This window comes from Glycine max, chromosome 13 (genome assembly GCF_000004515.6).
Source record: "Glycine max cultivar Williams 82 chromosome 13, Glycine_max_v4.0, whole genome shotgun sequence".
Taxonomy (NCBI): domain Eukaryota; kingdom Viridiplantae; phylum Streptophyta; class Magnoliopsida; order Fabales; family Fabaceae; genus Glycine; species Glycine max.
Window position 1 is genome coordinate 24,746,369 of NC_038249.2, and position 72,089 is coordinate 24,818,457.

The 72,089-nt window shown below is 31.3% G+C and overlaps 6 protein-coding genes and 1 pseudogene across 20 annotated transcripts in view; 4 read left to right on the forward strand and 3 right to left on the reverse strand.

Moving 5' to 3' along the window:
• Positions 1 to 9,475: 9,475 nt before the first annotated feature.
• On the reverse strand, positions 9,476 to 14,884 carry LOC100306289 (RNA polymerase sigma factor sigF, chloroplastic). The gene is made up of 9 exons (XM_003542502.5): positions 14,540 to 14,884; positions 13,213 to 13,364; positions 12,796 to 12,920; positions 12,481 to 12,681; positions 12,087 to 12,375; positions 11,784 to 12,014; positions 11,194 to 11,334; positions 10,801 to 11,001; positions 9,476 to 10,027 (listed from the first exon to the last, which is right to left on the reverse strand). Exons 1-9 carry the CDS (start codon positions 14,634 to 14,636, stop codon positions 9,740 to 9,742), a joined length of 1,725 nt encoding a protein of 574 aa, XP_003542550.1. The 5' UTR covers positions 14,637 to 14,884; the 3' UTR covers positions 9,476 to 9,739.
• Positions 14,885 to 21,342: 6,458 nt separating this feature from the next.
• LOC100811316 (transcription factor TCP11) lies at positions 21,343 to 22,250 on the forward strand. Its single transcript, XM_003541376.5, has one exon. The coding sequence runs from the start codon at positions 21,452 to 21,454 to the stop codon at positions 22,007 to 22,009; it is 558 nt and encodes a 185-aa protein (XP_003541424.1). The 5' UTR covers positions 21,343 to 21,451; the 3' UTR covers positions 22,010 to 22,250.
• Positions 22,251 to 24,523: 2,273 nt separating this feature from the next.
• LOC100811843 (protein KRI1 homolog) lies at positions 24,524 to 27,567 on the forward strand (annotated as a pseudogene).
• Positions 27,568 to 28,887: 1,320 nt separating this feature from the next.
• Positions 28,888 to 36,073, reverse strand: LOC100811851 (OVARIAN TUMOR DOMAIN-containing deubiquitinating enzyme 12). 5 transcript variants are annotated; one of them, XM_041008108.1, is made up of 12 exons: positions 35,739 to 36,073; positions 35,087 to 35,223; positions 33,131 to 33,537; positions 32,873 to 33,030; positions 32,275 to 32,348; positions 31,957 to 32,011; positions 31,739 to 31,813; positions 31,543 to 31,616; positions 31,392 to 31,470; positions 30,361 to 30,445; positions 29,901 to 29,957; positions 28,888 to 29,221 (listed from the first exon to the last, which is right to left on the reverse strand). In XM_041008108.1, exons 3-12 carry the CDS (start codon positions 33,453 to 33,455, stop codon positions 29,160 to 29,162), a joined length of 1,044 nt encoding a protein of 347 aa, XP_040864042.1. In that variant the 5' UTR covers positions 33,456 to 33,537; positions 35,087 to 35,223; positions 35,739 to 36,073; the 3' UTR covers positions 28,888 to 29,159. The 5 variants fall into 5 exon arrangements, with proteins under 5 accessions (XP_040864042.1, XP_003542556.1, XP_040864041.1 ...); XM_003542508.5 differs by lacking the exon at positions 35,087 to 35,223 and having other exon boundaries at positions 31,392 to 31,440; XM_041008107.1 differs by lacking the exon at positions 35,087 to 35,223.
• Positions 36,074 to 45,648: 9,575 nt separating this feature from the next.
• LOC100305438 (receptor-like cytoplasmic kinase1-like protein) lies at positions 45,649 to 49,851 on the reverse strand. Of its 2 annotated transcripts, NM_001248473.2 has the most exons (6): positions 49,357 to 49,825; positions 48,354 to 48,774; positions 48,114 to 48,118; positions 47,675 to 47,935; positions 47,323 to 47,445; positions 45,649 to 46,673 (listed from the first exon to the last, which is right to left on the reverse strand). In NM_001248473.2, the coding sequence occupies exons 1-6, from the start codon at positions 49,492 to 49,494 to the stop codon at positions 46,146 to 46,148; spliced, it is 1,476 nt and encodes a 491-aa protein (NP_001235402.1). In that variant the 5' UTR covers positions 49,495 to 49,825; the 3' UTR covers positions 45,649 to 46,145. The 2 variants fall into 2 exon arrangements, with proteins under 2 accessions (NP_001235402.1, XP_006593326.1); XM_006593263.4 differs by lacking the exon at positions 48,114 to 48,118 and having other exon boundaries at positions 45,721 to 46,673; positions 48,373 to 48,774; positions 49,357 to 49,851.
• A 4,250-nt stretch (positions 49,852 to 54,101) lies between these two features.
• On the forward strand, positions 54,102 to 65,261 carry LOC100812387 (putative white-brown complex homolog protein 30). The gene is made up of 14 exons (XM_003541377.5): positions 54,102 to 54,292; positions 55,004 to 55,077; positions 55,878 to 56,150; positions 56,867 to 56,930; positions 57,006 to 57,152; positions 57,334 to 57,368; positions 58,235 to 58,308; positions 58,620 to 59,539; positions 60,838 to 61,134; positions 61,310 to 61,804; positions 62,155 to 62,303; positions 62,542 to 62,831; positions 63,105 to 63,238; positions 64,841 to 65,261. The coding sequence occupies exons 1-14, from the start codon at positions 54,102 to 54,104 to the stop codon at positions 64,995 to 64,997; spliced, it is 3,300 nt and encodes a 1,099-aa protein (XP_003541425.1). The 3' UTR covers positions 64,998 to 65,261.
• Positions 65,262 to 70,715: 5,454 nt separating this feature from the next.
• The window catches only part of LOC100810255 (uncharacterized), a 5,484-nt gene continuing 4,110 nt past the window's right edge, over positions 70,716 to 72,089 (forward strand). Inside the window, exons 1-3 of one of the 10 annotated variants that reach the window (XM_041008114.1) lie at positions 70,721 to 70,883; positions 70,983 to 71,047; positions 71,868 to 72,089. The exon at positions 71,868 to 72,089 is cut by the window's right edge and continues 94 nt beyond it. In XM_041008114.1, the coding sequence (XP_040864048.1) occupies positions 72,031 to 72,089 (59 nt within the window). In that variant the 5' untranslated portion in view covers positions 70,721 to 70,883; positions 70,983 to 71,047; positions 71,868 to 72,030. The other 9 variants (XM_003542505.5, XM_006594097.4, XM_041008112.1 and 6 more) reach the window with 9 other exon arrangements.

Sequence of the window (72,089 nt, forward strand, 5' to 3'; positions counted from 1 at the left end):
TTAGACAATAAAATTAAAAGCACTTAAATTGTATCGTAAGTTTTGTTCTTATGGATGAAATTGGTGTAGGTTAATTAATTGCCTCCATTATCAATGTTATTTTTCTTGGGAAAGGGAGGGGGGCTTGTTAAAAAAGAAATTATTGCTTATTCCTAAGTATACGTGGGCATAGTATCTACTGATAGAAAGACAAGTACATGATGTTAGATTTGACAACGTTGTTATACGTTGTCTTACAAGTAGTGGCCCAGCCGATGTATATGCTTCATATGCCAAAAAAAAAAAAATATTGGTGTATGATGGACTTGGCCTGCTGAAGCAACGTATTTATGGAGCCTACGCAGCCCCTAAAAATTGTTTTTAGTTCTTAGAATCCAGTGGAAACAAGAATAATGGCACTTTTCCTTTTCCTCTTGATGCCATATTTATCAAAAGAAAGCAGAAGATATATTGTTTGGGGCAACCATGAAGTGAAATTTCCTTGATGAAGTGTTGGTATGCAATGTCGTGCTCATAGGTCATACTTGCAACATAGTATGAGAGTATCTAACGCGTGCAGAAACAAGACATCTTTATATTCCTTTTTTTCCTTCTACACTCTTCTTTTGAAAGTTTTGGTGAGGACATATAAACTACAGAGATAGTGAATGGTTTTTGTTTGATTTAGTTGATGATATATACATAATTTGTAATATATAGGACTGGTGCAGTGATATAAAGTATTATTGTGTGCACATATTTATAGGTTTTTGGTGGCCTTTCAAAAACTTGTGAATAGTTGTGACTTTTAAAGTTATTTCCAAAATTTCCTTAATGATAATCAATCAATTGCATATATATGATAATCGATTACACAATTAATTTTGAGGAGTTATAACTCTTCAAATTTGAATTTCAAAATTTTGTGACTAGTAATCGATTACACACCTGTTGTAATCGATTATAGGTTTAAAATTTAAGTTCAAAACTTTTCTAAAAGTTGTTTAAAACAGTTTTGTCTCTGATAATCGATTACAATCTTTTAATAATTAATTACACAATTCAAAATTCAAAAGTTTATAAAATTGTTTAAAACTTATATTTACTTCTAGTAATCGATTACCAGAGAGAAAACCATATTTTTCAAAAACAGAATTTTTCTAAAAAACTTTGCAATGTATTTTGAAGAATTAACCTAATTAAGGTCAAACCTGTGCAATCTCTTTTAAGGAATTCTTTTAACATACTATGGACTAATTGTTCATCGTTTCTCTTGAATTCTTGATCTTGACTTTGATCAATCTTGAATAGTTTTCATCTTTGGCATCATCAAAAGTTTCATGCAACGTATGCTTCTACATTTAGGAGCTTTAATTTGTAACTCATTGAAGCTAACCAAATTTGTTTGCACTAACTTTGGGTGCATAGTCGTCTCCAAATTTGTGTGCATGCGACCACGACCACACCAACAACATCAACCATGCATGAACTACCCCAGGCAACCCTTTTTGTGTATGTCATCATCTGCAAGACCTAGATCCGCTTGTGCGACTTTGAGGGACCATATCCGCGTGTGCAGTCACCACCATCATTAGATTTTGTTGTGCCGTTGCGTTTCTTGAAGCTTTCGTAGATCTACAACTAGATACGGGTTGTTTGTTTGTTCAATTCTTAATTTTTTTTCAATGTTTTTTGTTTGCTTCATAATTTATTGTTCTAGAATTTAATGGTTTTGTGAGAGCAACATATTTGGAATTATGTGAATTTCTTATTTATAATTGTGCCATAATGTTAGTTTTTGTGTTGTGAATGTATTTGCTTATTGGTGTTGTTCTCTTTGGTGACAAAATTTTAATTGTGAGAGTAGGGAAGAGGTGAAGGACATTTACGTCCATTTAGGATAATTTTTAATTATAAGGTGCACCAAACAAAATATGGGTTTGAAAACAGTCCAATTGGCTGAGCCCATAAAAAAATCATTGTCTTATCTCAAGTTATTTATATATTATAAATTTCAGTTTACTCTTGAGAGTAGGTCTCTCATACTTTCTCAGTTCTCACTCTCTTAATTAGCTCCCATTTTATAATATCTATCTTCTCTCATTATATAAGGATTTTCATATATAATTCATGATATAGTGATATTAATTTTTAAGATTTTATATTTAAATTATTATTATTATTTTCAAACTCAAATTTAAATTATATTTATTATTATTACTATTTTTTTGTTGTCGTGATCTTTAAATTCAAATTAAATCCTATATATTTTATGTTAAGTTCTAATAAATGTTATTATTTTGAAAATAATATTACTGTAATTATACTATTGTGTTTTACTTTAAATCAAATTAAATTACTAATTTAATTTATTAAAAGAATATAATGAAATATTTTAAAGTTATATAATCAAACAATTGTATATAAATAATATCTATCACACACATATTTACATGAATTAAAATACTAGTTTATATGGATATTTTAGCATGGCATTTCTAAAAGTATGTGAAAGCATGTCGCTCTTGTTTTCATGTGCAAGTTAGCAGTTGGATCATCCTATAGTAGATAGATAGATATATTTCTGATTCTAACAACATGTCATCATACAAACAAATTCATAGAAAAGTAATGAGATGATATCAATCAACATATATATCACAAACTTTACAACAACCCCAAACAAAAGGTTTGTGACCCCATGTTAGTTTGGTGTCTCAATTGTAAGTTAGCATGCAAAACCCTATTAAATAATTAATGTAGCCAAAAAAACAAACTATACAAAAACTGATACACAAAACCATGGTGTATTTCAAAATAGCCGGCGGTGAAATAGTGCCGGAGATACAAATGACGTTATCCGCCACCGTTTATGATCTGAAGCAAAAGATCAGGAATGAGTTGGACGTGGAAGTACACAGGCAAAGCCTCTGGCACCACAACAGAATGCTGAGAGACCATGAATACATCGAGAACTGCGATTTTCAGGTGAGGGAAACACTGTATCTCAGTGTTGATCCGCTGCCACCTCACCAGAACATCCATGTTTTGGTGAAGTCTTTGGGCAGTGATGGGTATGTGAGGGTGAGAGAGACCGATAAGGTGAGCGACCTGCGCAACTTGGTTGAGAGGTATTGGGGCACTCCTTCGAACCGTGTCACACTTAGGCGTCACAATGTTGTCATGGAGGATTGTCTTCCTCTTTATGCTTATTATGTCAATGAGGGTTCTGAGGTTCAACTCTCTATTTCAATTGAACCTCGTTAAGTTGGAGGCTTGTGTTGTAACAGGTGACATTAATTTGATTTGGGGGTAATTTTCAGCTATATCTAGGTTTATATTGTAATATGGGAAAGAATTGATTTGGTAGTATTACGCTTAGGAGTAGTAGTATTTAGTTCTACCTAGGTTTATATTGTAATATTTGACATTTGGTTTGGTTTTTTTCTCTTGATAGGTACGTTGTTAAACATGTTTGTGGTGTTAATACATTTTTTTTCATATAAGTGAAAATTATAATCTTATGAAAGTAAACGTAAAATCAATGGTGAGTAGATACAAAGGATAAATGCATTAACGGGAAGTTCAATAAAAGAACAAAAAAACATTAATCACCTGTACAAGATATCATTTATTTAAGCTTAAAGTGATGAGTAGGTCGATTAAATAAAATTTTCAATTACATCTTTAAACTAAAAAATAAATTGTAATTGAATGGTTGAACTTGTAAAAATTTTGTGATTGACACTTTAGATTATTAAAATCACCACAAATTATCATCTTTTGGTAGTTTCAAAAAATTATAAACCATAACTTTCAGAATCAAATTACAAAAATTATACAAGATCAAAGACCCAACAATTATATTTTTTTATAGTTTAGAAACTTAATTACTAAAAATCCTCACATAATTCAAAGACCTGTTAAATAAATATTATTTCAACATGTTAAACTAAATTAGTGACCACATTTAGGATTTATATACAAGAGACTGTGTGGTTGAAGGATGAACAAGAGAGAGAAATCATGGGTTTGAATATCTTCCATCAACAAAAATTAATAAACTAAAATTAATATTTATTAATAAAAAAATCCTCACTTTGGAACTAACGCTTTAATTTTCTTCTAGCATCATGCCCTCTAATTCGTACGTAGTATAATCAGTATTTAAAGTTAAATATGTCTGTCTTCAAAAGTTTGATATCAATATGGTAATTCAATCTAGAGGTACCATTTTATTCAAAATAGACTGATCTAATGAAAGAGAAATGAGTTAAATGTCAAATAAAAAGTCTCACCTTTTAGTTATAAAAAAATAAATAAATGACATAAGCTTGATGTCTACTCATTTTTAAAAGCAAGTCTACAGAGCTACATGAAAGTACTTGGTTGACACGACACTTCTTGAGCTGTATAGTGCTCAATCGGAGCTCCAAACTGACGAGCCCTTTCCTTAGACGAACCAAACATGTCTCCAATTTCTGATAAAGATTTATGTGCTGCATACTCAAAAATCAAAATCATATGTTAGCTGTATTATTCATTTATTCTTCTTTCTTTGGGAATGAATACTTAGGACATTGAGCACATTTGTATAAAAAAAATGATGTAGTATGCTATGGTTCACTGGATAATCTCATGCTGCAATGGCAGAATACCAAGCAATCCAAAATTTTCTTCAACGATATTCACAATGTCGAATATAACTAACCAGGAAAAACCATGTTGTCCATGCATGCATGTAAACGCTAAACAATAGGGGAAGAAAGGTCTTTTCTCAACAAAGGATACTTCTAATAAGTCTTGAAGGATGAGACCTCACCCATGCATGACAAGTTTCTTAGAAATTAATTCCGAAATTTCTAGTCTTATACTGGATATTTATGATACAAAACTAGTTATACATAAAACACTGCACTAATTAGATAGTGCTTCTCTAAATAAGGTAAAATGTATTTATTATTTAAGTTACAATTCATGAACTTTTTTAAGACCATCTTCAATGAAACAACTCAATTTAGATTTTTAAGTCCCTTTTATAGTCATATAAAATTTAAGAATACTCATTAGTTTTTACTCCAATAATAAAACCCAACTTAAATTCTTAACATATTTTTAGTGGGTTTCATTTTATTTTTTTACTCGCTTAATAACTCTTGGTTCATCTTAAAAAGATATCTTTTAATAAGTTAACAACCTTGGTGATAATTGGTCATATAAGCAACTTCTTTAAGAATGCTATAAGAACTCAATTATTTTAGTGGTTATAAATCGATTGACAAGTGAACTAAATTACGCAAGTGATAATAAAACGGAAGACATAATGTTGTGTCTCAGGGACTTCTTTTGTGCTAAGTAATTTGTGTAAACTAAGTTCTAAGCAATGGAATAAAATGAGTTGATTGATTTTTAAGATAAAAGTGCAGAAATTTAATGTTCAAGATTAAGCAAAGACATTAAAAGCAGTTCAAAGTTCAAAGAGGCAAAAACACAAACACTTTGAGTGCAAGAGATAACTTTGTGCAGATTTTATAGAAATGTTGAGTGTTTGGCCTACCAAACAAACTATGGATGCAATGTTAATGATTTTTCATCAACCAATGTTATTTCAACTATTATCTTAACCAATGTTATTCCAACTATTATCTTAACCAACTAATCTACTCTAACAATGATATTTCACGTGAAAGAACCTAAATCACTTGACTTCACTCCTAATCTCTTGGATATTTAACCCAGGTGATTTGATTAAGAGCAAAGGTTTGTAGAAAGGTTAATCAACACCATTTCATCCTTAGATATGAGTTAATTAGAAGCCCTTTTCAATTATTAGTGTAAAAACATTTTCCAATGATTATTATACTATAACATACATGCACTTAGGTGATCAAATCATAAACAAGACAATAAACATAAAAGGAAGCAATAATATTGGAATAATATTAAATAGATAGTAAAGATAATTACATCACAGAGTTTTTGATATCCAAGTTTCCAACAATGGATAAGTGGTCTCTTATAGTCATGAGAGACCCAAAACAAGAAGAAAATAAAGGAAAAAAGGAGGAAATTTGAAGAACAAAGGCATCCAAAGAGGTTTCCGTTGAAAATCCACATGCCCTAGAGTGATCACCTTTTTCCAATGAAACAATGCTTTATATATTCCCAAGAGAAATGCCCTGTCGTTTTTTTCATAAAGGCCGGCTTGCGAACTTAGCCTAGCATTTGTGTCTGAGGTGCATGTTTAGCCCAAATCAATGGTAGTGGGAACAATTAGCTATACCAAGCTTCAGATTTTCCCCAGCTGCCTCCACGTGCTAAGTAGGATACTTCATCAACCCAAGTATTCTTTCTTCCTTGTTGATGCATCAAGCTCTGTAAATCACAACCAAAACTATATTATTCCTAAATTTTATTCATAGTGAACTAAGAACTAAGAAAAATTGTAAAACTTAATAAAAAGGCCCAAACTAAGCATCAATTAAGGAAAATTTAAGATGAAGTGTTGTGTGAAATTAATGAAAAAGTAATGACTCACAACACTTATCATTGGTATTTTCAAGTTGCTTAACTTTAAGAATCAACTTAAACTACTCCACTAGAGTTGTTGAGTCCTATATATAGATGATACATGAGATGCAAAATATCTTAAGATGTCATATATCCATCTCCTTTCACCCTTTTACAATTTCTAACAATGTGTTAGAACCCCCCTCCTCTTCCCCCAACAAGAATAAAGGATAGAACACACAAAATAACACCACGAATAAAAATAGCAAAAGATGTGAATTTTACATAGTAAGAGACATCTTACCTTGTCTACATAACAATTCAATAAATATGCATTATCTCAAATAAAATCATTATAAATATTTTAGAAAAATTTGAGAAACCCCCTCAAAATAACCTTACAAACCCAAGTCCCTCACTCAAAAGTTAAAAGGAATTATAAACACACTAGATTTCACTCACAAAAGATTCTTTCACTTCTCTTAGATTAACATGTCTATTGTTTGATATGTCCTTCTTTTTAGATTTTATTGGTTCTTATAATCTCAAGAACTTGTATTTATAGTAGTGGTGATGGTTTCTAAGGACTTTTTGTATAAGCTCTAATTAATTATTCCCTAAAATTCCAAGAGTCGCCTCCCTATAAATTATCATCACACACATACTAATAGTCATAACCTTTCACTTCTCAATTTATTATATCTTGAATTCATTCACTTAAATTAATATTTGAAAATTTGGATTTTTTTTTCAACGATCTCCCCCTCCATTATAACTTCATCTTACCTCTTAAAATCCCTTGTTCATAGAAGTTCATCGCAACTATCTTTAAAAAAAATTCTCTTTAATTACTATGCTTCCACTGTACAACTTTGGTGTGCTGCCTGCCATACCTTTGATCTTGATATTCTTCAATGAATATTAGATGGTATCACTTCTTGTATTTCTATCATTGTTAATTAATTAGCTCATATTGTGAAAAAAAAAATTCGACACAATGATCTCGTACATGCATCAACCATCAATTTTATCTTACTTCAATACTCAATTGACTAGACATCACATCATCAACTCTAATACAGGAAGAGAAAAATCTCTTCCCACAACAATTAGAATCTAAGGATAAAACACACACAAACAACAAACAAAAGACACAAATTTAATGTGATTCAATATCACTTACCTACATTCACATAATAAACATCTCAACAAATTTTCATTATCGCAAATAAGATTTATGTTTTATGGACAAATTTGAGAAAATCTTCTCCATTACATGTTTTCTAGACAAACTTAAGAAACCCTTCTTATTACAAGTTTTCTAGAAAAAAAATTGATAAACCCTCCTCATTACAAGTTTACTAGACAAACTCAAGAAACTCTCCCCAAAATACTATATCACCACCCTACAAATTCAAGTCTCTCATTCAAAAGTTGCAAAAAGAATGATAAACACTTATTTACTCAGAAGGGTGTAAATGAGCCAAGCTGAAACATTAGATGTTTAGGTTTGACTTGCGAAAAAAATGAATTGCTCTAGCTTGATTAATTTACTTAAACAAATCCAATTGAAAGCTTGAATTTGTCTTGTTTAAAATTTAAAATAAAAAAAAAGTTAAATGTGACTTATTTAACTCATTTATAACTTAATTAATTTTACTTTTATGATTTTTTCCTTAAATTATCATTTGACTTTATCGATTTAGTATTTAATTTAATAAATGTTTTATGTGGACAACACAATGATGGGTTTGGAGATCCAAAGGATCCACCCCGGTATGGCTGAGCCTGTAAAGGTTTTTTTTTTAGCATTGAAATTTTAGTATGCTATCTCTAAATAAAGCATGCCACTCTTTTTTTTTTTTTATGTGCAACTTAGCAGTTCGATCATTGTAATAGATAGATGTATTCCTGGTTCTAATAATAGATAACACATGTCATCATACAAATAAATTCATAGAAAACAAATGACATGTTATCAACTAACACATCACAAAGTTCAAAACATCTCTAAACAAAAGTTTTGTGACTTCGTGTTAGCAATAGTCCATTAAGTGTAACGAAAGCGGCTACACATATGCATTCACCATCCCCTAACATTTCTACTCATCATAAACCATAATAGTTTAAGAAGTAACCAAACTTGCTCAAGAACTCATAAAAACTATGGTGCTTTTCAAAATAGATGGTGGAAAACGAGTGCCTGAGATAGAAATGTCGTTATTAGACACCATTCTTGATCTGAAACAGAAGATTCAGGAGTTGGATGTAGAAGTTTACAGGCAAAGGCTCTGGCATAAAGACAGAATGTTGAGAGACAATGAGTTAATTCATGACCAAGCCTTCTGCGCAAGTAAAACACTTCATCTCACTGTCACCCCGCTATCACCTCAACACACACTCAGTGTCAAGGTGAAGTTTGTGGGCAGTGATGGGTATGTGGAGGTGAAAGAAACAGATAAGGTGAGGGATTTGTGCAGCAAAGTTGAGAGACAATGGGGCATTCCTTCAGAGCTCATCCCCCTTTAACGGCACGACATTGTAATGGAGGATCACCTTCCTCTCTCTGCTTATTATGTCAATGAGGCTACTGAGGTTCAACTCTCAGTTTTAATAGAGCCTCGTTGAGTTGCTAGTGTTGTTAGAAGTAGCATTTAGTTTAGTTCTATTTTGGCTTACAATGTACTAGGTGGCATTTGGTTTGGTAGTTGTATTTAGTTCAATGTAGGTTTATATTGTAATGTATCATTTAGTTTGGTTTTAATTCTAGATAATTAACACATTTATTTATTCAGGTGTGTTTAATACATTTTGTTCAGACAAGTGAAAGTTACTGTATAATCTAATAGAAGTAAAGCCAACTGTGCATAGAAGCACAAGGATGGAAGCATTAATGTAAAGTGAAACAATGGAATTGAAAATTCAATCAAAAGAATAGTAGAATACAATCCACATAGGACATATACAAGATATCATTTATTTAACGTAAAAAACTTTCTTTTCTAGAATAAATATTATTTAAATGTTTTCACCTAAAAGTGTTCACATTTGTATAAGCCTCACCTTTTAATACACACTTCAATTTTCTTCTGCCAATCGGCAGCCATCAGGTCCTCTGATTTGTCCTCAATCACAGTATTTATAGTTAAGTTTGCCTTCAAAAGTTTGATCCTGGTACCGCTGTTCAGATCGTAACCAGAAAAAGTCTCAGCCATGTCAAATGAACTACATAACCTTGGTGTCTACTCATCTATAGAAGCAAGTCTACATAAGCATCAAGTCCTTGTTTGACAAGGCACTTCTTCAGCTTGTATAGTGCTCGGATCTCCAATTGACGAACCCTTTCCTTAGACAAACCAAATATGTCTCCAATTTCTGATAAAGACTTCTGTTCACCATCCTCAAAACCATATCTCAACCGGATAATTCTCCTCTCTTTGGGATGTAAGATACTTAGGACATTGAGAACATGCTGCCTCATAAGCTGTTTTTCAACACTCACGTCTGTGGCCTCAACTGTCGGGTCTGCAGTAATCTCCTGCAATAATAAAAAAAATTATGGTTAACTGAGCATTTGCAATATTATGATGCCTTAAAAAAGCAGAGGATCCATTATGACCACATTCGACATCCAATAACATCATGAGACCAACTGAACAAAAATTCATAACAAAGCTATATGGCAATAACAAAAAAATTCAGAGCTGGAATAAAAAAAGATGAATAGCCCATTTCAATAAATATAACAGAATTTTAGATTGCTAATTGTCTGATTGTCTTCACAAGTTAACGAAAGTTCACATGCCAGAAGAGACCTATTGAAACGAGCAGATTTAAATGAACTTGTGTTGGTAATGAATTGAACAGAACAAAGTAGACACTGACACTTGAGTCTGATCACTACTCAGTCTAGCCATTAAGGTAGTATGCTATAGTTCCCTGGCTAATCTCATACCAAAATGGTATGATCTGATTCTGATTTAACAGCACCTCCAAGCATTAACATACATTAGGTCACTGGTTCCCTTTCATCATACACAGCATAATTACTAAGAAAAACTCAATATTCTTGTAGTTGCTATTAGACTACCAATTAGATTTTATAATTATCAGCATAAGCAAAACCCACCATACAAATACTCACCAAACTGAAAATGGGAAACTGAATAACACTATAATCTATTGTAAATCCTTTTTGTGTAAACATTCTAAATATTGATGCAGAACTTGCTTTTCACAGTTACCCTTTATAGATATAAGAAGTTGCATCATATCAAGGGGAAATAACATTAATTAGCTAGCTCACAATACCTGGAAAGTTGTATTTTGGTCAGCCCACACAGTTTGCTGCATTGAAATGGGAATTCTTGCAGAAAATAGTAATTTGTCAATCTTTTCTACTGTAACTCCTACCCTTCTTGCTAATTCTTCTTTAGTTGGGTGAAGATTTCCTTCCTGAATGTACAATTTCTTTGCCTCCATTACCTTGCCCAATAGAATAAATACCTTCTCCTGGAGATAACACATGAGTTCCGTGTTACAGAAATAGAATTGATTCTTGCTTTGTAAATAGCAAAGATACAATAAAAATATTAAAGCAATGGTAGGTGACATCATTTTTGTTCCTTGTTAACAACAAAAAAATATTTCATGAACACTGACACTTCAAAAGGGTGAAGCTTAAATTTAGACAACTAAATTTACCGGTAGACGGATTGTCCTGGAATGTCGAAACACCGCCTTCCTTATTGCTTGCCTTATCCACCAGAATGCATAATTACCAAATCGACTACCAACTAGGGGATTGAATTTTTCAACACTCTTCATAAGACCCATACTTCCCTCCTGCAACAGCACCAGAGAAGAAATGTAAAATACAGCGGCTAATTGTCATTGACAATACTGAAGAGTGAAGACAATTATTACAACCCTTTAATCAAAGTAGTTTTTTCCCCCAATTCATGCTCCAACACAAGCCAATCATTTATTTACAGGCTCTATGTTGAGAAAAGTTGACGAATGAGGTTAAATTGAGATCAGTAAAGACAAAAAATGGCAAATCGAAAGCATTAATTTCCCTTCTATATCCTACATCTATAGTCTTTTTATCCTAGTGTATCTCTTTCACATTTAAGAAAAGTCAAGAATCTTGGTTAACTAATTGATGAAATACTAGGCAATCCAAAAAATTCTTGAATGATATTCACAATTTAGAATATAACAAACCAGGAAAACCATACACTAAACAGCCTTTGCTACAGGGAAAGGAAGGTCTTTAATTTCTAAAAGGCTACCTGTAATAAGTCCTGAAGGCTGAGACCACGCCCCTGATAACTTTTGGCAACATGGACTACCATACGTAAATTTGCTTGAATAAGCTTTTCTCTGCTTCTGCTACCAGAACGAAGCTGTGCATGCAGCATTCGACAATTAAGTCCCACACCCTCAGCCCATTCAGCCATAGTTGGTTCCCTTCCAAATTGAGATTGAAGCTTGGTCTTCACTTCTTCCAATCTCAACAAGTCCTGTTACATATTCCATGTTAATAGAGCATCCCATGAGTTTAAGTAAGGAATTCAGGGGAACTAGCAAAACACCTGTATCTGAGAAATCAGTTGAGATTCTTGTTCAAGTGTCAAAAGTTGTTTTGTTTCGGGACCCCGCAAGAAAAAGCACAGGGGATCATTTTGATCAAGTTCTTCATTTTTCTTCTTTTCTACACGTAGCTTTTCATGTGCGTCATCCTTTCTTGCAAGGTAGGTTTCGTCGTCTATAACTTTCGACTTAGGTACTTTTCTTTGCTTTGATCGTCTCTCTAAAAGCCGTGTTGACCTCACAGTTTTATTTCTTCCAATTGAAGGATCAGCCAAGCCAGTAGAGGCCAGACTGAATGGAAGTTTTTAGTTTAGGCATTACACTCCAAACAAATTAACCTATAAACAGGAAAAATAAATTAAGGATGTCAGAGTTAGCCAAGAAGATAGAACTAACCCAAAAGGAATTGAATCATCATCAGCTTTAATTGATTTCAAGTCTTCAACTACTGAGGATCCTTGTTTCGAGGTAGACAAAGCTTTCTTAGCAAGAGAAACTCTATTACATTGCACACCATTTGTATGCCTATCCAAGTCAGAAGAAACTTGCTGTAGAGTTGAAGAAGCAGAAATTTCTCCTGTTTGTGAGGAAGCTAATCTGCAATAGACCATTTATACACCTATAAGGAGACAATTAAGGACGGGCAAAATTTACTATAAGCAATTACTAAATGATTAAATTGACATCGAAGAACAATTTTAGTTGTCTTACAAGTTCTGTAAATGAGGCCAGTAATGCAGGTGCTTCCTAAAGTCAAGCACTACCTGATCAGCATTTTCAGTGTTATTCTCTTCATGAACCATGACTGTATCCATCTGCCTTGTACTTAACATTGCCTGGAGTAAAACATGGGGAAGATTCATTAGTACAGTGTCCATTATGTGACTAAATAGGAAAAACCTGTAAATTAAAACCTAAGAAAAGAGTCAGTGCATCCATGCAAAAAAGATGGCATCCTTACATTTAATAGACTAAAAGTTGGTCTCAAAAGTTTTAATTCATTGAGATTGAATGGACCAGAAATCAATTCTTATTGATTGGACAACAAAGTAAAAAAATTGAAGGATATCATTATATGGATTTAAAGAAGCCTGAATTTGATGAAGCCTATATCAATAAAATTTAAACCTGCGATGTCTTGTCTTCCTTAGACATGTGCAGAAGAGGCCTATATTCATCACGCTGCTCTTGTAAAAGAACTGAGGCAGGAAAATTCTGTGCTGAAAAATTAGAAGACCAAGAGGCAACTGTAGGGGAAGCTTGTTCGCGAAGCATCAAAACTGCAGGTATATAAGCATAGAAATGTAACATTTTCAGCTCAGACTAATAACAAGTTGGGGAAAAATGTATATGCACAGTCACACACTACTTGGATCAAAGAGGAAAATTTGTGTGGAGACTGCAAGAAAACGGAAACCAACATATTAGCAAAAAGAATCCTTTAAGGATATATTTGGAAGCAGAGTTTCAGAGGAAGAGAGAAGGGAGGACAACTTTATTTTTTTAAAATTAAGAGAATTACCTAATGTTTGTAAAAATTAAAAAGAGAAAAAGATGATGACATTAAGTACATACCAATCTATTAGCTTATTTCTTTCATTTAAAAAAGCGTAAATAATGCAAGCAGTGACATCTAATCACAAATCACCATATTTGATAAGTTTGTTGGTATTTATAATAATTATCTTAAAAGTCATACAAATGATAATTTCTGATTTGTTGACAGCATAAATTTTTTTATAATGACAATGCCTAGAAATTAAACTAAAAATAGATCAAATTAGAGGATATTTTTATTACAAATGGAAAATTAGAAACCCCCCAGCCCCACCTTTTCATTCCCTTCCAAAACTCAAACCCAACTATCAAACACACCCTATGACCCCAGAAATCCAAATGGGTTAAATTCTTTTTTCCTAAACATAATTTCTAAAAGAAAGATAACGCAGATAAAGGAAGGCTCTGTGTGCATCATCACCAGTAGCACAACGATGTAGAAAGCCTATGAAATTAATTAGCCAACGAAATCTCAATATTTAAAATTCATTATTTATTCGTGAAAAGTTATACAATTCAAGTATACAACACACACAATACAGGTCCCGAATGCAAAATCGTGCATAAATTAAACAGCATTGGTAAAGTACAAACGGTATTCAACTTCCCAGAAAGTAAGCAGAAAGAGTAAAAACAGCATTGAGTACAACCGTGGAAGGATTATCTTGACACATTACTGATTTTTCACCCATACCAGCTTCATCTTAATTTAAAAATATCTTCTAGCACACAAACAAACAATTTTTAACAGAAAGCCAGGTAAATTTGGGAAAATTCAAATGCAGAGCCAGTTATAATGTTGCTCTAAAAAAGTAAAACACTTGTTACTAGTTACTAGTTACTAGAGACAAATAGAGGAAAAGAAAAATTGCAGCAATTGAGTTTATAATAACAGCACCGGAAGTAGAAGAACTCAAGGGAAGAGTGTTCCAAGGGTGATGAGTTCTTGGAGGGAACGGTGGAGAAGAACAGAACATGGTCCTTGAGAATTCCATAACTGAGGAGGAACAATAAGAAGAAGAACAGCATAGTACGCTAAAGTGGTTGCAGCAGCATGATCATTGTGCAGAGGAAATGGAAGTGGTGTTTGGTTGCCACCACCATGGCGGGGTGGGATATTAAGATAGAAACGGATAAAGTGGGAAGAATGAAAAGGCTTTCGTAGAGACGTAGCCTATTTCGGACCTCTGAATTTCTTTGTTTTTGCGACACTGGATTAGGTTGCTCTTTTTTATTTCGCATAATAATAAGAACAAGAATAGTGTTGGATATGACTATGATCATTTTTTTTTCTGTTTGGGTTTGGGCCAGCCTTTGGAACGTGGCTACTCCTAGCCCAGTTTCTATCTAAACCCAGTTTCTGGCTCACTATCCATTGAAGCCTTTGTTTTTTAATAAGTAGACAAAACTGTGAAGGTTTTTAATGAAAAAAGATTGTAAAAGTTTACAAAACTCGAAGTGAAAACTACTCTGGATAAAGTGAGATGAATAATACTACTATTTCATCTCATAATCCATTAGAAGACTACTATTTCATAACGCTAAACGTTTTGGTAGAGTGGAATAAAAATAAATTGAGATTTAAAGTTTTGAATTAAAATAGAGGATAAAAATATGATTTTTTTTTTTCGTTTCTTTTTAGCTCTTTTTCACTACACACATATGGAGATAAATAAGAATCAAGAACAAAGATAATTTATAACCATTATATTTTAACCTATAAAAACACCTTTTAAAACACAAAATTGTGAAAATCTATAAAAGTGCAAATGAATAATACTCCAATAGGTTTAACAGTGAGTGAGGCTTAAAGAAAAATTTAAGAACAACATTTTACTTTGTAAATGTGATAGCTATATAGCATGTCTTTTGTACCAACGATGAACTTTTAGCTAACATATGAGATATTTTTGTTTTATAAAAATTAATAGCAAATATTTTTTGGTAAGCATAAAGTTTGAGCTTTAGCTGTTTTATTCTTCGACCATCCTAAAATATAGTATCTCTTATCCAAAAACTTTAATCATGCCCCATAGGAGAGTAAATGAGACAAGTTATCTTGAAGTACTCGAGCTTGAATTGTTAAATATTAGACCAAACTCCTTTGTTTATGTAAATAAACAAACTCAAATTTGATATTAGACTGAATTATTTAAATGAGGCAAACCTAAAATTTACAAGTTAAACATTAAAAGCGCATACATAACTTGTGTTTATATATATATTCCACAATATCATACCACATATTTTTATTTGTAGATTATTATAAAGTATTAAATATTTAATTAAATTATAAATTGATAAAATTAAAAAATGATTCAAGGTTTTTTTTCAAATTAAAAAATTATGAAGTTTTAAATGAGATAAAAAAAAGTCAAACTCAAACTTTATTTTTTTAAAACAAGTTAAGTCCAAACATCCAATTAGATTTATTTAAATAGTTAAGTCAAATTTAAATCACTTTTTTTTTCAAAATTCAAACTTAAATTTCTAATATTTGACTCAATTGGACTCATTTACCTTCTTAATGTTCAACATCTTTTTAAATGAAAATTTTATAATAAAAAAATTGCTACTAACTTATAAAAAAATGAAGAGAATAATTGATAGTGGAAGGGGAAAAATCTGTGAAGGAGTGAACCAAATTTTCCACATCAGTTCATCACAATTTCCAAAAGTAGTAAACATGTCATAGCGTCGATCACTTGAACTTGAACTCCCAAAGTCCCACGTTCTCTCATCCTTGGCACAAGGGCAGGAAATGAATCCAACTCGATTCACTTTGGCTTACACTCGTTAATATTAAGTTCTGTTTGTAATTTGATTTGAGCTCGATATGAGCTTCTTTTTTTCCCATTTGAACTCGATTCCATTGAAGTTCATAAATAGTTTAATTCAATTCGTTAATTTAAATTACACGAATTAAGAATCAAAATTTTTAAATTTTATATATTTTAATTTTCAATTTATTAGTGGATGTTAGATTAAATTATTATTTAATTTTAAAAAAACTAAACTAATTTTATTTTATTAGCTTTGTAAAAACATAATTATAATACATAAATAAAAACTACTACACTCTACAGATATAAAAGAATAAAAAACTCAATCAATTATATATATATATATATATATATATATATATATATATATATATAACGGATCCATGAATTGAATTATTCGTAATTTAAGTTTGATTTATTTATTTACCAAGTTCAACTTTTAACTACTCATTTATCTCTATGAATTGATTATCAAATCAAATTTTAAATTATTTTTAAGTTGATTCGATTCAAATTCTTAGGCCGACCCATTGATCTTCCCGATTCTCATCTTATAATACCTCTCTCTTGTCTATAGTACGTATATCTTTTTAAATGTTTATTTATTTGAACTTATATGCATTTAATCGACAAAGTCATTTTTAAAACAGATTTATTCTTATATATATTGCACAGAATGGTTGGACGATAATGCTATAGTTTTTCATATATATTTTTTTACTTTTGATTTTTTTAATCATTATTTTGCTTATTCTTGGTATATGGAATTATTTTATTTTCAAATAGTTATTTATTTGGATTCTCATTTTAGGAATAGATGTGTTAGAAACTTCTATAAAATTTAGTTAATTATCATATAACTTAAAAAATTATGTGTTTACAATTAATTCTCATGAGAAATTTTAATAATTTTATCGTCAATTAACATGTAAAATTTAATTTCTCCTACACGTTTAGAAAAATTTAACTTTTACTTATTCAAAAATTAACAAAAATTTATATTTTTAAGAAAGAAAATATCAAAAAAATATTTTCATTTTCTTTTGTCAAACATGTGGGTGAAAGTGTTTTGAGGTTAAGTTATGGTGAATTTATCTCTATTTGGACCTGACTTGAAATTTTGTTATAGTGATTATTTGAATTTAAATTTGATCCAATTAAGATCCAACAATATATACAAGACATGAGTGGATCAAATTGTTTTGTTAACATAATATATCGATATTAAAATTATATATATGATTAAACCATAAAATTAAAGTAGTATAACTTAAAAGAATAGGAGCATATATTTAGTCAGAAAAAAAGGAGTATATATTTTACAATATATGTTTCGAGATAAATATATTACATCAATATGATAATAAAAAATAATTTTATTTGAATTCTATATATTTTTATTAAACCCCTCTTAACAAAATAATTTGAAAATTATTTAGTAAGACTAAACATTAGTAAGGAAAAAAAATATTAAAGACATGTTTATTTATTTTTTCTTTCTTACTTTTTAGTTTTAAAAATTATTTCCTAAATTAAATAATTTCATGTTATTTACTTAAATATCAATTTCTAGAACTGTTAAAAAGGGTTTAAACTCGGGAATCAACTCAACCCACCATGTGCCTAGGTTGAGCCATATAAATTAACAAATTTTACAATTGGCTCTAAAAATGAACCCAACCCACCTATGACCCAACCCACCTAAGTAAACCTAATTCTAAGAGTGAACAACAAAGCACATACAAGTTACAATTACAAACTTTGTCAACGACGTGACTTGCACAAACACAATTGTGAGTCCATGACTCCCACTCGACCACTTTCCCTCTCCGTGACTTTGTCAACGACACCTCAGTCCTCACTCACAAGGCAGCGCCAACGGCATGCACTCACTCGGCCACTCTCCTTCTTTATCACTCATTCTCAAGTATCTCTATGTTGAGACTCGAGACTTACTTTTTTATGCGACCTACTCACAAGTCTCAAACACAGCTCGCTACTATGACCTAGTACCATTGCTTTGCCACAACCCTGTGCCGCTGCGAAGGTTCACCCCCAATCTTCTCTCATCGAATGCATCTCTATTTACCATTGATGCAATTGCAAGCTTTTTTGTGTATTACATATTTACAGTGTTTGATGTTGATTTTTTTTAAAATAAATAAATAAATATATATATATATATATATATATATATATATATATATATAATATTTTAAAAAAAAATTAGGTGGACTAACTCGTTTAACCCAACCTATGGAGCCTTAAGACAGGTCATTTTTTTCAAGATTAAACTATAACTGAGCCTGCTTGAGTTGGCCTGTTTATAAGATGGGTTGAGGTGGATTGGGCATAATGGACCAGACGAACCCATTTTAACAGCTCTATCAATTCTTGATAAAGTAATTATTAAATGTTAAGTTTGTTTCAAAAACCAAAAAACTATAGAGAAGTATTTTACTCACCGTGTTCTTTTGTTTTGTTGCTCTATCTTAAGAAAGTGGATTATCTAGAGTGGTGTTACATATGCTCAGACATGAACTAGGTTTAAGTATTTATAAGGATAATTAGTCAAATTTATCCTCAAAAGTGTAATGTGGTGATAAATTAGTTCCTAAAAGACAAAAAAATATAAATTTAATTCCTGAATATGCAAAAAAAAAAATACGACAAATTAGTCATTATGTTAAATTTGTGGGATCATTCTGTCATTAACTTACAATATTTAAAGACTAATTTGACAATAATTTATATTTTGTACAACCAATTTGATATGAAATTATAAAGTTCAGGGATCAATTTATCATTAAATTATTTATAAAACTAATTTGTTACAATTTTTGCACATTCAAAAGCTAAATTTAATTTTTTTATCTTTCAAAGACCAATTTCTTAGCGTCTCACATTTTCATGGACAAATTTAATTATTTAGCCTATTTGTTATTTTCTTTTTTGGGTTGGAAAACTAAAAGCAAATTTAAAAAATAGAAAACAATCACATCCTGTGAGCCTATATCTCTATCCAAATACCATAATAATAATTATTCTAATAATATATATTTGCTCCAAATTTTATTTTTAGCTCTTTCTAAATTCAAATAATTAAATAAAATTGCAACAAACAATTATCAAATATTTAATATTTTCTATTTTTAATTTTCCATAACAGTAAAAAATAATAAAGACACCAAAATGGTACATGACTACATGCATTTAACACTTTTGAAAATACCAATAAAATAAACCTTTGTATTTTTTTTAAAAGGAGTTTAATTCCCCATTTTAATGCCGACATTACATTGCTAAACAATTGAGCTAAGTTTCATTGTGTAAAGTCTCAAGATTCTAATTTTGTGAATCAAAATGTGATTGGGATGAGACACCATATTAAAAGTGGTCAAGTAAGTTTTTCAACAAAATATGTGATTAGGATGAGACACCATATTTCACACCTATACTATAATAACAAACAAAAAATACACATTTTGAATAATTTAAAAGTTCATCAGAAAAATCCCAATGATAAATCTTAATCCTTTTTAGTTATTAAATTTCTTAATACATACTTGTAGACACATAATAAAAAGATAAAAAAATAGAAATATTTATGACACCATAAGTATCAAAATTATTCAACATTTACCCATTTTAATAATTTAAAATATTTAATATTTTACCTCATAAACTTTAGAACACACAATGTATTAAAAAAATTATTTAATGGTCACTTATTATTGATTGAGAAATGCTATATCTTTTTGCAAATCTTCATGTTACTTTATAAAGGAAATATTAAATGAAAAAAATAATATATTTAATATTTTATAAATATAAATTCATTTAATACTTTATCATGTAATCAAATATTGCACCAAGGTTTAGAATTTTTCGTATAAGTTTCATAGTTATACACTTTTGCAGTGTAAAAAATTTATATTGTCAATTAATTAAGTATTATAAAATATAACTTTTAAAAAATTATTATAAAATACAGTTTTGGTTTCACAATTTTAATTTTTTCATTTTAAAATAAAAACATTTGGTCTCTTGTTTTGAAAAGTTCATTATTTCACTTCACTCTTTCAAACTAAAGACAGTTGATCCTTTTTTTTTTTAATTATAATTTTAGCCAAATTCTTGATTTTTCCTATATTTTTTTTTTGATCTAGTTCAATCATAAAATTAACATATTCATTTAAGGTATCATAAAAAAAATTAATTAATTATAATGGAAGAAATAAAAGAACTAAAACATAGATAAAATTGAGGATCAAATCAAAATTGTATATTTTTAAAAATATAAAGACCAACATTGTGAATTTTTTAAACAAATTTGAATCAAATATTTCTATTTTAAAATATGAGAATTAAGATTGTAGATTTTTTAAAATAAAGAGATCAAATGTCTCTATTTAAAAATGAAAGAAAAAAAATCAAAAGTATATTAAGCCTAAAAATTATTAAATTTTATATTTGATCATTTATGATTAAATAAAAGGATAAAACTATTTTATATTTTTAATGTATAAAATATTTTCTCGTATTCTTATTATTAATTAGTTTCTCTTATCTAGTCTAAAATATAAAAAAAATTAATTTGTGATAAGTGAGAAACTTAGTTAATCATATTTAATTACATAAATTTTAATTAAAAATTAATTATTTTTCTAACCTACCTTTTATTGGAAGTTGATATAAGAAATAATTTTTTTATTATAACTAAAATCTTAATTAAATAAAGGATATTTTAAAAATAATAATATTAAATAAGATATAATTAATTAAAAATTATATTTAAAAAATGTTTTTTTTAATATTTGAGATGGAAACAAAGACTAATTTGGGTTACTTAGTTGGGGATTCGAGAGTGGTGTGCGAAGATTTGAAAACGCAAAAGTGAAGGCCCACTCACTTCAAATCCATGCTACTATTACTATATAACGTCTCACTCTGTCACTCACTCCTTGTGGGGTCACACACTCAAAATCAAATCAAAACCCTAAATTCCCAATTCACCAAACCCTACAATGACCTCACAAGTTGTCCTACACAACAATTTCGAAACCAAACCCTCCGCCACCGTCACCACCATCGTCGAGTCCCCATCCGTCGCGCCGCCATCGCTCGCCGTCGCGAAGAGACCTTCCACCAAGGACCGCCACACCAAGGTCAACGGCCGCGGCCGCCGCGTCCGCATGCCGCCGCTCTGCGCCGCGCGCATTTTCCAGCTCACGCGCGAGCTCGGCCACCGATCCGACGGCGAGACCATCGAGTGGCTCCTCCGCCATGCCGAGACCTCCATTATAGCCGCTACCGGCTCCGGCACCGTCCCCGCCGCCCCCGTCTCCTCCGTTGGGCCCTCCGCTCCCTCCTCCGAGCCCATGGTCGCCTGCCCCGTCACGGCGGTCGGCGCTCAGGGAATGTTCGCCGTGCCGCCGCAGCCGAGTTGCCGGCTCGACCTTTCCCCGCCGCCTGGGATGGAGTTCGCGGTGAACGGTTACCGGCACATGCCGTTCACTGCGCTTCTGTTGCAGCCGGCGACGGCGGACGAAAATCAGAACGACGAGTCTCTCGGCGAACAATGATAGCGGTTCGAACCATTGGATTTTTTTTATTTTTAATTTTATTGATTTTTGGGTTAGTTTTTGGTTTTGCGTGGAATCAATGTAAATTACTATTATAAACCGTATGAATGTGAATATTATAATATATTTGGACCTTTTTTGGTTTGGGGGTTTAATAATGTGTACAAAATTTAGATTCGGATTTGAATTCGGCGGTCATTGGGAGTAGAATAAGACGAGCATTTTCTTCGTCGTGTTAAAATTCCAAGGTATGGTTTTGCCCAAAAGTTTTATGATGATTTTCGAGACATGTAATCGTGTTATTTGTTGGCAAATGTGGTCGAGTGTTTCTCAATTTTGTTGTGTTTCTGTGATTAGATTAGTGCAGTGGTTGTGGTGATTCAGTGTGTATCGGATGAACATTAATTTAAATGGAATTGATTTTATAAAATTGATTTTGAAATGAATTGTTTTTGATATTGTAATTGTATAGACGTGATAAAGGGGGTTTGATGTAGTGAAATGGGATGGTCTCCAACATGTAAACTAATGTTTAAATTCACAATAGTAGAGGTGTTCGCATTTACACTGCCTAGTAAGAAAAGAAATAAGATTAGATAAAAATAACTGAGAAATAGAATAGATTTAGAGGTGTTTGGATTATAAGAGAAATAAAGGTGGGAGTGGGATAATCTTAAATAGCTACATAATTAATGAGATTAGTGGGTGTGTATTGTTAAAAATGATTGAGATTGGATTGAAACAATAGACACATAAATTATAAGTTCATCTTACCATGAGATACATGTGAAATCTTATTTGGTACATGGTTTTATGTAAAATTAATTTTAGGTATTTTAGGTAAAGTCGATGTGCATTTCTATCTATGTTATTTTTTAGTACAATATATTCAAGTGGAACTTACATTTCCTTTTATTTATTTCCATCCTATTTTGTATAAGATCAAATAAACTCTCTTTTGCTGCTCCTTCCTATTTCCATCCCCCACTTACATTTCTTTGTCATCTCTTAGCCACCAAACACAAAGAAATGGGATGTCTTCGGTAGAGAAAAAATGGCAAGACGAAGAAATAAAAAGGTGTGAATTTCACATTTTTTTTTTATTTCTTTGCTCAATTACATAAAAATAGCTTGGCAGCATGATAATTACTGTCACAATATATATTTTGAAAAAATAATCAATTTTCAAAAAGAATATTCCATTATCTCCTGAACAACAATCAATTGTCAGTAACTAATTGCTTTTTTTTTTCTTTATTGTTTTTTCTATCTACTTTTTTTAAAAAAATTTCAAACCAAACACCCTTAAATTCACTTATTTCTCATCTATGTGCAATCACTCTATTTCTATTCACCCAATTTCTCACATATGTCTTCTTTCCTATTAAGCACACTGTAAATAAGTGATTTTAGTGCCTTGCAAAGAAATTGATTGAATCTAAAATCAATTATATAAGTAACTTTAAATAGTTTTTGCATTAATTTTTTTACAGAGTTTTGTTGTTAAGTTTTTAGAATAAAATCATATAAACATTAATTATTCTACTTCAGTTTTTAACCAAAATAATTTTTATTTAAAATTAATTTTACAAGCATTAATCCTAAGGTTTCATGGTTATATAAAATTAATTTTGATTTAGAATTAATAATGTTGGTAATTTGCAAAAAGTACCTTCACATTAGACTAATCTGTAACTTATGAAAAAAATTAATTGTAAAGTTTTCCTTGTGATTTTTTTCCGCCAAGTCTATAGTTATTTATAGAGAACTAATTTTTGAAAAAACTATAATGTATAGCTAGTATTTTATTGGGTGTTTATAAGACAAATATTTATTTTATATAATTAAAGTTCACAATAAAATGAATACTTTTTAATATAAATTAGAGTTAAATTATACAAACAACATCTACTTCAGTTTTAATGAAATTAGTGTGGAACCCATGCTTATGCACAGTTAAAATAAATCAAAAAGGGAGAGAGTGATTGCCTGAGAGAGAAAATAAAAAGTAAAATATAAAAAATATCAATTTTGTGCCCAGCCAACATGTGATAGTTGATTGGACATAGTTAATACATATATATTACGCTGATATTTTCAAATATTAATGTAAATGACGTTAATTGACATTAACATTTTAATTTATAAAGATAAAAAAAAAATCTTTTCTTATTTTAGGACTTGTTAAAGAGACTCAATTAAGAAAAAAATAGTTGAAGAAGCTAATTAAAAATTATCATAAGAGAAATAAGTAGATTAATTTAACCAAGATTATTAAATTGAACAATTTTTGTTTATAAAAAAAGAATCTTAAAAACTAAATAAATATGCCATATTTAGATTTCAGATTTTATTAGATGAGACTCAAATTTTACAGTCTAACTAGCCCAATATATATAATATTTTTTTACCTTTATTCCCTAAAAAATTCAAAATAAATTTGACCCATTAGATAAGTTTGACCTGGATTAATTTTTAATTTTTTTTTACAATAATGGCAATAAATTAGAACTACCCAAATCTCTCGTGGTTTAGATGTGTTATTTTCTTCCTTATAAAAGATCCTTGATCTCTTAATGTCTATCTTTCCCCTAATTTCATTCAGAACCCTCCCCTAGCCGCAGCTTCTGGTTCTCTCCGTCTCGGTGGGGCCCGCAAGTCGCCGTCATCGGTGAGTGCTCTTCCCCGTCCCTTAGGAGAGGTCTCTGATTATTGGGACAATCAATATATTCAAACACATGTTTTCAAATTCAGCTTTCTATAAGTTGTTGTTTGTACTTCTTCTTGTCTCTGCACTCTAGCTTTTAGTTGATTTTAATCTTTACAAAAAAAAGTATCTCTGTAAAAAAAAAATGTTCCTCAAAGTTTTTCTTCTTATCCCAACTGGTGAGTTCTGTTATGTTGTTTGCTTTTGCTAAACTGAATTCCTATATTGTTTCGTGCATTTCAGATTATACACATTATATCTTTGTGGAATCTGTGTTTTTGGAGGATTAGTTAGTTTGCAGCAGTTAGTAGGATGCCTCTGCAACTTTTTGATGGCGGTGATTCCGAAAATTACGACGTTTCGAACATCAAGGTAGATGAGGAGTATGCTCGTAGGTTTGAGCACAACAAGAGGCGGGAGAACCTCCAGCGATTTGAGGAATTGAAAAAGAAGGGTGTTATTGATTCACCTTCACCCTCGCATTCTGAAGGTGAGGAAGAATCTGAGTCTGAGTCGTCATCGGATGATGATGACGACAACGACGACAACTATGAGAAGCTTGTTGATTCTAGAAGGAGTGACAAGAAGTTCTTTGAAATCTTGATTAAGGTGAAGAAGCAAGATCCTATTCTTAAGCAAATAGATGTTAGGCTCTTTGGGTCGGATGATAGTGGTGATGGCGAAGGTGGTGAAAAGGAGAAAGTTAAATCAAAAGACAAGAAGGGTGAAAAGCCAATGTATTTGAAGGATGTGGTGGCAAAACATTTGATTGAGGAGGGGGCAGATTTTGGTATGAAGAGGAGGAAATAGATGAAAAGGAAAAACGTACGGGTAAGAAGGTAATGCCTTCCAAAGATAAAGGCTTTGTTAGTAAGGATGGGAAGAAGACTTATGGTGATGAGCAAGAGGAGTTGAAAAAGGCTTTTTTGGAAGCAGTAGAAAGGGAGGGTTTGGAAGATGGTGAAGAGGATTTTTTCATTGTGAAGGAGAAGGTAGGTAAGGAGGACAAAATAGACTGTGATGACAAGGAACTTGAGGAGAAGCCGGATGAGTATTTTGGTGGAGATGCAGAATCAAATGAAAATTCCAAGTTTCTGAGAAACTATTTCATGAACAAAATGTGGATTGACAAGAGTGGGAAGAATTTGAAAGTCGGAGAGGGCGAATTGGAAGATATTTCAGAGGATGAGATGGACCTTGAGAGACAGGAAGAATATGAGTACAGATTTCAGGAAACTCCAGGAGATAGGGTGTTGGGCCATGCTCGGAAGGTGGAGGGATCAGTGAGGAAGAAGACAAATGCAAGGAAAGAGCAGAGAAAGAGCAAAGAGGAGAGAAGGGCTAAAGATCAAAAGGAGAGGGAGGTGGTGTTGAAACGTTTAAAGAATTTGAAGAAGCAGGAGATACGGGAGAAGGGGTTAAAAAGATAATGAAGACTGCGGGGATCCATAATGATGACATTATCCCATTGTCTATGGCAGAAATCGAAGAGGAATTTGACCCAGAGGTGTATGATAGAATGATGAAGAAGGCATTTGATGAGAAATATTATAATGCAGAGGATGCTGACCCTGACTTTTGTAGTGACAATGATGACATTGAGAAGCTAGATTTCGAAAAGGAGGATGAATTACTTGGGCTTCCTAAAGGCTGGGATGCATGCGGATCTAATGGTCGTTTTTTAGCTGCAAGGGATAAAGCATTGAAAGAAAAGATGGAGAGCACTAGTGATGATGATCTCCCAGAAGAAGATGAAAAAGAAAAGTTTGAGAATACTAGTGATGACGATCTCCCGGAAAGAGAAGAGGAAAAAGAAGAAAAAGTTCCCGAGGAAGGTAGTCAGAAGAGGAAGCGCAAAACAGCACTTTTGGAGAAAGCAAGACAGGCAATGATGGATGAGTACTATAAATTAGATTATGAGGACACAATTGGGGATCTGAAGACAAGATTCAAGTATGCCAAAACAAAACCAAGTAGATTTGGCTTGAGTGCCTCAGAGATACTATTGATGGATGACAAGGACTTCAATCAGTATGTTTCCTTGAAAAAGCTTGCTCCTTACTGGGAGGAGGAATGGAAACTAAGCAAACAAAAAAGATACATGTTGAAGATGAGGGCTAAGGAGCTCCTTTGTGCATCAAGTTTGGATAAGAAGAAAAAGAAGTCAAAGGTTGATTCTGGCAAGATAACTTCATCAAAAAGTGTTGTGGAGAACAAAAACCAAACACAGAAGAATCAAATATTAATACGGATTATCTATCAAGGAAAGCCAAGAGAAGGCGACAAGTAGCTAATTTGCAATTATCGCAATCGAGGCTTAAAGCATATGGAAAGATACCCTCAAAATCTAAGCATGGAGGAAAGCACTGAAAGCTATCAATTATTTATGCAGGTAATTACTTCAGTGTGAGGTTAATTTGAATTTTGAACTAGCTATATAAAAATATCCATTGCTGTTGTTAAAAAAATGTCGGCTTTAGTAAAACATTTCTTTTCTGCTTAACAAGGCAATTATTTTAAATTAACGTGATTATATCCGGCCACAATAAAGTGATATTGGATTAAGTGTATTTATTTATTTTTGAAAAAGAATTGTCTACCTCTCCCTCCCCAACCTTGCCTGCTTGTAACTTTTTTTGGTGTTTTGCAGAAGGAACCTACTAACCAAAGAACTTAGGATCTGAAAAGAGGATTGGAGCTTAATATTGCAAAATACTGGGTGGTGGATGTTTTGGCCAAACTGTTTTTATGGAGAAGTTTTGTTTGTCTTTGTGTTTTCTCCTATGATTAGTCCGTGGAATTTGTCAGTACACAAACTGTCAATTGGACCAGCAATTCAGTTTTGACCAAATTGTGTTTTCATTATTGCATTTAGAATTTGTGCTTTAATATTTGCTAGTCTTGCTGATTGAAAACAAGCTGCAACTGTTACTAGGCATAGGATCACAACTTCATTGAGCCCTGAGCTCTAGCATACGTGTCAGATTATCGTCACATTGATATGTCAGTGTCTCGTCTTTACTAGCATGTCACGTGTTAAAATTGCTCAATTTTGAAAACTTGAGGAACCTAATATGCAATTAAAAAAATTCAAAAATCAAAATTACACGATTGGAAAACTTTAGGGACACCAAAAGAGAATTTAAGTTTTTATTTTATGATTCAAACTATTATTTTTTTCCAAAAATCAAAACTTACTTTCAAAATGCTTATTTAAATAAAAATATCTTCTTTTTTACCATAACTCTTTCATGGTCAATTCATTTAGCATCTATTTTGTCAAAATTGAAATTAGATCAATTCATTTAGCATCTAATTTGTCAAAATTGAAATTAGATGAACATGGACCCTAATTTGTTTTCAAAGTTTATACTGCTAATTCCTCAAATGGGCCTGCTTGTAACAGTTCTTCTTTAAAAAAAGTACTTTCAAACCATTTGTTTAACTTTTCAAAATAATCAAAAACTATTTAAAATAATTTCTCATAAACCCCAGATATTGGTCGAGTAAACCGAAACAGAATCTCACACTTGACATGCCACAAGTTTGAGCTCGCATTCCTTTCTGGATACATCATTTAAATTAAGTTAACATTTATCTACTAAAGTTTATCTTAGTTCTTATATTTTATACATATAATTGAGTTTTTATGATTTTATTGAGTTTTATGATTATGCATTGATAGCATTAAAGTACTTTATAGTATCATTATAAATCATGGTTGATATGAATTTTAAAATAATTATTATAAAAACTAAAATTTATTATACATGATAATCTATCATTAGATAATATTGTAAAATTATTTTACATTATAATCTTTTTTTCTCAATTTTAAAACCACTATAAATTAGTCTCTAGAGTAAGAGCCAGAACTAAGTAAGCTTGATGACCAAGGATCAATTCTTAACAAGTTTAAAATTATAGGAACTTAAGACCAAACCTTTTGAGTAGAAGAACTATATTAGATATGAGAAATTATAAGCATTAAAAACATATTTAAACTTTTAAATTGTGAAAGAATTGTCGTCATGTTCAAAATCAGTCCGAGCATAAGTACTCGTCATTTCAACCTAGCAAACTTTACTAGATAGTAATTATAGTCCAATAATATAACCTGGTGAATCAAGATGAAAACAAACTAGATAAATTGCTATACTTTAACCCTTTATGCATAAAATGTCATTGGGATGTAGCTGCCTCGCCACATTATAATTAATAAAAAGGAAAATCAGATTATTCATACAAAAATAACCGGCAAAGAAATGGGAATATAAAAATTAAGGGCTATTCTATAGCACCTCAAAGGTTTGATATCCCTGCTAAGTTGAAAGCATCCTTATTGGCTGTTGGCTGACTCTTGGATGAATTTTGATACACAGTCCAAAATGCAGAGGCACCAAATTTTTGGGTACATGTTCAGGTTCTATGGCAGCCACACTATTAATGCTTAGTCCCAAAGTTCCACCACCTTTTCTTCTTTCTCGACTCACTTGAAGGTATATCTGGATCAATAGGTTATTAATGCATACATGATAGACCAACCCCATACCATATATTTGGAAAATACTAAGGCTAAAATAAAATTTTGGTCCCTCATCTGAATTTTTGGTTTCAGTTTGGTCCCTTAAAGTGTCCCTCCTAGATCAAGTTAGTCCTTTCGTTAAATAATCACACAAATTTGGTGAACTCAATGACACTAACAAACTGTGACTTTCGTTAATTGATCACACAAATTTGGTGAACTCAGAGACACTAACAAATTGTGAGAGATACCACGTGAGCCAAAATTAATAGTTAGTGCAAAAAAACTAACAGAAGGACCAATTCAGTCAAACAAACTTTAAAGGACCAAAATGAAACTTTTTAAACTTAGAGGACCAAAATGAAACTATTTAAACTTATGCCACGTGAGCCAAAATTAACAGTTAGTGCAAAAAACTAACACAAGGACCAAAATGAAATTTTTAAACTTTGAGGACCAAACTGAAACAAGAAATACAAATAAGGGCCTGAAATTATATTTTCACCTAAATAAATATCTAAGTGCTAACAAATCCAATTGTCTAAGAGAGTTAAACACAGGATTTGTCAAATATATTAAATTTCAACCAAATCCTTCAAACTATTGGTGAGCTTGTTTCAAACTGATTCAAGCTAAATATAAAAAATTCATAAAATTACCTCCTTGAGGATAGATGGAGTTGTAATGCACCTCTGCCCAAAAACTAAGGAAAATCACTGTCATAAAAACACAAAATCAATGCAAGCTGATTATATGTGATTGATGAATGATGAACAATGAAAAAATGGTCATAAAGCAATCAATACCCAATAAAATGCCAAAGCCATCAATGGTTCACAAATTCATAGATTTAGTATAACACAAAATATTGATCCCGGCACACAAATCAAACTTTTATCCAACCAATTTTCATAATTAGGTTTCCAGATAACAGATATTGAAGTTTCAGTATTGTTCATTAGATATTGAATGTCAAATTATGGTCAAGGTTGAAAAAGATTTCAAGAAACAATGTGATGTGAACATAGTTAACTAAGAAAACAAAAGTTTGAAGAGAAAATGAAACAAAAATGGGAAAGAAAAATTTAGAACAGATCAACAGAATGAAGAAGATCTTACCTCCTTTTGGCTTCTCAAAATGAGGAAGTATTTCTATGCAACACGTATCCTTGAAAGAAGTCATCACAAATATTCTCACGCCATACTGGAGAAAAAAGGAAAACAATTTCAAAGGTATCAGTCATAAATAAAAAGGCATATCATTTCATTATTGTTTTCAGATATTATCCTCTTTGCATATGCAAGGGTAAGGCTGCGTACAACATCCCTCCCCCATACCTTCGCATAGCGAGGAGCCTCCGGGCAATGGGGTACGAAGTTTTATTATTGCTATAAACTAAAAATGGCATCATCTTAGGCACAATTAAATAGGGAAAGAGGGTTGACAGAATTAAATCAGGTAAACTATGCCTGAAATTTTTTATACATCGATTCAATGAATTTAAATCAACAGTTTCTTTTAAAGGATTACAACCCTGCATTAAAGACTATTTATTAACAGTTTAATAATGCCTGTGATAATAATAAAATGTTGGGTAATGTGTTTTAGGACCTTGGGATTCCGAATAAAGAAGGAAAAGGAGAAGCCAAAAGCTCCTAAATAAAACTCAATTTTCTAAAGCTTTTTTTTAAAAAACTTATCTTAATTAATTTTTTTTCCAAACATTTTAAAATTCTGTTTGGTCTAAGTTCTCCTTTTAAGGAGAAGAGAAGCTTAAAATATGTTATGCTAAACATTACCTAACTGGCTAACTGTCACAATTGAAAATATTCCAACATCAATAAGGCAATAAATGGTCCATTTTGTAGGCACAATAGTTTGGTTGTTAACAGCCAAATTAATATATAGGATATTTTCTAGAAAAATTAGAAGTTAACACTGTAAAAAAATAATTGATAAGCAAAAAGCAAACCACCAAATTTGAAATTTGCAAGCCACATATTGTCAAAATCAATGGACACCTTACCGATTCATTATTTCTCTAGAAGATTGGCGAAATAAAAAAATGTCTCACAGCAAATGGAAGAACAATGAAAAATATCCAAACAAAGTTCAACATAAGAAAAATAGTAAATTGCAAGACTTATACCGAATCTGCAGCTGCTTGAAGGGTGACATGATCCCCCCATTCACCACTCCTAGTTTCATTTACAATGAAAAAAAAAAAACTATTAATTAGCTCAAAAGAAGTTTCACATATTGATAGATAGAAAGAAAGAAATAAGAGTGCAGATTATTACTTAGACATCTTCTCCAAATATTCGGCATATTCCATGGGAACATATCCCTCATAAATCTCTGGATGAGACTTCAGCTGGTTAAAAACTCCATTCAACAATCAGAATCCAAGAATAATGCAAAAAGAAAAAAAGCATTGCAGACATTAAAATTTAGACAAGCATAATAAAGCATAATCCACTACACTAGACTACAAACCTTGTTCACAACTTGTCGTCTCACATACTTGTGGTGATCAGGTGTGTTATACAATTGATCAGACAATGCACGGAACTGGAGAGGAATAAAAATAAAAGAATTAGGAATTGATACTTATATTAAATATGGAAACTAACTACATAAAACTGATGAATGCTACTATGCACATATTGATAAACAAAAGAATTGGAGGGAAATGCAAATTAAAAGCAACAAACCTGACAATTACCATCACCTTGTACCATATGCTCCACAAAGTCATATAACTGCAATCTGTTTGAAAACATAGGCGGCTTAATTTGTCATGTTGAGTGTAAGTCCAATAAAAGAAAATATACATGAAATAAATTATTCTTTCAATCAGCATAAACACTAAAAATTATTAATGAACAAAAAAAAAGAAAACACTCAATGAAGCCCATTTGTTGCAATAGTTTCACTGTAATTGCAATCATTAAATTACTGGCCAATAAAACATGCATCGTGACAACATTTTGTTAGTTTTTCACCAAGGAGGAATAATGCTTATGACTTACCTATCCAGAAGCCTTTGATGATCTGAAGTGGCTTCATCTATTGAGGGAATTTCTCCATTAATTTTTGGAACATGCTACAAAAGAGGGTAAAAACCAATTTTTAGGCATGGTAAATCATACAACTGATGAAAAGAAAAGAACTTTCTAAAACCATACTACATGGCCTGGGCAGTAGGATGAAAACAAAGAGATAAAATTCATCATAACAAAAACAAAAATAACATCTAGCACTTCTAAAACTCATTTTTCCTTCCACCCCCTCCCCCAAAACTGACCACCATGTATCAGAGTAGAAGATTCAAACCAGAAGCTGCTTCTTTCATCATTGTGTATGAAAACTTGTGGACTGCAGGATTAAATCTTCAGTAGTTCACAATTAAAATTTAAAAAGCAATCATGACTTACTGTAAATACCAATTAATGTAATGAGTAGAAAACATAGGTCAGAGAGAAGCTTATAACCATAAGTTGACAAAAAATATCATATTGGAACATAATAAATAAGCTATTTCATACTTAAATGACCATTAAAGGGGTATATATATTGAAGGGCGGGTCCAAAAAATAAAGAGACAGAAGCAAAAGAGGCTAAACATACAGGAATTGGAACCATCTGGCTCAGTCTCCTCCCTATTTCACCATCAAGTGGATAATTGTCTGTAAGCTCCAATGAGCTTTCCTCTACTTCACAGGGACTACAACATGATGAACTAGAAGGTTCTATGTCACCAACTCCATTGTAAGCATAATCATGACCTGAATACAAAAAAATCTGATTGAACTAGCCAAATTCATGCAAAAAAGATAATTATAAACTAAAAGCAAGCACACAGAAACTTTGAGCCTTAAATGATACCTGAACAGTAGTTCATCATCGATGTGTTATTCCAATCACATGTAGGCTCAGAAGCATGGAACTGTTCTTCATCTGTCTGTGAATATCCTGAACACTCAGCAATATCTAGCCGGGAAAATTCTTCTTGAAGAGCCCGTGCAATGATCTCATCATTTTGTATTTGGTTACTTTCAGTATCATAATGGCTATGGTAGTAGTGTCCATTATAGACATCACCAGTATCATGTTGAATTATGTCACTGTAGTATCCAGGACTATAGGCAGGGTCACTGTCAAAAAGATTAATACCCCACTGCACAACATCTGGATGCTCGTATAACCCCATCTTTAAGTATTAAATTTGACTAAAAATCTGAAAGTCTTCTTCCAGATAATGTTGAAATGATTCCACACCAGCTAAAATAAACCTGCCAAAATAAGCTGTACATTAATAGATTGGACATTTACCAGTGGTTAAGATAATGATATGCTAAATCAAGAACAAATCATAGCATTGAATACATCAGACCAGGCAGTGTGTGTCTAATTAAACTGAATCATTGAAGATCTAAAATAGAGGTGTCATAGCATTGAATACATCAGACCAGGCAGTGTGTGTCTAATTAAACTGAATCATTGAAGATCTAAAATAGAGGTGTCATGCAAATCTGAGAACTAGATACTAAAAAATAGACAGGTTTAAGTATAACAGTTAATAAAACAAAAAATTGCTACTTGCCACTCTAGTATAATTTATATAACTTTATCAGAATTGTTCACAACAAATTTGACAAGTAAATTTTACCGTATACATTATCATGCCCAATAGTTGATATTTGATACTAGAAGATTTTTTGCTTTCCAGTCTTTTCACAATAGCAACAACAATCAAAACCTCTCCCACTAAGTAGGGTTGATTACATGGTTAAATCAGTGTTATTAGATTTTATCAAAAACAAAATTTCACCAAAACCATTTAAGTATATTATGTTCCTGCGCATTAAAGTTTGACTAGTTGAATTTCTCTAAATGCAGCCACAAACATGACTACGTGCTCTAGCATGACTGGCCAAAGACTACCTTTCAGATTCAGATACAGGAGCTATGGGAACTTAAGCTAACCTAAGTAATAATACATTAATACACCCTCATTGATAGGCTAATATGTAGTTAATTATTTGAATATCAAAAGTAAATGAGACTGATTTCAACACTATCCAATGTTATGAAAGGAAATGTCTACTTTGCTCTCCTTTCCAGAGAACAAAATAAAATCACCCTCCTCCATGGCCCTGATAAGAAAAAAAGAGTAATTTAGCACACATGGCTCTACCATGATTTGGGGAGGAATTGAGAATACCAAATGTAGAGAGCCTTCGTCCCATTGAGTGAGCAGAGAGGCTGTTTCCACATCTAGGCCAATGATTTCCAGGTCAAGAGGCAGTAAATTTGACCTGCGGTGCAAGGGCTCAAAACCCTCTAGGAACACCAACGGGTGAGGTTAAAGTCAACACCTAAGTAGAGATTAGTCTCACAAGTCACACCAAAAGGATGTGAGGAATCTTCATGTTCTTGCCAAAAAATAAAGCAGTAATCTTTTCATTGCACAAGTCTCCCTCTTGAAAGTAAGAGGGAGTAGGGGATCCAGCTCCTCTAAAGTGAGCAATTCACTTTAGAGATTAGTCTTACAAGCCACACCAAAAGGATGTGACGAATCTTCATATTCTTGCCAAAAAATAAAGCAGCAATCTTTTCATTGCACAAGTCTCCTTCTTGAAAGTAAGAGGGAGTGGGGGATCCAGCTCCTCTAAAGTGAGGGAGGGGATCCAGCTCCTCTAAGGATAAAGTAAATTATCTCAGTTGTTGACAAGAAAATCAATGGTTGATATTACGTGCACATACATAACAATTCATAGATGTGTTGGAATATTAATATATTATCCTTCGATTTTCTCATTAATGACTAAGATTACTTACTTGACCTATTCTCACTTCAGAGGAGTCAAATCAAAGGAGGGAGTAACAGAAGCAAGAGCCATCAAGCATCTAGTTCCTTTTTTGTTATTGAGATCAAATAACTGTTAGTTTTACCCTCTATGGTCGTCTTCTTAGTCCTGCCTCAACATCAAAAAGCAAATCACGACCATTCTGAACCTATTATTACCTGGATCCTCATTAACTAACTATGGGCTGTAAAAAAGGACATGCACAAAACTATGTCCATGACTCTATTCCCCACTACTTTAGTGTCAGACAACAGTAAGTGGAGTTGCATATGCAAGTTCAACTGTTGTTGAAAAACAAACAAGAGACGAACCATAATTGAAATCCAAAGCATCCTAAAAGAATACAAAAAAGAAAAAAACTCCATCGCATTAGATTTCAACATAAAATCAATTGGCGTTGCCTAACAGATATATGAGACTTCTTAACACATCACACCTCTGGAGATCATTACTTAACACCAATCCAAAACAAACCCAGAAACGCTCGAAAGAAAAAGTTTCCAACTTGGAATACAACAAACTACCAAATGATCCAACACTAAAAAAGAACCAGAAATTGAACAGCACAGCCAATTAACAAAACAAAACATCAAAGTTAAATAAATAAATAAAAGACACCCCACCTCGGATTCAGCACCAACTCAATTGAGACAATCCTCGAGAGACACAGCAATAGCGAAAACAAAGGGAGGTACGAATGCAATAGGCAATAGATGAGGATGAAGCATTGAATTGAATATTTATGGTAAGAAAATGGACGAAAAAAGGTGCAGTTTATATACAGTTTGCCACGGCGTTAAAGGTCGAACACCTTCTGAAAAATGCTGCTTCATTGTTTTCGCATTTTGAAGCACTGGGCGGCATTTTTTAACGCCAGTTCTTTAATCCCGAAAATTTCGTCAAAATCTAAATCATAAATTGCCTACCCATTTGGCAATTCGTCATGATTTAACCAAAAAGATTACATTTTTGGTATCAATAGCCGTTGATTAAGGTTTGGGAATATGGTGGGGACTAGAGAGAGTTTAACGGACGGTTCAGATTGGTTGCTGAGTGAAGAAGGTATCAGAACCAACGTCTTTAATTGGACCAGGATTGTCATTAATTTCTCTCTCCCTCCCCTCTCTCTCTTAATGAATTTAATTTTTTTAGTTGAATAATATTAAGGAATTTAATTTGCATGTACAGTTAGTCAAACAATTTAATTTCTATCCATGGGAAATTAATTAGAATTTATTGTTGAGAGATGTTTCTTAAGATGGTAGTTATTACAGAAATTAATGATTTATAAAAAAATTAATAATTACAAAAATTAGATCTTTTGCGTATCGCAATTGTACTATAGTATTTTGATATTTTCATCGATTTTTCGTTAAATACTTAATAAATTTTATTAATATATTATTAGTTGGTGACATGATACTTCCTCTAATCTTTATCATGAAAAAAATATTTTACAATTATTCAAAAATTAAGTAATTTCATTTAATTGTATTAATGCTAAAATAAAAATAAGTTTTTTTCTTAAATTATTCTTCATTTGAATTTATCAAGTATATAAAAAAAATTAGCCTCATTAAATGAAGAGTATTTTAAAGATTATTTCATTAAAAGAGATAAAATTAGTTACTAAATTAATTACGGATATGGGCAGATTTTAAAAAAAAATTATCATAATGGGTATTTTTTATAAAAATTTATGAAAATGGATAAATCGTATTTTGATATACGATTTCAAAAGAAATCCAATATCAAAACACGATTTTACTTTTTATTTGTTTAAAATATTTATTTTTTTCTAAGAATTGAAATCGAATGTTAAAATATGATTTCAGTTTTATTTTTCTTTTTTCTAATGAAATCATATGGTAGGGCATATTTTTATATATTTTTCTTATTTTTTAAAAATTGAAATCGTATTGTGTTGCACGATTTCAGTTATGTTTTTTTTATATTGGTTTTATTTTTACGTTAAAATTTATGATTTTTTTTAAAATAAAAAGATATATTAAAAATAAAATGGTATATGAATGAAATTTATAAGTTAAATAATATATAGTAATTAATTATGCTTGAAAGATTAAAGATTACAAAAATATTGAACATAGTTCATTGTTTATATGGATAATTATCACGATGATAATCTTCATTTTAACACACTAAACATTTCTTTGGTCTATTTGAAACTAATTCATTCATTTTATTATGTATGTGACTAGTAGTTGACCTGCTTGATTGAAATCGTCGTATTTTAGGATTAGGAACAAATTTTGGACCTATATATCGAGACCAATAATCCTTATTTTCAAGGAAGTGGAACTAAAGTTCATAAGTCTTGTAAATATTTTGCAACTTGTATTTTTTCAATCATGGACGTGGGACCAGATCACATATACTTCTCCACGCGTAGAAGAATACACAGATGATGAGGCTCACACAGGGTTAGGGTTTCCTCTTGCGCATAGGTATGTCATCAACTATATGATTCTATTAATTATTTTCATTTTTTTCTTCTCACATGTATAACAAACAAATTGTTTTACATGATAGGTGGTCTCGTCCCACGTAAAAAACAACCACTACTACCTATGCAATGCATATTATACGTTACATGTTTGACCGATTACATCCAAAGGAGGTTATTTGATTAATAAGACCTTTATTGTAATATTTTTTTAAAACCATTATGATATGCTATTATAATTTTAATTGCAGTTTTTAGGAACTCTTTATCAAAAGTCTCACTAAGCCATTTAATAAATGTTGAGGTTTCTCCCGTAACTTGTGCTTTTGTACCTTTCATATGTTTCGCCAATGTGGAATTGCATCAAGTAGACCGGGTCATGAGACAATTTGGCTTTCATCAACATATTTTACCTGACCCATTAAATCAAGATTAACTCCACAAAGAAGACATGAGAGGAAAAATCGGTAGATATTGGCTCCAATACCAGCAAGAATGGATTGCTATGTGGAATGATCGTCACAATCGTATAGTTCAAGGTTAGTAGTATCAAGGACAAATATATTTGTGTGAAAATTCACAATACATGCAATGATATATATTGAGAACTATACGATACATATCACCTCACGAGTTACCGCCTAGTGAGGAAGTAAGTATACAATTTGATATAATATAACTTTATATTTTACTAAAATATTATATCTAATTATTCATAATTTTTTGCAACATGATGAGCCACAAGCAGAACCCAGTTATCAACTGGTTGCCTCTTCCAGATATATGCCCCACCATCAATATGATGTTGAGCAATCTTCTTATTAGCAACTGACCTTCTCAGGTTAAATGCTCCAAAATCAATTTGTTGGACAATCTATTTATCAACAAGTCGACTTCTCCGAGAATAGGCCCACTTTAAGTTAACAAGCATTTTAGCCAATGGGGTTTTCAACATGTACATCTCAATTTGTGTTTCATCAAGTTCCTTATACTTTTGATATTTTTCATGGACATTCAAATATGTTTGTCACCTATTTCACAACACCACCATCTGCATACAATCCAACATCATTAATGGATTTTTATCGTCCCACATTACCTCCTTAGACGGGGAACAATGGTGATGATAAATGCAATGTAGATGAAGATAATAATAATGATGGTGACAATCTTAGGGCCAATAATGACGGTGATGATACTACAAGCGGAGCCTAGCCAACTCAACATGGTCGTAGACCAAGACAAGGACAAGTGGAACCAACTCAACAACAATAGCAAAAAGGAAGACCACGGTGTCACATGCAAAGGCCTACATGTAGGACATCATCCCACAAATAATTTTTTTTAATATATGTAATATGTAGTTACTTTTCTTTTTTTATGAAAAATTCCAAGTATTTTATATTAGTCAGCCAAAAATTATTAAAAAATTTAAGACAAGTGTTACCTACTCAACACAATTTCTATTAAAAAAACAAAATCATGTTCAAATACACGATTTCTAAAATAATTAAAAAATGTTGAAATCGTATGTGCATATATGATTTCGGTGTAACAATTTTTTAAAAAACAAAATTATGCTTTGGAGGACGATTTCTTCATAGTGAAATTGTACTTCAAAACACAATTTATCCATTTTCATAATTTTTAAAAAATATACCCATTATGGTATTTTTTTTTAAATTACTCCATTATGGTGCAAAAGCCTTAGTTAACTATTGTTTACAATATATTCAAGGAAAAAAAAACAAGGATTTTTTGTTGCTTATAATACCGAAGGGAATAATTGACATTTTTTTTTGTGAATCGGAGTAACTAACATGTTTAGTAAATATGCTAGTGACTTAATTGCATTTTTGGTTCCTTTGTGATTATGATATCATAGGGATAAAAAATATAATTAAGTCACATTCACATATATGTCTAGCAATAAGCAGTCATACACATCATCATTTAGAGTGTGTTTGTTTGTGTAGAAAGAAAGTAGAAATCAAGAGACATGAATAGTAATATGATATGAGACATATATTTTTATATTCTATTTTAATTTAAAACTTTTATATCAATTCACATTATTTCTATTTATTTCCTTTCTACTGATCTGGTATTTAGTGTTACTCATTACAAATTTTAAATCAAACAATTATAAAAGCAAAAGGAATCAAAATAAAAAAATTGCAAATATGGAAGACTTAATTTGCATAATTTGAATCTAAAGACCAAAACACATAATTATAAAATCTAAGAGACTTAAAGTGAAATTAAGACAAAAATAAATTAATGTATTTATTTTTTGCATGCATCACATTGAACATTTACTAGAGACAATTTTGCTTGAATAAAATAGAATCACCATATTTAGGGGTGAAAATGGATTGGACCGAGATGAACCTTACATAAGTTTAACTTGACTTGTTTATAATTTTATAGCATAAGGCTAACACATGTTATTTGTGATGGACTTACTTTTTAGGCTTAACCCGACCTTTATATAAGTCGGTCTAGCTGTGAGTCTCTTTGAAGGCTTATTTAATGTTAAAGTCTTAAATCATGCAATCGGATCAAATAGCATGTTTTGTTTTTGCTTTTGACTAAACAATTTAATAAAACAATCACCATGTCTTTAGTACATATCACCTCTGCTAAATCAAATTTAACTCTTGTTACCATGTTGTTCAGTCTTTAGTTTCATTCTAATCACACGCTTTTAGTTTTTAATTATTCTATAAGGAAATTAGAATAATGTTATCAAAACCAAATTTGACACATACAATATTTGATGGCAAGGGTAAAAAAAAAAACATTAATCACAAAACAACTAATAGCACCCCTCCCATTCATTAATTAATATTTGAATAAAAAAACATTGTTGTTAAACAGGCTAGCTTGTCAAGTCTAATAGGCTTTTTCTTAAGGTTCATAATTTTGCTTTTTTAACCAAACAAGTTTTTAAAGAAGCTTGAGCCTGAACTTTTTTCTAAATGAATCAGGCTGAGTCGGACCTTAATGGGTTGGACCATGACTAACAGTCCAAACTATTTTCACCCTAACTATTTATAAAACTCCTTTGTTAACACAATTGCATATACATGAGGACTTGAATCCGAGATTCTTATTAAACTAGAACAATCTCACACAAGTTAATCCACATGCTTAGTGCTAAAAATAAATTAATATAGAAACGCGCAGATTTATTTTGGAAAAAAATAAACTCTAAATTGCATTATTTTCCAAAGTTGAGCAAAATCAGTTTAGGTAAAATTGCGAGGTTAACTAACTTAAACTCATATCATTATAGAAAAAGTTAATTGTGAACTTGAAATATATCATATTTTAGATTAAATTATTTGAAAAGAATTTACTTAAAACATACTTAGCATTTTTTTAGTTACAATCTAACTAGTATTTTTTTTATGTTGTGACTTTATTAAAAATATAAATGATCCTATTTATTATTATTATTTAATTTGAACCACAAAAGTTACATGATAAAAAAGAAATGAGAAAAAATATTTTTAAATTAATTCAGAACTGATAAATTTAAATAAGATTAGAATATTATAATTTAAATATTAAGACTATAAAAATTAGATTAAAGTATTATTTTCATAAGTATCTACATGAACTAATATGAGTGATATGGTAAAATCAAATAAAATTTCACATGTACAAAATTTGCATTAGTTTTTATAATAATATCTGAAATTCAATAACGAAATTTGGGTTTTCTCAAATTCTAGTTTCGTTTTTGTTAGTAAATTTATTTTTTTATTCAGCTTTACAACTTATATGAAATTGAATTATTTTATGAATATTTTTATTTATTTCACATGAGTAAATTAATTTTTTCACAATGAACATATTCACATATTTAAATTTGGATAAAGGTTGCATTTTTTCCTTCCATATTTCTTTGTATAAAAATAGACCGACGCTTGGTTTTGGTTTATTGATTTGCGTATATTTAATATTTCGTTTAAATTTTTTATTTAAATAATTAATATATCATTATATTTATTTAACAATGTGTAATTATTAACAATTCAAAGATTTATACGTTAGTTTTATATTAATTTTTAGAATTAATATTTATTTATTTCATAAAAGGATAACTTTCCGTGAAAAGGTACGGTGCACACAGCAAGCTTAGTCGGTTAGGGTATTAACTTTAAAGACTTAAGAAAACCAGCACATGGGTGTCTCCGATTTTCTTATCATAATAACATGCTACGTAACTTGGTATGTAAGTTACACTCGATACGTATCATAATAACTTGTTTTTTTTGCCACACATAAAAAACTTTTTTTAATTATATTTATTTTTAACCCTTGTATCTTTACAAATATTGTTATATAATTAATCCTTTAAATACTATCATAATAAAAAGTTATCACAACTAAATTTTTTTATAAAAATATTCAAACAATGATTTATTGTATGCAAATATTATTTAGAATATAAACAATCAATTCGTCCTGAAAAGATTACTCAATATACTTTTTTTTAAAAAATGTCTCTGCGGACACTGAACACTTTAATTATTTTTCTTTCTATTTTTAATATCTAATAGTGAATATATATCAATTTCCTAATTTAGTCCTTAAAAATCACTAATAATTTAAACTAGTCTTTAGAATATTAATTGAAATATAGATAAAGAAATTGTTTTATAAATTTTTTAGGAAGCTTTTGATTATTTAAATAGATTTGTCAGACTCAATTTAAATTATTCAGATTCTAAGGTTATTTTCCATTACGAAAGGTCCAAAGGAAAAAAAAAAACTTTTATAATCGCATGCTCATAATCATATAAAATATATAGGAAAAAATAATCATCATGTAAATAGTGTTTTCATTTTTTTTAATGGGCGAGATTCTTTGTATTTATGGCGAGGTCTGCATTGGCATTTGGCGAGTAGTAAATACCCACTATCAAATACTGTCATCAATCAACAAATAAGTTTTTGTTTTTTTGTTTTTAAATTCCAGTCTTGATCATGTATGAAGATTAACCAATATTATCAATTTGAATTTATCTTAACCTCAAGTAGCCTGATATAGTTGATAGTTAATTATGGCCATGACGCATGAGTCACGCCGGTTGCAATTAGAGGATAAAAGTCATTTATGATGTGATTAATTTTTGTGTTTTTTAAATGTAAGACGATAGATATAGCACTAGCTTAGGGTTTCATGCATGTTGAATTATTTATAAAGACAAATGTTATTGTTACTTATATTTTATTTCGGAGTTGGTCTCTTTCTTTTTATTTAGTAAGAAAAATAGAAAATATATGTGATTTGAATTAAAGTTTTTCTTGAATTAATTTTGAGATTATCTATTCAATTTTTTTCTTTCGAAAACTTCATAAACTACTACTGTAGTAGTACTTGTTAAGGAAAAAGACATGTGGCCTCATCTGAAACATAATTTTGAACAGTGTATCATATTATATCTCGAAAATCATATGACCTACTATTGGTGGAAATCCTCCAGTCCTCACCAACTAGGTTTTCCTTCATAAATTCTGAAGATTTCTGGATCTCAAAGATTTTGAATTTGATTACCACGTACGGTCGTGAACTTATATTATTTATACTATTAATTTATATAACACTTTTTATAAGCTGTGCAAAAAAAAAAACACTTTTTATGATATTAATTTTTATTTTATTTATATCAATTATTTTATTTTCCATTACTATTTCTTCTTATATTTTTTTTATAAAATTTATGTATAACTACATTTTTTTCTTTTAAATTGTTTGTGCATATCCCTATCCAGTCACTATCAATCAATTAGTATCTTCCTTGTCTCTACGTCACTTCTTCTCCACCCTCATTATAAAATTACATCATATTTTCACCCTCAAATCATTCACAGGAAAATGCCGCCTTTCATCCAATAAAATTAAACTAATGCGTATGCTCTTAACGTCAGAGTTGATGTTTAGTAACCTATCTTGAAAACAATACATGCACAAAGATACGCCAAGAATGACGAATTATACTGTATGTTTGCACTATCAAAGGAGGTGTACGCATAACATAAACAAGATAGGTATACTCACACACACAAGTTGGATGAGTGGAGTTTCAACTTTCAATGCACCTCGTAAATGAGATTTTTTTGGGCACATGATATCATCAGTCCATTTTACAAAAGAAAATATGTGTGTGGTGTGTCTATATATGATGAGAAAATAACTATAGTCAATTATTAAATATGGACACATCTTTAAATAAAAATTTAAATAGTCATAAGAAGAGGCCTCAAAAGAAAGAAAATTGAGTGGTTAAAAGATTTTATTGGGTGAAATTAAATAATTGTATTATAGTTTTTATTTTAGATATATTTAAAATAATATGATATTGACATTTGGATAACTATTGTTTATTGATTAATATCCCTTAAAGATCATATAAGTGTATTTTTTTTATACCTATTATCATCAATCCATGAAAAATATCAGTCTCTTATTTTATCTTCTCTCTTAGCTTTGTTAATTGGTAGTTTCTTAGTTTTATAATAGAGTAGTTTTAGCTTTCTATCATATTGCTTCATCAAATTGTACAATCCATGTGAAGGTCTAGTTCCTCCCACTAAATGCAACTCTATTGATGAATTTGATCGTGTGTGGATTAGTAATGCTCACATAATTTGTATATAATAACAAAGAGATTATCAAAAAATTTAAATGTGAAGATATAGGGAGTATGTACATCAATAACAGCTGACACCAATAATATTTAATAATGATTAATACAACTAATATTAACTTTATTTCTTAATCAAGTGGTTCATATTTTGAATTCTAATCTTAGATATGAAATAAGAGAATATGTTCGTGTTCACAATTCTCACAAATATAGTCATCATGAAATTATTTCATATTAATATCAATATCAATATCATAATAAAAAATAATAATAATATGAATTATCTTTTAAAGATAAAATCAAGAGGTCTGATTCACTCAATAAAAACAGAAAAAGATTCAGATGAATTAATGTCAATTTAGGGGAATAATAATAATAATAATAATAATAGAAAAACTCAACTCTGTCAAGCATGCACAAAAATTGTTTGTTGTTAGTATGCATAGACATCAACTGCTGAATAATTGTGCCACAAAAAAAACTGCTGAATAATTGTGCCACAAAATGTCTGCATTATCAGTTCTTAGGCCACGGCCAGCCCAAAGAAGAGGTTTAAGTAATCGGGCTTTACTCATCTCACATATCTATATATAGTTGATTTAGTTAAGACTATTTTTTTTAATAAATATTCATATAAAAAGGATATAAAATAAATAATAGATGTTTATCGTTTATTAAATTTTGATTTGTTTTGAACTGGGCTTAAGACTCAATCTTTGTGTAGTGGGCTACCTTAGCCTAAAGCCTTGGATTAGTCCAAATTATAAGTGTTGACCAAAGTCAATATCACTTAGATTCGAGAATCCTAAAATACATCCATGTAGAGTGAATCGTAAATCGCTCTAGTGTAAAATTATATGATACACTAAAGCAGGGGTAATATTACCTCTTAAAGGCCTTGGGCTCTATGTCATGGAATCCAGACCTATTTCAAACTCCTATAAATACAATTAACATCAGTATAGTAGGTAACATTTATTACACACTGGTGATATCATTGCTGATTTGGGCATTGAAGTGTAGGTACTTACCATGTGTTTATGGCATCTTAGTCGTGTCGGAGAGTTGCACCACCTAAGATATCTCATATCCACATGAAGTGCACTTCTAACTACATATCCTATAGTTGATCAAAATCAACCTTAGAAGTATCAAATTTGATTGAAAAATGCTAATTAGTGTCTTAAGGACATTGGTTAAAAAATTTAAAATAAAAATAATTTTATTGAAAGGCATAAAATTACGTTTTTTATAATTTTTTTTATGTTTTCCTATAATTTATACAATAAATAGTTTTTTCTTTTAGTTCCTTAACCAATATCTTATGAACATTAGTTAGCAAGACCCAATTTGATTTCTCCTAATAAAATATGATATAATTAATTTTCTTTAATAAAAATATAATCGTGAGAGAATATTATAATCATGATATAGATGTAAGGAATAAAATTGCAACATGTATATTTATACAAAAAAAAGTGAACATAAAGATATAGAATTTACAACTGAAGTATTTTACATGCATTATAGTGATTAATTTTCACTTTTCTGTATTGTGGCTTCTGTAAGATCTAGAACAGCTAGATGCATGAGGCTCATCAACATAGCTAGCATATCCTAGAAATCCAGCCTCTACCTTGAAATACACAATTCATTCCTCTTACCTACTTGAATATAGCATCCCTCAAAATTTCATTAAATAGCTTGATAAGCTAGAAAGCACCCCTAAGTAGCACAACCAGTTTATACTACACTTTGGTATGGGAGATGAAGAGGTTTGACATTTCCTTTTCATGACAACAATAGCATTAACATGAGCTGCTCTTTGTGGTTTCCAAGTATGGCAATAATAGATGATTCTTATCATAAATAAACTTTGCCTCCAATTCATTGCCTTGACCAGTTTAAACTTTAAAGCTACAACAATCTAATGCTCTTAAAAGCTTTGGCCTCCACATCCTTAACCAATTGCAATCTGGGTTTTGATCCTTGGTCACTTTTTTGTTCTTTATTTCAGCAGCCTGAGAAGCTTCTGCTGAGGCTACACTCTTCAAGGGTGGCTGTAGATTAGTACTCACTGAAGACTCCACAACCCGAGTCACCATTTCCAACACTTCACTCATCTTCGGGCGATTCTTTGGGTTTCTAACCAAGCATCTGTTAGCTATTATAGCAAGTTTTTGAGCTGACTTGAGGATGTGTCTTCTCTCAAGTCTTGGATCCAATATTAGTTGAAATCTCCTCCCATCTGAAAGGTATGGCCTTACCCATTCCAACAGCTTCTGCTCACCCTTGGGGCGATTTCGATCAATTGGACGGCGGCCAGTGATGAGTTCATAAAGGAAGACACCATAGCTCCATACATCACTCTTTGACGTGAGACGTCCAGTTTGAACATATTCTGGAGCTGCATAACCCATTGTTCCTACGACCTGATGAATATACCAGCCATATGAACATAAGTTGTATGTTGGATTCACTGGATTCCAGCTATATATAGCTGGTTACTGTGCTTGTATAGTATGATGTATCATGTATGCTTTTAACTATAAAAAGGTAATTTTTTCCATCAATATGACCATGTTAAAATGACAGTAGTCAACAGAAAATAGAGTATTATTTATGAAAAAAAGTTATATCCTCGTTCAGATACTTAATAAAGAAGTAAAATGAAAAAGTTACACATTTAATATCTTGAAAACATAAACATTCAATATTTTTACCATTTAGTAAGTAGGGGGATTAGTTAGAAGATGTTGTAGCCTTCTAGGAGGATTTAAAATTATTCGTTGGCACAAGAAATGAATTCATTTTTAACATAGAAAGGTTTTTGTCAAAACTCAAAAGGCACCAAGAGAGGTCTTTTGATTTCCAGTACTAAATCATGACTCATACGATGACATATTAGACATGACCTTTTTTACTCTCAGCCCAATAAAATTGTTAACAGACTTTACTGATGCCTTTAGATTCAGCTCTCTATTCTTACATACAAAATTCCTATCTTGCATATTACCACATCTATGCATATGTGGACAGTGATTACTATATGAAATCTGATATCAATAAGCATAGTCATACCGCTGTGGAGACATGAGTCAGCCCATCAGATGGTCCCAATCTAGCTAGCCCGAAGTCTGATAGTTTTGCATTCCACAGCTCGTCCAGAAGGATATTTGAAGATTTGAAATCTCTGAAAATTATCTAAAACCCAACACAAGACATGGTTAGCACAGCAATAACAAGCTGCACAACATATTTAAATAGCAAATAAGTATTTTCAAAAGAATTCCAATTTAGCTCCTCCCATCTTCCTTTCCTTTTTTTTCTTTTTCTTTTGGGATGTCTAGATGGGATCAATGCAAGTAAGTTTCTACTTTCTACACAAGGCATATTATCTAATTGAGTAGGGAATTATGCTATATGCCTATACCTGAAAATCCATTTCCTCATGCAGGTATGTCAAGCCACGAGCTGCATCTTGGGCTATTTTCAACCTCCTACTCCATGGCAGAGGAGTGTCTGATCGTGGCGATAAATGGTGTTCCACACTTCTGTTAGGCATATATTCATAAATCAGAAGCCGCTGGATTCCTCTTTCATCATCATCAGCGCAGTATCCCACTAGTTTCACCAGATTGGGATGCTCCACAATACCCAGAACATTCACTTCTGTCACCCATTCCTTATGCCCCTGTAATCCAAAAGTAAACACATTGTAATGTAGAGTAAAAAGTACACAAAAGCAATCAGAGAATCTTACTTTACATCAAAAGTCTTTAGAGGATCGAGAAAGGTTTGTAAATACCATAAAAACTTGAAGCGTGTATTAGAACTTCAAACTTTACAACATCATGCTTATTAATTATAACTTGCACTATTATAGTTAAACACAAAGTGTATATGCATTATGATATTTAAAGCACACAATGGAACCAAATAACTATACACACATGACTAGGCCATATTATATTTTACTAAGATTCCTCGTGACATTGCACAACTAAATTTGTATAATGCGCATTAGAACAGAAAAATCCACTAGAAAATTAACTATTGGTTCTAAGCCATCTCTAGCAATGAATCAATTATTCAAAATGCTTCTTGAAAACATAGAAGGCAAAACCTTGCCTGAATTCCTCTTCTGCCAAGTTGTTTAACTGCAACTTCAATTTTTGTGGAAGGATCATCTACACTCTTGATCAACCCCTTGTAGACACACCCAAACCCACCTTCTCCAAGCATGACTGAGCGACTAAAACTCTTTGTGGCTGTTTTCAGTTCAGATACAGTAAATTCTCTGAGGTTGCTGGGTCTTTGAGACAAACTGGGAAATGCACTTCTCCTGAGTGAGTCTGTGCTGTTATCTGAGGCATCCATAGAGTTCAATTCAGAACCAGATCTTCTCATCTCAGCCTCAACATAAGTAGAACTGTTAGACTGGCCCGATATTGACTGCAAGCTCTTAGGACCATCCTTCTTCTCTCCAAAGTAGAATGGAAAACACTTCATTGCAACCTGACTTGAACTAGACTGCATTTTCACAAAATTGAAGAACAAATTAAGAAACATAGACTAATTGAAAAGTAACACGACATCCAAATTAAAGGTCACATATGATGAATAGCAAGCTTATTTGGTACTGGTTCCACATTCCATAAGTGGTTTTTCACGTTTTATCTTTTATGAGAAGCTAAGAGTTATAGCTTCCACATCCCAAATGTGATTTTTTACTTCTCAGAGGGTTTTTCAAACACGCCCAAATAGTTCCCTGATTCTTCAACAATTCAAAAAGGAAAAGCCCATTTGGAGCCTAATCCCTCCATACCCTTCCCAACAACTATAATTTCAGGTAACCCCATTAGAAATTTTGTTAACTAGGGGGGGGGGGATGGGGGATTAAGTAGGTCAATTTTACAAATATGGCAACAGAAACCATATGTTGTAGAAAATAAAATTCACTAATTCAGAATGGCGTGTATCTCCAAATTCAAAAGAGGGGAAGCAAGAAAAATAGAAACCTTTATATACCTTTTAATCCAATTCATTTGGGATCAATTGCAGGTCTTATTTGTTTCCAAAGAAAAAACCAAAAAAAAGCACACTAAACCTCACCTCAAGTTCAAACAGATATAGTTTGATCCCAAAAAGCCTCAGCTTCTCTGAGCTCAACAAAACCAAAAATCCCCTTTTTTCTCTTCTGTTTTTGGTACCCAGATTCTGAGAAGAGAAGACCCAATTAAGCCATTGCATCCAAAAAAGAGGAGAACAAAGAGAAAGACTCCAATAGAGGTCTCTGCACGGCTTGCAGGGTCAGCTCACGAACCAAATTGGAAGGCAAATCAAGCAAAAACAACCTTAATTGGTACAATTAGATATCCCTATAGTATTATTTAAGATCCAAAAAACTGTGTGGTGTGAACGTGTCTTCCGGGTTAGAGAGACCAAGTAATAAAGAGTCGAAGAAAAGAAACAAACACAACGAGGAAATGTTGTTACTTGTTGTTGTGTTCTTGTAATGGGCAAGAAGCATAATTGAGCTAGTCAAGTCAAGGTGGCACACACGCAGCCTTGTCTCTTCTCCCCTTTTTATCTTTTGGGTGATTGATTTCACACATATAGGTAGAGTTAGTTAAATTGTAGATAGAGTAAGTCAAATAAGACACAGATTTTGCACATTGTACGTTACTGTGTAAAGTTAAATTGTGGAAAGGATACGAATTTTGCACATTGTACGTGGTGGTTGGTTGCTGTTTTTTTTTCCTTCCTTTTTTTTTTTTTACCTTAATTGACTCGAGATAGAAAGTGAGAGGAGAGGGTGTTGCACGTAAGAATAAATAAAAAAAGTACGAGGATCATGAGAGCTTTCACTGCTTTGTATCAAAGGGATCCTAAGGACCTTCGTGGATGTTACGGAGTGTTGACCGTTGACTGGGTCAGTATGGATTGTGATTTGTGAAGGGTGGTGAGTGAATCAATTGTTTTGCCTTTGGAATTTCGTTATCAATAGTTAATTTGAGTTAATTATTTATTTGGGATTGTTGTTGCGTTTCCAGTTTCCACAAAATAATGTGGTGATTAATTGATTGCTTGAAGTGTTTGGTAAAGTTTTTCTTTTTCTTTTTAGGGTTCCTATTCGATAAGTTTTACACAATGAAAATATGATTATGTTTTTATTTTGTCATTAATATCTAAATTAATAACAATTTTCTATAAAAAAATTAACAAAATAAAAATATTTTTTCATTATATAAAAAGGATATAAAAAAATTACATAATAAAAACATAATTTTGTTGACTAAATATACAATAAAATTATATTTTTGTTGTACATTTTTTTTACACTCCCCTTTTATACGTAGAATCATGTTTATGTGAAAAAGAAAAGAGTAGTTTTGAAAGGAAAAAAAAAAATTAAAACATACATTGGTAGTTTAAAAAGTAAATTTGGTAGTGAAAATAATTGTTGTTTTGGGTGAAGTTAAGGCTTGGATTTGGTAGGGTGGCAAAATGGACGGGCCGATCCAATTCAGTTCATTGGTCTAAGCGTGAAAAATGAATTGGGTCGGACTAGGCAATATTATACATGTGCCTAATTTTTTCTAATTATACCCTTATATCTCTTTTCTTGTAACGTTCTTGATTGTCAATTTTTCGACAGCTCTCACACTACGACACTTCATGAGGTGATCATTTACTCAACATTTTTGTTGGTCAGAATCCTTCATAGGTAGCCCTTTCCAAGACCTCAACAATCAGCTCTTGCTACTTCCAGGATCAAAGACTGGAGTTCTTATGTGATAACTACTGAAAAGTAGATGTATCTTGTTAGTACAGGTAGTGTCAATTAATTTCTTTAAACCAACCTCATCTATACAGTCTCATACGTGCACAATCTCTAGATCCCTCTCATTTTGGTGTGATTCGATCAGGGTGTTTTATGCCCACCAGCTTCTGCTTTGTTCATCCTCAAACCACACTGTAGTGGGAGAGAAGTCTGCTATAATACCATTTGCAATGCTCTTGATTGTTGACTTCTCGACGGCTCTCACACTACAATACTTCACACGATCGCACTTCACTTAACATCTTTGTTGGTTAAAACCCTTTATTGGTCAGAATTTTCCGTAGGTAGTCCTTTTTAAGACCTCGACAATCAACTCTAGGTGCTTCCAGGATCAATGATTGATCCCACAAACCAAAACAAGACTTTCAATATGCTTTGTCCTCACTCACATGCTTTCTAGGAAACTTCCCAGAAGGTCACTCATTCCATAACTACTCCAAGTCAAACATGTTTAACTTTAGAGTTCTTATGTGATAGGATACAAAAAAGTAGATGTATTTTATTGGTATAGGTAGTATCAATTAATTTCTTTAAGTCATCCTCAACTGTATAATCTCATATCTATAGAACCTCTGGATCCCTCTCATTTTAGTGTCACTCAATCGGGGTGTTACATTTCTACCTCTGAATTATCCATTATACCCTTTTTCTTAAAGAAGTACACCCCTATTCCACAAATATTTCTCTGAGACTATGATTCATAATTCCAGAGATATACTTCCAAAATAAGTATATATTTATCAATAAAATATTACTTAAAAATTAAGATGGTTGATAAGAAATAATTAAAAAGATGATAAACGCTTATCTTATACTCATGTTTATTAGTTTTATTTTCATCCTATCATCAGTGTTCTTTAAATCATATCTAAAATCTTATTTTCATCTTATCTTTATTGTTCTTTAAAGCCTAACTTTAAACTATCTTCACCATATATTCATTACATAATATTATGTTTTCATCATTATTATACAATATTTTTTGTTTTCCTTCATGTGACACTACGTTTCAAGGTATGTTCATCACTAACTTTATATATGATACATCTTAATTACAAAGCAATATTTTTTACGATGGTTTCTTTCCTTGAATGCGTTCATTTATTTTATAATTCAAGTCTACATCAACAATTTAGTGTCACATGAAGTTAGTGATGAATGTATCTTCAAACACATTGTCACGTGAAGAAAAATGCAAAATATTGTATAATAATGACGAAAGCTCAGTATTATACAATGAATATACGGTGAAGATAATTTAAAATTAAGGTTTAAAGAATAATAAAGATACGATGAAAATAATATTTTAGATAGAATTTAAAGAACACTAATGATAAGATGAAAATGAAACTAATAAATATGAGTATAAGTGTTTATCATCTTATTTTTTTATTTCTCGTCAACTATCTTAATTCTTAAACAATATTTTATTAAAAATATACACCTGTTCTAGATGTATATCTTTGGAACTATGAATCATACTTCCAAAGGTATATTTTCATAATAGGTATGTGTAATTCTAGAAATACATTTTCAGAAAGCAAAAATGTGGTACTTCTTTAAGAAGAAGGGTATAATGGATAATTGAGAGGCCGAAAGAGAGTACAGGATGTACTTAGAAAAAAGAGAATGTCAATAATAAGATCCTTTTTTGAAGCAAGTCCGATAGCACGTCGGGTCAACCCATATTGGCCTATTTTTACTTCTTTTTTTTTCTTCTAAATTCATACAAATTCATTTTTTTTTAAAATATTAGGTTAAAACAGACCCATTTGAATTCAGGCCTATATTTTTTGAATTCATATGGGCTCGAGGGACCTATCAAACCAGGCCAAATAGGCCCAATTCTATTTGAGGCAACATTTTCTCAATTCAGCTCGACCTAGCTTGATGGGCCAATGGGTCAAATTAGGCAAACTCGAACCATTTTTCCAATTTTATTTTGGGGGTGGGGTGATTTATCTTTAGTCACATGTATTTTTTGATTTCCAACTTTCGATTCTTATTTATTCATTTTTATATTAAAATATATAATTAAAATAAGACTATGTCATGGATTACTTAAAATAATCATGTACTTCTATCTTTTAATCTTAATAAAGATGATGATTTTATATACTTTATAAAAGGTGACTGATTTTTTTTTTTATTAGAATGCATTTTTAATGTAATTTTTTTATAAAAGTTGACTCACTTAACTTACCCTTAACCTACCTATATTTAAGATATCTATAAATAAATTATTATTTTATATATTGAAAAAAATGAATAATATGTATATCTAATTATGTTTATAAAATAAAATTAGTGATGTGTTAAAAAAATAAATTAATATTTTTAAAATATATTTTTAATATGTTGATAACTATTTTTATAATAATTATTTTAAAATTTTATTTATAAAATTTAAAATAATGAGGGATCAATTTACTGTTACTAACTTTAGAGTAATTCTCGGATTAACATACAAATATTTACATTAAGAATCTATCAAAATTAAATTTTAATTCAAATATCTTTTAAAAAAAATGTAACATGCTATGTTTATTCTTTATCACTCATGTTTACTTGTGCATGATTATTAAACATATTCTTTAGTATATATATATATATATATATATATATATTAAAGAAATACTAAAATGAACTCAATAAAGCAAAAGAAAACATGGCTCATGTGTTGAAAACGCAGGGCAAGTGTTTTAGCTCAAACCAAAGGGAGAGGTAATATTGGAATGGAAAGAAAGAATGTAAATGCTTGAATCTAGCCACCCATTTCTCTCGGCCATTTCTTCATTCCAAAACCACTTCCTTTCCTTTCACATTTCCCTCAATCTCCACCATTGCCAATGACGAAACCAATCCTTTCACTCCCTCAAACTCATTGCCACCTTTTCCCTTCCTCCTCCTCCTCTTTCTTCTTCCACCATCTTCCCCGTTCTTCACTATTCCATGCATGGCATGCTCTTCACCAAAGCGTGCTTGATCCACTCTCCTCCTCCATATCACACAAATGAGGAACTGTGCCTCATGGCTCCCTCTTCTCTTCTCGTTGATCCCTCTCTTCGCGTGGCGGATTCAGTGCGCCGATAACAATTTTGCACCCTCCTTTTACTCCGAAGAAATCTACAAGGAGCTTGAAAGCCTCGCTTCCCTGTTAAACAAGGACATTAAAGCAGGTTTAGGTTTCTGCATCAAGGATGTGTGAGTCAGTTTGTTTTTCTATCATTGCCTTATCCTAGTTATTGACTCTACGTAACAACCAAGCATGCATGTTATACAAACATATGAAACTAATGCTAGATTGATTAACATAAATACATAAATCCCAAAGTGGTGTTTGAGACGTGAGTTCAAATTATAACATGAGAGGGGGATGAGTCGTCTGAGGTAGGGACTAATTCCTTACAACGTGGTGAATGATCAAGTGTTCGAATTCCCGTCCCGGAGAGAGATGCCTACACATTTAGTGTCTGAGCATGCTTTGAACTAGATTGTTTCGGAAGAAACTAGTTTCTTACGATATGATGAACCAATGTTCCAATGTCCACCAGAAGAGAGATGACTATATTTAATTAGTTCCCCACAACATGCTGAACCAATGTTCGAATCTCCATTGGAAGAGAGATGCCTAAATTTAATGTTCAACTGTGCTTCAAGAAGGATTGCTTCGAAAGGAGACAATTGTAGGGAAAGAAATATTATAACATGAACACCTATGCTATGTTAATGTTTCAAAAGTTAGCATTGGTAATTGTAAATATTATAACCCTATTATTGTAGCAATTCAAAAACTAAAAGTAGAAAATAGAATAAAATTGTTGTATGCATATTAGGAGTATCTAACATGAGATAGCACAACTGTTGTGTTGTAGCATTTGTGCTTCCGTGTTGACAGTACTGTTGACATTTCAGGAATAAAGATTGGGAGGAAGCATTTGATTTTAAAGGAAGGTTGGATTTCGTGGATTCTTGTGTTAAGAAAAAAGGTATGAGCTCCCATTTTCGCCTTGTAGTGTAAATTGAAGTCAACTCTCTCGAAAGCTCAAACTATTAGGGAAAGGCTTACAAATGATTTTATATCTAGCGTGTTTCTTCATTCAAAAGTGCATTGGGCTTGAAGCATGGAAAATGCTTAATTCTGCCCTACCTTGTGCAAAAATTCAAGTTTTATTTAGACGAGTGGAGGCAACAAGGACAAAACTGATGACCACTTGGACATGGAAGCTCTAAAACTTTGCTAATAACCAACTCTCCTAAAAGCCTAAGTTTTTAGGTGAAGGCTTATGAATAATTTTATGTGTAACATTATATCATTTACACCAAGATTATGATTACTCAAGATTGGAGGATTTCTAATAGATTGTTTTTTGTCCTTGGAAGATGACAAAGATGTAGGAATAAGTTTGTCCATTAGGATTATAACTCAAAAAATGTGTACACTTTTTCAGTTGAAACCCACATAAACAAAATCGAATACATTGTGTGTTTGAACTCTAAAGGCTATCATATTGGTCTTTTCAGCATTTTCTGTCTCCTTATGATAAAGGAAACTACAATTCTCATAAATGTGTTGCATGAGATAGTGCCACTGACTAGCCACTTCATCAAAACTTCTTGATAATGATTTGTCATTCACTATCCAGCGCCAAATACATATTTTTGTGTAATTGAACCATTTGAATTTATAGGATAAGGAACTCTATGGCATATACAAAAAGTTGCTTTGTTCTTTTCTTGTCATTTATTTTTATACAAGTGCCTAGATATAATGAGATTTGATTGACAGGAGATTTCAGAGATAGAATATGTACTGTGGCTGAAATAAGGTACTACTTCCACGGTTTCTTGGCAGAAGGGGCCTCATCTGCCAATTACGTAAAACCTAACAAGAATTGCAATTTGACCTCATGGGTTTCTGGTTGTGAACCTGGATGGAGTTGTAGTGCTGGAAAAAATGTTGACCTCAAAAAGGACATAAAGGAAATTCCTTTTAGAACCAGTAACTGTCAGCCTTGTTGTGAAGGGTTTTTTTGCCCTCAAGGATTGACTTGTATGATACGTAAGTATGTGATGCCTCTTAAAATTTTACAATTAATTGGTAATTTGGGATGAAATTGTGCTAATTATTGAGACAACCATCTTTTGTTCTTGAAGCATCCATCAAATATACTCTTCCTGTATATGTATCTCTCTGCTTTTATCTTTGTCCTTGTTATATTAGCTGTGACTTTTTCCCAGCTTGAATGCCTAATATAAGATACAAGGAAATTTACATAGACACTTCATTATATCACAGATACAAAATAATAAATATGTATACCTCAGACAATTTCGTTATAATATCAGGCAGGATACACATATACCTAATTCATTAAAGCAGTTGTTTATGACATTTGATGTCTAGAAATGAGGGGTTATCCGACAATTCTTGGGATTTTGAAGTTTGAACTAGCCTAATTTATGAAAATGGTTCCAAACTCGTTTAAATTACAATATCATAAACTATGAAGATGCTATTGTGTGCCTTCATGATTAGAGTATGAAACCTGAATTATATTTAGCATCCATGTTGATCTATATTGTTGTGAGTACTTTTATAAATAGCAAAAACAAACTTTTCTTCAAGTTTGATTCTGTTAGTCAAGGTGCTAATACCTTCCATATCATGCAAAAACCAACTTTGATTTTGTTTTAAATTTGGAATGATCTTTTATGGATAAAATCAGCTGCTCAACTATCTTATTTTTAACTTTTCTGATTTTTCTCTCTGTGAAGCTTGCCCACTAGGTTCTTATTGTCCACTTGCAAAACTGAACAATTCGACCGGAATATGTGACCCGTAAGTTCTACTCTTGATGTTAATTTTTCTCCATTGTTAATTTTCTAAGCTTCATCACTAAAACTGAATTTGCAGATATAGTTACCAGATACCACAGGGAGAAACAAATCATACTTGTGGCGGTGCTGATATTTGGTCTGGTGTGGTGAACAATAGTGATATCTTTTGTTCTCCAGGGTCCTACTGCCCGACTACAACACGCAAAGTTTCTTGTGACAGTGGGTATTGATTTATCCCATACCTTAATTTTCTCATGTTTAAATTATCTACATTTCCTTTTTTTGCAATGTAATGTCCTCTAAAGAAAACTCCTTTATTACATGCTACTACTTTCATGTCCATTATAACCAACCTTGCACTGACTATTGAGCATTCACACTCATTAGTTTTTTCCCAATTTCAGATATTATTGCAGGATGGGTTCTACTCACCAAAATCGTATGTTTTCTTTTTTCTTTTTTGTATATATATCATAAGTATAATTTATTCCATCACTATTTGTGTTTGAAAATCCAGTGCCAACATGAAAAACCACATCCACTGAAAGTAATATGAAGTAGCAGTGTTTCAAAATTAGTTCCAAACATACTATATCATTAAATAGGAGACCGTACGTACCGCAAGTCACACAGTTTAAGAATTGTGAGTCCATAATACAAAACGACAAAAAAATAAAGGGAGAAGTAAATTGTAGGATTCAAGTGGGGTGAATGAATTGGATGAGCGCTTTGGGTGTTATGAGACGATGTTTTGTGGAATTGAATGTTGGATAGTAAAAAACCAACAAAAGAATAAACTCAATGTAGCATAAATGAGAATGTCGTGTTGGTTTGGTGGATAAATCAAATAAGATAAGATTAGGAATAAATGCATTAGAGAGAACATTGGGGTAGCACTTACTGGAGAAAAGATGGTTGGAATATACGGAGAAGACATGAAGAAGCCCTAGTAATCAGTGTAGATTTGTTAAGAGTCCCATGTTGAGTAGAATAAACTACTTGATATGGTACTTTAAGCCTTGAGATTCTTCCACCTAATGTACTAATCTTTTGGGTTGGACTCTCCTTTTTATGGAGTTAACTGAAAAATTCAAATTTACAAACTAAACAATGAAGATATCATATTTTAGCTTTTTCCGTTGTGAGGTGAATGCATTATAACAAAGTTGATATGATAAATTGGGCTAGATCCTGAAAATTATCTCAGTAATTGGATTTAAATTTTGTGTTATTTTCATGCTCTATTTTGTTTGAGAATGGAGGGCACTAAATCAGAACCTTAGTCTATATTGTTCATTTTTGCAGCATGCTCCAAGTTGAGTACCTGTAATCCAAACACAGCAACCCAAAATATGCATGCTTATGGCGCTTTGATTATTGTAAGTAGAATCTAATATGGTATTGGATAAGGTCATGCTTTGCTTCTCTATTTCACATTGCTTTATTAGTTATGCAGTATGGAAAATTTTCATTCAACTTTCTTTTGAATGCATAGCTTTTTGTGGTTTATGTTACATACACATTATTGGAGCTTGTGGTTCTCTCGTCCTATACCAACCCTGTTGTCTTATCACACTGCTCTTTTTTTTTGCATATGCTCTGAAATAAGATGAAATATTGTCAAATATTTTCCAAGAATTTCTTCTCCCTATGTCTAGTTTAGCATATTTGATATTATTTCCCCTTGTAGGTTGCATTGAGTACTCTCTTGATCTTCATTTATAATTGTTCTGATCAAGTTCTAGTTACTCGAGAAAGGAGAAAGGCTAAATCCAGGGAATCAGCTGCTAGACAAGTAAGAGAAACTGTACAGGCTCGAGAAAGGTGGAAAATAGCAAAAGATGTTGCTAAGAAAGGTAGAGGGGGATTGCAAGAGCAATTATCTCGCACTTTTTCTCGCAAAAAATCAGTAAAGCAATCAGATCATTCTAGCCAAGCTAAACGTGGTACGGGTGATACATTTTTGCCACCAATGCCTCCAAATTCTTCAAGCTTATATGAGCAGCCATCTGCAGCTTTAAAAGCACAAAACAAGGAACCTACCAACCTTACTAAAATGTTGAATTCCCTCGAGGATGATCCCCACAGCAATGAAGGATTCAATCTACAAATTGGAGATAAAAATATTAAAAAGCAGATGCCAAAGGGCAAGAATTTACATACACAAAGCCAGATTTTAAGGTATGCTTATGGTCAGATTGAGAAGGAGAAAGCTCAACAAGAGAAAAACAAGAACTTGACTTTCTCAGGAGTTATTTCAATGGCTACTGAAGGCGATGTTCGAACAAGGCCTGTGATTGAGGTAGCTTTTAAGGATTTAACTCTTACTTTGAAAGGTAAAAGAAAACATATAATGAGATGTGTGACTGGTAAACTAATGCCGGGTCGAGTTTCTGCTGTGATGGGTCCCTCTGGAGCCGGCAAAACTACATTTCTTTCTGCCTTGGCAGGGAAGGCAAGAGGATGCACGATGACAGGCTCAATTCTAATCAATGGAAAGCCCGAATCCATTCATTGTTATCAGAAAATTATTGGTTATGTGCCACAAGATGATATTGTGCATGGGAACTTGACAGTGGAGGAAAATCTTCGTTTCAGCGCAAGATGCAGGTATCTGATTTGCCTTCGAGAACTTACTTTGTGCCTCTTTTTTTCCATATGCTTGAAATGTGTGAACTTTGTTTGTTATTACCTCTAATTCATTGCAATTGATTCAAAGGTTAATAAATTAGGACAATTAATTTTTTTATATTCAGCAGTTATTTATGATGCATTCCTAATTGATCTCATGTTTATTTTAATCCTTGACAATTGGCATGATTTGCTTCATATTATTTAAGGTTATTTTTAAATAATTATTTTTGTTAACGATTTATGATAAGGTACCAGAAATCTAACTCTGTTTTATCTATATTAACTTATTAAGTAACAATGCAACTCTTTTCATGCTATTCATATGGACTATATTTAGAAGAGAGAGAAGGAGAGATACTTAGTTAAAGAAAAAAATAACGCAAAACTTTGAGGGTGTGTACCTCTCAATCTTTTCCTCACCAAATACTTCCTCATTTCTACTAATACCTCAACATTTTTGCTACATTCCATTCCACGACCATGTATATGCTTCATATTTCCTACTCTACCCTCCTTAATTCCATAGTCTAGTCCATTGCTCTCCCTCTAGCTCTCCTTTCATAGAACTAAATAATTAATAGTCACCAAAAAAATTGAAGATGTAGGAGGTTTATGTAACATTTAAAATAACTAACAAAAAATGTGATTTGTATAATTTTGTCCAAAATGGATTTATGTAATTTACACTTGAAATTTGGTTTCAAGTGTCTGACAAAGTAACATTTTTCAGAAAACCAAATTACACGGTCTCGTTGATAACAATTTTAAAGGGTAAGCTTATAGAGGGCAATAATTCAGAGTTCAGAGGGTATATATATTTCACCCTTTTATTTAAATATGAAGGATTCACTAAATTAGTTCATGTCTTCCATGTTAACATCAATCCTTTTTCTTATTCTACTTGTTATGCTAGGACTTATCTTTCTAAAAACTTGGAATACATAGTAATAATAGTCACTAATAAAAGGAGCTGGTAGAGATTTAGATTGATTCTAATCATGCATTTCAATACTTCTTACTTTTTTATGTAGGTGCTAACTTTTAAAATGAACTATGAAGATCTTTGAATGATGAAATATTTGCTAATAGAAAAGGATGGATAAAAGGAACTGGTTCAATAGCACCAACTACATAATCATCTTCCTGATTTTATAGTGAACCCATGCACTAAATGTCTCATACAAAATAAGTGCATTAATTTTTCTTTTGTATGTTATTTTTTGTCATCTTCTAATTGTTAATTTCATTTAAATGATTGTTTCTTATTACCGGAGACTGTCTGCGGATATGCCAAAACCAGATAAGGTTCTGATTGTTGAAAGAGTAATTGAGTCCTTAGGACTCCAGGCAGTGAGGGACTCCCTTGTTGGGACAGTAGAGAAGAGAGGTATATCTGGAGGGCAACGAAAGCGTGTAAATGTAGGGATGGAGATGGTTATGGAGCCTTCATTATTAATCTTAGATGAGCCTACAACTGGCCTAGACAGTGCATCTTCCACTTTACTACTTAAAGCACTTCGTCGCGAAGCACTTGAAGGTGTAAATATATGCATGGTACTTCACCAACCAAGGTAAGATCTCACTCTCCTATACATGTACTTTTTTCTTTTTTGGTCTTGGATGAGACTAATCTCGCTCGTGGTAACAACCTGCTAGAAATTAACGTATTCTAGAAAATAAAATTTGTTTATTGAGTATGATGTCAACATATAGTTCATATCTTATTTTGATTTTGTTGTATTGCAGCTATACTTTGTTCAGAATGTTTGATGATATAATCTTTCTAGCCAAAGGTGGCCTTACTGCATATCATGGTCCTGTTAAAAAGGTAGAAGAATACTTTGCTGGCATTGGAATCACTGTACCCGATCGCGTGAATCCTCCGGACCATTTCATCGACATTTTGGAAGGTTTAGTGAAACCAAATGGAAATGTGACCCATCAACAACTTCCTGTTAGATGGATGTTACATAATAGTTACCCAGTACCACCAGACATGCTTCATTTTGCTGATCAAATTGCTGCCACCTCCTCCTCCTCCTCCTCCTCAAATACAAATCATGCAATAAAGGGCACAGATGAAGTTGTTGATCAATCCTTTGCTGGAGAGTTTTGGGAGGATATGAAGAGTAATGTTCAGATGCAACGAGATCATCTAGAGGCAACCTTCTTAAAGACTAAGGACTTATCAAATCGAAGAGCTCCGGGCGTAGCTCGACAATATAGATATTACCTTGGGCGGTATGAATTATGAAATCTTTAGATTTAATATAGAATTTCCCTCAGAGATAGCTAACTAACAAGGCTAGATTTCTACTTCCTTTTAATCAAGCTTATATCAACTTTGTCTAATAAGAAATAAACTGAAGTTAAAGTTAAGTAACTACCTAAGTATCTTAACATACGTATGTATGAGATATAATGTGGAGTGTTTAGCATGAAACTTGAAATTTTAGTTAATCTGTCTGTTGAAAATTAAATTTCATAGTATATTCTGAACAAAATTAAGTTGTTTATAATTTTTGTATTGCAATGAATTATATACTTTTGGATTAAGTTGGTTAACTATTAGCTATTTTCATTTTGTTCAGGATTTGTAAGCAGACGCTACGAGAAGGAAAATCACAAGCAGTTGACTACCTCCTTTTGTTAGTTGCTGGTGCTATATTAGGAACTCTTACTAAAGTTAATGACGAAACATTTGGTTCCCTTGGATATACCTATACTGTTATTGCTGTCTGTAAGTTTCAAAACTACCTACTATATTTGATTCTCATTTTTCTTCTAATAATGAACCTCTCTTTTCTTTCTTGGGTTAATTGAACATCTAATTTTAGATTCCTGTAAAAAAACTTGAATGGTTTTAATTATATTATACTCCTTAGAAAGAAGACAAAATTTTGATTTTTTTTCCCACTAATTTTTCATTAAGTTAAGCTGTATAAGTTTCTTCCCTCATTCATATTGCACATTTGCAGCTTTACTTTGCAAGATTGCAGCACTCAGAGCATTTTCTCTGGATAAATTACAATACTGGAGGGAGAGTGCATCTGGAATTAGTAGTCTGGCTCATTTTTTGGCCAAAGATACAATTGAACTGTTCAATATAATCATCAAACCTGTAGTTTATCTGTCCATGTTCTATTTTTTTAGCAATCCAAGGTCAAGCTTTGCAAGTAATTATGCAGTTTTGGTCTGCCTTGTGTACTGTGTAACTGGCATGGCTTATGCAATAGCAATTTATTTTGAGCCTGCTCCAGCACAACTGGTATGTATCATATAAATACAGGGTCTTGCTAATCAATGCCGTTAGAACAGTGATTAAACAATTAAAGGGAGAAAATATTTATTGTAAAAAGGGTAAAAAAATCATAAGCAATATAACTTTACATATTATAATAAAAATCTTTCTCCTTTTAATTTCTTACTAATGTTCTAAGGACAATGGTTAACATTTTTCATAAATATATATATTTTGAAATTGTTGATAATAACTGTACGTTTGACTTTCTCTTTATGGATCTTTTCTCATCACTTATAGTGGTCAGTGCTTCTCCCGGTTGTTATGACTCTTATTGCGAACCAAACAAGAGATACTGTCTTTATGAAGGTCCTCATAAAGTTGTGCTACCCAAATTGGGCTTTGGAGGCCTTTATCATTGCAAATGCTGAAAGGTGTGTTTTAATTTGTATTTATAATTCCTGGGGGCTGTTGACTTTTTGGGTGAATGCATTCATGCATATGTACATTTTAAAACAAATGTAGACATGTATGCACTCATGCACATTTTTGAATGGGTAAGTGTATAAACTTCAACCATAAGTTAGAAACAAAATACTATTCAAACAAAATTAGTTTGCAAATGAAAAAAATGTATAATCAAATAATTAATTTATGATATAAATATAATTCAAATGATGTTATATTAGATGTGCGAGCTCAAATAATAACATTTAATGATTAAGATAAGTAATATAATTTTTGCTCTCCTTGTTTTATCTATTAAGTCATGTCTTAGAAGTTTTAGGGTGATACAAAATTCATTAAGGTGAGATCTTAATAATCAAATGTTCTTTGTTAGAGACTGAGTTTATGGACGCAATTGGTTACAACGTTGCATATTTAAGGCTTCAATTGAATAAATATTTTTAATTGATAACGATGTTGGTAAATTAATGAGGGAACTCATGATAAGTTTTTGTAGTGCTACTATTTAAAATGTGGAAAATCTAGTTCACATGTGTGACCATTGCATCATTGTTTTTCTTAATCCCTGGGAATGCTCAACATGCATTACTGGATTCAACTAAGGTTTAAAGATGAAATATGAAAGTTAATTTCCCTTAGTTTGTTTTTTTTATTATATTTTGAATATTTTGTAAAATTCTCTTTTGATTTTAGTCCTTCTTATTGTATTTCAGTTCTTTTAATATATATATATATATATATATATATATATATATATATATATATATATATATATTATTTTATTTTATTTTTATAATAGGTAGATCATTTGCTTTTAATTCCTATCAAGTAATTTTCAAAAAGACTAATTCAAAATGAATAAAATATTAGAAACTAAAAAAAATAAACATATTAAAAAGATTAAAAACAAATTAACAATAAGCAAAAGTCGAGCAAAATATTTTTAAAAACCAAAAAGAAAACATGACTATATTTCACGGAAAAAAAAACATTTAAGACTAAAAACTAACAAGGTCCAACAGTAGAAATCAAAACATTCATAGAAGCGAACAATTAATAGAAAGATATAAAGACATTTTTGCTCTCATTAATTTGTGCCAGACATCAGAGTTCAATGTGGTTTATTTAACATGAATAAAACTAGAAATTTCAAAACTTTTATTGAGATGCTGTCGCATATGACAGGAACTTGTTGAACTCATGGGTAATTCGTGCATTTTCTCACTACTATGCTTCAAGTCTTTTTTGGTAATGATATTCTCGTCTTAGGAAAAGATTGTAACTAATATAAAATGAGAAAAAGAGTTATGTATTGACAGTATAAATTTTTTTACATAATCATTCAATCACAATTTACAATTTATTATATAGAATAAATTTATTAACTTTTAAAATAATTATATTAAAATAACTCAAATAATAAGTTATGATTGGATGAGAGTGCATATATATAAAATATAAACAAACTTGAAAACACATGATGCTCATTTTAGGACATAAAATTGTAGTTTCAATTGCCTTCTAATCTTGCCACATATATAACTCTTTTAATATTGTATTTTTCTTAGGTTTACTGGAGTCTGGCTGATAACTCGGTGTAGTTCACTAATGAACAGTGGCTATAATGTCAGCGACGGGCCTCTTTGTCTGGTTGTCCTCATTCTTTACGGTATAATTGCTCGAGTTGTGGCCTTCTTTTGTCTAGTGATCACTCAAAAGAAGTGATTTGGGGTATAATGTAGAAAACAAAGATTTTAAGACGTCGTTGCTTGTATGTTGTAGCAATTAGGGATAGTTTCCAATTTATCAAGAGAAGCAAGATTTAGTCAAATATTTGGGCTTTTAGCAGTAACTTGTAAGTTGTTTTTAGGTTATATGTTTTTTTTGTAACCAAGCCTGTTTTTGTGTGAGTAAATTTTACTCTATTCTTAGCCCTTTTTCACCTGGACAAATGATAATTAGTTTGTGAAAAAATGTATAATAGCAAAAGATAAAGTGTCTTGAGTTCTTTAACTTTTAATCCAACCACTCCTTGGAATCTTTTGGTTAATTTGCTTCTCACTGTAGGTAACAATAGGATTTTTTCTCATTTGCATATCTAACTCAAGTGTCTAACTCAAGTGTGTGTATATATATATAATGACTAGTTTTATCAAACATGTTTAATCATAAATCATGTGAAGATTGCCCTAAGATCCCACAAAGTATGGGATCATTCGCGAACCCGAATTGATCCAAATTTATCCGAATAGTTTGTGTTGGGTCATTTATATATTTGGGTCAAAATCGAACCAAACCGATCAAAAAAGGGTTCATGTATGGGTTGAATCACATGTTTAGATCTATAGATTCCATCAAAATCGAATCGAACCGATCAAAATTTTTAGAGTTGTTTGATTTGACTTTAAATACTGCTAATGTTGAGATTCAAAGGGTTGGAACGACAAGTGTTGGGAATTTTTAAGGTATTATTTTGAGTTACGTTGTTATTTGTTTCATCTTTTTTCATTTTTTTTTGTGATGTTTATAATATTAATTGATCATTTTTATTCATTTATTTTAGCAAATCTGATTGTAATAAATCTAGTCGTCACAAATCTGGTTACAACAAAACTTATTGCAAGAAATTAGTTTGTAGAAAATAGTTGTGATTCAGACTATTATAGTAAATCTCGTTGAATAATATTTTGTTTTAATTTGTATTAGTCTATTTTAGAATATTATGTTGATGGTATTAAATGAATCAATTTTACTACTTTCAGATATGTGATAATATTGTGTTAATTGTATTGAATACTTAAATGAATCATAATATAAAATAGTAATTCTAAGAAGAAGAAAAAATTAAATTTAAATAGATAACCCGTTAATCCAAACCGTTCATGAATGAGTTGAGTTGGATTGGATTTCAAAAAAAAATTGTGAAAATCAAACTGAACCATCAAATTTGACTGAATTGAGTCCTCAATTTGACCAAAATCAAACCGTGATTTTAAAGTGTAGGCGCTGATTTTAGTATTTTATCGTGTGATTTGAAAAAGTTCTTATCTTAATTAGGAACATAATCAATGTCTTGAGAACAACTTGCCCTTACCTATCGCTATAACAACTTGCCCTTACCTATAGCTATCTCATCAAATTCTAGTTCATCACATATTCCATGTTATGTTATAAGTTTAAATGAGAAAATTTTTAACAGTACTTTTTTTATGAAAATCAAATCAAAATATATTAGTGTAAAAAAGTTATATATTTATTTAAATTTGATCGTGGATTATTCTATAACTGAAAATTATTGTTTTATTAATTATTATTTTAAAAGTCACTTAAGGTGATTTTTAATTAATGAATGGCATAAATTTTTAAGACTTAAATATATTTTTAATTCTTATAAAATTAGCAAGTTTTGATTTTATCCCTCACAAAGTTGAAACTTTGTTTTTGGTGTTTACTATTTTGTGACACTTGTTAATTATTTGACTTAAATGTAATTTTAGCCTATCTATTTTACTCAATTAGTATTTTTGATCTTTCTATTTTAAAATTAAAATATTTGGTTCTTCTATTTTAAATAGTCTATCATTTTGATCCTCTTATCTCAAAATACAAACATTTGATCCCCATATTTTAGAAAATTCATAATTTTTGTTCCTATATTTTAGAAAATCTACAATTTTAGTTTAATATTTAAATTTGCCTATATTTTATTTCTTATTTTGTAATTAATTAAATCATTTTTATGATACCTTAAATGAATATGTTAGATTTAGAGTCCAATTGGACCAAAAGAAAAGAAATAAAATGTAAATAAAATTGAGAATTTGACCACATAAGAGGATTAAATGTCTCTGTTTTAAAATAGGAGGACTAAAATCATATAATTTTTTAAAATAAGAGATCTAAATGTCTTAATTTTTAAAATGGAGAGACCAAAATTACGGATTGAACAAAATAAGAAAATCATATTACAATCAAACCTATTTTAACTTTAATAATTTTATTTAATAAAATATTTTAATACTAGAAAACAATTACAAATAAAAATATGTGCACAACATGTAGTATGCTAAAGTGGGATCTATGTAATTTTAATTTTTATGTGATGTCATGCAATTTGTGGAACCCCTACTAAATATAGATTATGAATATACAAATTGTGACGATCTTTTACCATCACAAAAGACTCTCCACCTTACTTCTTGAAATCCATTTCTTCCATCATTATCCCTCTACAAACTCTTATCACTTTCCTCCCCCTCTGCCAAACCCACAATTTGAATGTCTTTAGAGTTAACCCACAATTTGGTCCCTAAAAGTGGCACACTATTCATCTTTTGTCCCTAAATGGATATCTTGTACAACGAGTTCTAGCATGCACAAGCTCAAAAGTCTTGCACCATACCAAAATTTACTATGGCTGTTAGATTAAGTGGTCCAAAAATAAATGGCTCGGACCATTGTGTGGATATCGATTGTGAAGAACTTTTTACATTTTCTTGAAAATTAAAAAAAGAAACGTGGATAAATGATAGTATTTTAGAATTTTAGAGAAAATGAAATTTCACTGAATGGGAGAAACACAAGGTCTCTTTTTTCCTTTCGAGTGACCAAGCTTGCATTTGATGATGTTTACCAATCATGCATTTGTGCTTTCTCCCCGACGCACTTTGGGTTTTCCATTTTGTTTTCTTTTACGTTTGAACTTGACGGTCATCGTATCAGAGCATTAGTATCATTTCTACTTCATACCTATTTCCACAAAGCTCTGTCACAAAGGTAGAGTAGGAAGCTAAAAGATAACGTGCATTTAATGTATAGTGAGAACTGAGTTTTTATTACTAAAATTGTATTTTACTAAATGAAGCCTAAGCATTGAAATTTGTTTTTGTTTCAACTTTCAAGAGAAATTATTTATTATAGTTGGTAACAATCTTCACTATAAATAGAGGAGAGAATTAGTAGAAAAGATACACATGAAGAGAGAGTGCGTGAGAAGAGAGATTGTAAAACAAAGTCACTTTATTGAGAAAAAAATATTTTTGTATGAGAGTGTTATTATTTCTTGTAACCATTGACTGTGGTACTCAAGTTTGTAGAGTGATACACAATTTATGATGAGTTACAATCTTATAATCATTTTGTGATAGTGAAATACTTTTGAGTCGGTTCCATGGATGTAAGCAAGAGGTCCTGAACCATACTAAATTCTTGTATTCATTATTATTTTTCCTACGATGTAATTTTTATTGTGTTCTTAGGATTTTTTGTAAGTGTGAATAATTTTATTTGATGGAGGGTTGATTACCCAACACAAACCTTTGTTGACCATCAAAGATGGCGCCACAATGGTTACCATGGAGACTTTGATTTTCTAGCTGGTGTTTGTGACTTGATGCTGAACAATCTAGTAGTCGGACAACCCAATCAAGGACCATATTTGTGACCGCGTTCACACGCTTTGTACAATCCTTGCTTATGTGACAAAAGCTTTGCTTGTTTGGTATGTGTTTTTTTTTTTAATTTAAAATAACTGAACATAACCTGTCTAATTGGTTTACCACTTCATTTTTCAATCTAAGTCATTCATTTTTGAATAACTTAATCTAACGATCACAGTAAACTTTGGCATGATGCAAGACTTTCTAAGCTTATGCACGCTTAGGGATGATAATGGGTAGGATTTGGTTAGAATTCAATAGTATTTATGCTCGTATTCGCATTTAAAAATAATATACATACCTTACTTCATACTTGTGTTGGTAGTAATCTTAATTCCCATTTTTGTATCTGTTGGGTCTGCAACTCGCGCTTTACTTATGTATACATATAAAGTTAATAATAATAATAATAATAAATCAATAAAATTTTAATTAAAATTGTTATTACAATTACAGTAAAATTCATTCTTATATAATTCAAACATAACATTAAAACATATCCACATAATATTAAAAACAAGCAGACATAACATCAATTCGTTCATACTCAAGTCATAAATAAATAAAATTACAAAGATAATCATCAAACATGACAATTGTTAAAGCTAATGTTCTAATCACTTAACAAAAATTCTAATTAAAGGTTTTGGATTTTTCACTCTCTAGATATGGTAATCATTACATATAATCATTTGAATTACTTTAAAATAATTATTTTAAAAGTTAATAAACTTATCATACATGATAAATTGTGATTGAATGACCGTGTAAAAAAATTTATATTGTTAGTATATTTTCAGTGTATAACTTTCTGTTTTTTAATTTGAAACTAAACTTGAATTAGTTTATTTGGTAAAACCTCGTGTCACATCACGGATATATAACGAAATTAAACATATAATTATGTATGTTATATCTATATGACATTTTTTTTGCTGAATTATATCTATATGACATATTGACAAAGTATTGATTTCCTCTTATGCCCATATTTATCTATAATTATGTGAGAATATATGTTATCATTCATGAGGGAGCCTTTGATTTAATCACCATATACAATATATTTTTTCTGAATAAACCCTTCTAATTAACCAGAATAAGTAAATTCTAGTCCTTACAATCAATTGTTTTAATATATTTAAATGATTTAGAAATATATTAATCATTAAAACATTATGTTCTGTAAAAAAAAGTAGATTAAAAAAGAAAGTATAATTTAAAATATTACAATATTTTAAATAATATAAGCAAAATAAAAATACTTCAAAAATATGAAAACAATTAGGTGATTGGATTTTGTTTTTGTACCAAACAAAAATATGGAATGACAATAGAATGAATGACTTAATCACCCAACTAGTTAACACTTGATACAAATCAAAGGCAAATATTTATTTTTTTCTCTTAATATGAGATAATGGTAAATTTTATCTCTAAAAATAAAAAATATAAATTTAACTTTTAACGTACAAAAATGAAATAAGATGATAGTTTTATTATTAAATATGTGAGATTATTTTGTCATTAAATTATAATATTTAAGAATTAATTTAATAATAAATTATATTTTTTAGAAAAAATTTGACATTAATTACAAAATTGAAAAATTAATTTGTGGTTAAATTATAATCTTTCAAAATTTATATACATTCCGAAAACTAAATTCAAATATGCCGTCTTTCGTAAAGCAATATGTTAACGCCTCACGTTTCAAGCGTCAAAATGATAAGTATTTATAGAATTGTTAAATTTAAAACCGTTGACAGCTAGCAGATGGACACGAGAAAAACGCGAGGGACGAGTGAGTGACGGGACCAAACGACGTCGCTTTAAGAGGCAAGTGGGGAGAGTAACGGAGTTTGTGACAGACAGCGTTGAGACGTAACAGCGTCAGGGGTAAGAAAGCGACCACAAACAGAACCAGCGAATGTGGGATACGTGTCGGGTTCTGCAGACTCCAAGTCGAAACGCTCAATTTCGATGACAACTTGCGTCGGAAAAATTAAAAAAAAAAAAATTTAAAAAAACTTGGGATTCCGTCGAATAGAAACACCTCACCTTCCATCCCTCCGTTTCGTGACGCTTTTTTGGCGGTTTTGGCCTTTTTCGGTTTCGAACATTCGCACGAATTTCTCTCTCACTCTCTCTGTCTTCAATTCAACACTTCGAGGTTCCATCTTCGACCTAGTTCTCACTACTTCTCTCCCTGCTTTCTGCTGCAGATTAGATCTTAATATTCTCTGTGTTCGTTTTTTTTTACTTAATTCAGTTCTCTCTGTCACTGTTTAATTTCTGAGCTTAGCATCGTATAGTTCGGATCGATGAATGAACGAGGTTCGGGTTTTCAATTTTCACGGTTCATTTCTTAATCTCTATTTTCTCGGTTACTTCGCTCACGTTGTCTTAAGTAGCTCGATTTTACTGTTAAAAAAAACTAAAGCAGAAGATTGCGGGCGAGAATAATTGGATTGCGTTTATTCCGTAGCTTACTATATCTTTTAATTGTTTTTTCTTTGGCTTTTAATCGGAACCTTAATCTTGTTTTTATTTATTTATTATTTATTTGAGAAGGACTTAAATTAAATAGATAGGGTGTGTTTCAATCTGTGCTGCATGTAATGCTGTTGATTGCAAGCTTCACCGTGATATGGATTGTCTTTGTAATGATTAACTGTCTGTGCCAGGGATATATTTTCACATTATAAATATAAAAGTTTACTTGTATTGATATAATATAGTATGAGCAGCAGTGGTCATGGTGGTTTTGGTCAATTTGGTTGAGTGTGTTCTTTAGAGTAAAAGAAGGCTATGAGTGGAATTAGAGAGGGAATATTCTGAGGCTGCATGTGGTTCTGGTTCTGGCAGTGATTTGATCTCTGTGAATTGAGCGGTGTTTAGATTTTAAACGAGCAATGGGAGTGTTTTTGTGGCCTCTGTATGCTATTTTGCCTTTTGGTTTCTCTTAAGGATGTACAGAAGGACTGAAGGACTTTGTAGTGTTTTGTTTTGTTTATGGATTTTATTTTTTCTCTCTTAGAGGACATTTTGCTTCCCACTTGTTTTTTTTGCCCCATTCCCTTCTTACAATAGCATTTGTTCTGAATTTTGACAATCATGTATTTGAAATCCATTGGTTTTATTTGTGTACTGTTAGAGATTTGAATAATCTGAGATGTGGAAGTTGTAATCAAGTCAAGAGGGCTTTTGGAGAATTATTATAGATGAAAAATAGATGAATTTTGATTTTGGTCGCTTTGATTGGAGAACAATACTAAAAGCACCTACGGTACTGTACCTTAATTTTTTCTTTCCAATATATGTATATGTATTTTACAAGTGAAAATCACATGTATATATATGTGGATATAAATGAGAA

Coding starts and splice junctions, on each gene's coding strand:
- LOC100811851 (XM_041008107.1), bottom strand. CDS start 33,455: ATGGGGTTATACGAGCATCCAGATGTTGTGCAGTGGGGTATTAATCTT. Junction 33,031..33,130: donor GATGATGAACTACTGTTCAG/GTATCATTTAAG, acceptor TTTTGTATTCAG/GTCATGATTATGCTTACAAT. Junction 32,349..32,872: donor GCCAGATGGTTCCAATTCCT/GTATGTTTAGCC, acceptor CCTCTTTTGTAG/CATGTTCCAAAAATTAATGG.
- LOC100812387 (XM_003541377.5), top strand. CDS start 54,102: ATGAGGAACTGTGCCTCATGGCTCCCTCTTCTCTTCTCGTTGATCCCT. Junction 56,931..57,005: donor TCGACCGGAATATGTGACCC/GTAAGTTCTACT, acceptor CTGAATTTGCAG/ATATAGTTACCAGATACCAC. Junction 58,309..58,619: donor CTTATGGCGCTTTGATTATT/GTAAGTAGAATC, acceptor TTCCCCTTGTAG/GTTGCATTGAGTACTCTCTT.
- LOC100811316 (XM_003541376.5), top strand. CDS start 21,452: ATGACCTCACAAGTTGTCCTACACAACAATTTCGAAACCAAACCCTCC.
- LOC100305438 (NM_001248473.2), bottom strand. CDS start 49,494: ATGCAATGGCTTAATTGGGTCTTCTCTTCTCAGAATCTGGGTACCAAA. Junction 48,775..49,356: donor TATATCTGTTTGAACTTGAG/GTGAGGTTTAGT, acceptor GTGAAAATGCAG/TCTAGTTCAAGTCAGGTTGC. Junction 46,674..47,322: donor TGACTCATGTCTCCACAGCG/GTATGACTATGC, acceptor TATATTCATCAG/GTCGTAGGAACAATGGGTTA.
- LOC100306289 (XM_003542502.5), bottom strand. CDS start 14,636: ATGGAATTCTCAAGGACCATGTTCTGTTCTTCTCCACCGTTCCCTCCA. Junction 11,002..11,193: donor CCAGGACAATCCGTCTACCG/GTAAATTTAGTT, acceptor TGTTATCTCCAG/GAGAAGGTATTTATTCTATT. Junction 10,028..10,800: donor ACCAAAATACAACTTTCCAG/GTATTGTGAGCT, acceptor TTATTATTGCAG/GAGATTACTGCAGACCCGAC.